General features: G+C 41.0%; 1 pseudogene across 3 annotated transcripts; it reads left to right on the forward strand.

Annotated features, from left to right (window-relative positions):
* Positions 1-1,776: 1,776 nt before the first annotated feature.
* On the forward strand, positions 1,777-27,627 carry LOC148874531 (phloretin 4'-O-glucosyltransferase pseudogene; annotated as a pseudogene). 3 transcript variants are annotated; one of them, XR_016105627.1, is made up of 6 exons: positions 1,851-3,376; positions 7,774-7,852; positions 12,134-12,215; positions 22,670-22,797; positions 22,881-22,942; positions 27,447-27,627. The product of XR_016105627.1 is annotated as a phloretin 4'-O-glucosyltransferase pseudogene, transcript variant X1 (transcript). The 3 variants fall into 3 exon arrangements; XR_016105628.1 differs by lacking the exons at positions 12,134-12,215; positions 22,670-22,797; positions 22,881-22,942; positions 27,447-27,627 and having other exon boundaries at positions 1,777-3,376; positions 7,774-8,013; XR_016105629.1 differs by lacking the exons at positions 7,774-7,852; positions 12,134-12,215; positions 22,670-22,797; positions 22,881-22,942; positions 27,447-27,627 and adding an exon at positions 7,508-7,744.
* Positions 27,628-72,089: the final 44,462 nt, after the last annotated feature.

Here is a 72,089-nt window from a genome sequence, read left to right on the forward strand (position 1 = left end):
TGTGTCCAGTTTAAGGGTATTACACAGAAACACACCATAAGAACATGAATCAAATATGTACTTTATTCATTTACAATAAATGTCATAATGTACATCATTTTGATTGGAGCTAAGGGCATACACTATCTAACACATTTGTCTAATAGAACCATCAATCGAATCTCTAACATCATTTATTTCTCCTTTAAATGGTGAAAATAATGACCATGAAAGTGAAAATGTCCCTTCTATTAGTTTAGGGTCTAAATTTTTTTTTTTTACAAAATTTAAAGATTGCAAAAACCAAAAATGACCATTTTCATTCCTTAAAACCATCTCAAAACATCCCACAAATTGAAGCACAAAATATTTCAAAATATCATATATATTTTTTCTTTCCATCCCACAAACCAAACAAAACATTAATGAAATTGCATTTTCTTGGACTCCTCATAGAGGACACCCAGACACCCAAACACGCTCCACATGCACATTTCAGTGAGTCAGTGTGCATCGCCATACATGGGAGGTGTTCCCAATGCTAGGGAAAATGTTCTCAATTCACGCTGAGATATGCATGTGGGGTGCGCTCTATGGCAAGCCCATTTGAGCTCCAACTTAACTCTAGGCAATGTATTTTAATTTCATTGGGGGTAGGGGTGGCCACAAGTCGAGCTCTTCACGAGCTACTCGAGCTCGGCTCGGCTCGGTTTCAACCGAGCTTTGAGTCGAGCTCGAGCCTAATTTACACGCTCGTTTATCAATCAAGCCGAGCTCAAGACTAATAGAGCTCGGCTCATGAGGCTCGCAAGTCAAGTTCGAATAGCTACACACACACACAAATATATATATATATATATATATATATATATATATATATATATATATATATATATATATATATTAATAAAAATATAAAGTCATAGAAAATAATACATAATAAAAATTATATATATATAATATTTTTATTTTTATATATAATAATAACTAATTATTAGGATTCTTAATTTTTTAAATATCAAATAAAAAATATTTTTATATATAATAAAAAAATATTTTTTCTCAAAGCTCGAGCTCAAGGTTCTAGCTCAAACTGAGCTTGAGCCTCGTACTACCTTGGTGAGCCTAGATCGAGCCTTGTACTATTTGGCTCATATCAACTCGAATCTACCCCTAATTGGGGCTGACCCAAGTCATCCTAGATGTGAAAATGAGATGGACCCTCTATAATCGGAGTTCATTTTATGTAAATAAAAGATTATATTAATTATAACAAATAAAATAATATTTTATATTTTTTTGGGACAATACATTTACAAAACCAATAAAAAATTCTAAGGGCAAATACACCATAAAGTTTCCCCATTTTTTTGGGCAAATGCTAAAACTTTCCCTGAAGTTTCTAACCATTGCTAAAACCTCCCTTGAAGTTTGGTTATTGCAATCACCTCCTCTGAACTTTCTGATACAATTGCAAGTAGACCCCCTGTTAGAATCCTCTTAAAAAGAGTCACAAAAATATCCAAAATATCCATACAGTTACTATTGGGAGTGGTTTCTATATATGTAAAAGCCAATACAAACTTTATGAACAAGGAAAAAAAAAAGAAAGAATTTAAAGTTGCAATTTTAAATTTGAACGATTTATATGAAGGGCATATTTGGAAAATAAATCAATTTCAAAAAGGAGATCGAAAGGATGAAATTTGAGGAAGGTTTCAGCAATTTACCCTATCATTTTTTAATTATCATATGCACGTATCATGGGATCAGAACAGGAAATTCAATCTGTATCACAAACGCCACCAATTATAGTGCAACCGAGTTGTGCAGATTCCATACCCTATCCTTTTTTAACCACTAATAACCAAGAACACTTCCTGCGAAGCGGCCACACACAGCATCAGGCCATCAGCAGCAGCTATGGAGAGTCACTGCCACTTCCTCCTGGTTACCTTCCCTGCCCAAGGCCACATCAATCCTGCCCTTCAGTTTGCCAAGCGCCTAACTCTTACCGGCGTGCAAGTCACCTTCGTCACCAGCGTCTCTGCCTTCCGGCTCATGACAAACCTCCCAACTCAAGACGCTTTAACCTACTTCCCCTTCTCAGACGGCTACGACGATGGATGCAAATCCTCCGACGACTTTGATAACTTCATGTCCGAGTTAAGGTGCCGCGGTTCACAAGCTCTCACAGATTACGTCGAGTCCAGTGCTAAGGAAGGCCGCCCTGTGACCTGCTTAATATACACCATTCTCCTACCTTGGGCCGCTGAAGTGGCAAGTAACCTGGGTGTCCCCTCGGCGCTTCTCTGGATCCAGCCTGCGGCTGTCCTCGACATCTACTACTTCTACTTCAATGGCTATGGCGATCTCATGGCCAATTTTAAGAACGATCCCTTGTATGTCATAGAATTACCAGGACTCCCACTGCTCACTGGCCAAGACGTTCCGTCCTTCTTTCTCCCTTCAAGTGCTTTCACCAGTACTGTCCTCTCTTTGTTCGAAGAACTCCTCCACAAGTTATTTGAGCGGGAACCAAAGCCACGGGTGCTAGTGAACACTTTTGACGCCTTAGAACGGGAAGCACTGGGAGCAGTTGACAAGCTTAACATGGTTGGAATCGGACCCTTAATTCCATCTGCTTTCTTAGATGGTAAAGATCCATCTGATAAATCCTTTGGGGGAGATCTCTTCAATTGTTCAACGGACTACATCAAATGGCTGAACACAAAACCAGAGGGATCGGTGGTTTATGTATCGTTTGGAACTGTAGCTAATCTACAGCAGCAACAAATGAAAGAGATTGCACGTGGGTTGCTAGATAGTCGCCGGCCGTTCTTGTGGGTCATCCGAACACCACTGATGAGTAGTGAAGCAAAAGAGATAGGAACTGAAGCAATAATGGACAACATCGAAGAATTGAAGCGAGAAGGAAGGATAGTATCATGGTGTTCGCAAGTGGAGGTTCTGTGCCACCCTTCAGTTGGGTGTTTCCTTACTCATTGCGGATGGAATTCGACGTTGGAAGGTATAGTTGCAGGCGTTCCAATGGTGGGATTCCCGCAGTGGTCAGACCAAGGGACCAACGCTAAGCTGATAGAAGATGTTTGGAAGACGGGTGTGAGACTAAGGGTGAAGGAAGGAGGAGAAGGTGGAGATCTAGTTGATGCGGAGGAGATTAAGAGGTGCTTGTGTATGGTGATGGAAGGAGAAACAGGGAAAGAGATGAGAAAGAACGCCAAGAACTGGAGGGATTTGTCTCTGGAAGCTGTGAAAGAGGGTGGTTCTACAGACAAGAATCTACGGGCTTTCCTTGAGGAAATTAGAGGTGGAGATTATTCCGTACTGTAGGCCTTTTCTTTATTTGCCGGTCTGTTGCAGCTCAAGCAAGACTGTAAGTATTTTTAAATATTCAGTTTTCACAACAAGGTAGACTACTTAAAAAAAAAGTATCTTGAAGTTTAGGGTCGGGATCCTGGGCCTTATCTTTTGCTATCGATGCAATGTAATTTAGCCCATTTAAGTGCTTGTTTGACAATGTGAACCAGAAATTGGTTGGTGTGGAATGATGTAGTGGCACCGATTATTCCACGTGGCACCGATTATTCCACATCACACTATAATTTATAAGTATTTTGAATTGTGGATATATTATGTGGGTTGAATTAATTTATATCACAAATTTTGATTTGATGTATACAGTTTGTGAGATGATTTACATAGTTGATCATAAATGAATAATATGTTTATTTTATATTCAAAAAATCATAAAAATACCTATAAATTCATATTTGTCAATAAAAATTTATTTTAACAAAATTGATAATAGAAATAATTTAAAAATAATTATTTTTCATTGATATGATATTAAATTTATTTTAAAAATTATTGAAAATTGAAATCTACAAAAAAATATTAAAAATTAAGATAAAATTTTAAAAAGAATATTTATGAAAAAATGAGCAAATGAAATATTGGTTCACATAGCATCAAAATATTGGTTCCATTGGTCATACATAGTAGCACCAAAATTACAATTACTATTTAAACAAAAATAACAAAATCAATATGGTAAAACTAATAAAAGGAACTATAAAAAGTATGTTGCATCCACAACATGTAAGCAACACAATATTCGTTTTGTGTAATTTGGCATGCTGTTTTATTGTTAGACAGTGTATGCCCTTATCTCCAATAAGATTAATGTACTTTTTGACATTTATTGTAAATGAATAAAGCGCATAATTGATTCATGTTATTATAGTGTGTTTCTGTGCAATACCTTTAAACTAGACATTTATGAGACTCGTTTTAGTTTAGAATCTTCACAGCCATTGGATAAACCTGGGGAGGTTTATCTTGCTAAGACTGACACTAATGTGCTGCCAAGTTGGTTGGGGTGGTTTGTCTCAACTGCCAGGGTGAGACCTGAAGCATATGTAGTGTGGGTTTGTTTGAAACTCTAAACCGGACCATTTTCTAGTTATGCCTTGGACCTTGGAGACAAATAGGTAGAACTGGAAAGTTACACCTAACCCCTAGACTCGATTATGGTACTGCATTAGGTGGTGGATTGGTTTGTCTTCGATATGCCGATCAGTGAGATCCTTAGTGGGGGTCAAAACCTTGGTATGTTGGGGCAGTCTGAGAATTCACCTAAGTGGGTGATATATATATATATATATATATATATTATGGTTTCACAAAAAGTTTGCAAAAACGTTTTAATTCCTGGGATCCATGTGAGTAGAGAGTGCAACACTATACCTTGCAACTGAGGGAGAGGTCATCTCTTGTCAAGCAGTGTTTGATCATTATGGGCTAAGTGGTTAAGTGTAAGACCATTTAGGGTTTTTACTTGATGAGCTAATCTTACTTAAGTCCATAATCCCTGGGCCTTCGTAAGGTGGATGGACCCCGGGACCATTTAATGTAAATGTTAGGCCTCCTAAGAGCCCATACTGATGGACTTAGGGGTTCACTCTCTTTAGCAATGAATTCGACCAGGCCTTGTAACAAAGGCTAGTCTGAACCCATATGTCTTTCGTGAAGATCAATGTTAGGGTCCCATGCCATACAAAGAGAGTCAAGCTAGCCAGCAATTAAAAGGAAAGTGAGCCAAAATACTTAATGGGACTAAAGCCCATTTCCAATTGGGTTTAATTGGATTAATTAAAAGGGGACGAATCTGGTTTATAATTTGATTAGGATCAGTAATAGGATAAGATAAGTCATATCCACTTAAGAGTCCAGGTCCAAATATAGATTTGGATCGAGAAACTCCTTCCTAATTGAATTAGGAAGCTGATCCTAAAAGGGTTCTAAATAAGGACGTGAATTCCACAATAGGTGAATTCTTCTTCTACAGTTTTTCTCCCTCTGCTCTTGCCACCCTACCCTGTTTGATTTCTCGTTCTTTGAGTGATCATGATTGGATCTTGACATTGTTTCTTGCTGGAAGAAACAATCTTGAAGTTGTGCTCACATCCCTGCATGATTCTTACTAAAGAATTGGAGCTCTTACTGAAAAATCTCTTTGCTGATCCTACATCACCCTAAGCTGTGTCATCTTCAATGGATGATGGATTTGGTGAACTCTTTGGGCGTGAACACCTACGTTGGGAACTACTGTTGATTCTGTATCAGGTATATCCCTCCTTTAATCTTGGTTACAGATTTCGTCCGGCTTGTTTTAAGAACAAACCTTGAAAAATGTAGTTTTTCTAAATTAGGGAATAGGATTCCCAAAAAGAAGAAAGAAAATTTTTGAAATTTTTCCTAGCTACACTCTACATGCTTCAGCCATCCATATGATGGATCTCCCTTCCCTTCAGTGGTATCAGAGCTAGGTTCACATCTTGAACCAAATTTGGACCAAAACTGAACCTGTGCAAATGTGCAGAAATTGTTCTACCCGATTTGCATAAGTTTCTTTTTTTCTGAGAAATTGGTTCTCAGTTTATGGGCGTATGATCTACAAATTAATTCTTTATTTATCTGCAATAATTATAGAATTGTTCTATCTTTATTTCTTGATTTTTGGGCTGTTGGTATAGTGGAGATCAAAATCTTTATTGGCGCCAAGATTTGTGCACCCTATTTGTATTATTCTATTTAATTTGGTCTGTAAATAATTTTTTTTAGACGAAATGTATAGGATTTATTCTTATGTAATTAAAAGAAAATTAGGTTTTTCTATTTCTTTTACGTTGGAAGACCTACTAAAAGCACGCGGAGGAGAAGTTTTTGCATAAATGAATTCTGTTATCTACGATTTGCAAACATCAAACCTGCAATCTGCGACTAACTTTTTACTTGCAGGTTTACAGCCACATGAACAACCCTCTATTGATGTTTCTTGTAGATTCTTGATTATCTTTAATTAGCTGTAATAAATTTAAGATCATCTTCTTGAATTAGATCTTGCAAAGGACACCAAACCCCATGCCAATTTGACCCAGATTGGTCCAAACTGGTTGGACCGAATCTGTGGTTCAATAGGGTCTGTTCTCAGTCCCAAAATTTGATTATGGGCCAAGGGTTTGATGATCCATTACAAGATGCAATTCGGCCCACCCTGTAAAACCCAGTTTTGATGAGTTAAAATTGCATTAGCCCATTTTTCAACATAAATGCTATAAGAGGCCAAAGGGAAAGCTCATAAGATGAATGGATATGACCCTTACAAAAAGTGATGAGGCTTTGTAGTTGAAACAGTTGGCTCCATGCATCGTATGTGATTTCCCACATTTCTAGAGACATAACCTCGTCTTCGTCACTGAGATGGGAGGGAAATCTCGGAGATGAAGAAATGGAAATAGAGCATAGATTAAAAGCCTTTTCTATGTAAATAACATCAATCAGTTTAGGTTGTGGACTAATAATTTGCATTACCTTTTATCAGAAATGGCAAATGGACAACTCGCCAAACTGTTGGACAATAATAAACTTAAGGGCCCAAATTATGTTGACTGGTTCTGTAACCTTATGTTGGTGCTGACGTTTGAGAAATCGGACAATGTAGCCAAAAACCCTACACCGGAACGTCCGGGTGATAGGGCTTCTGAGATCCATAGGAGGGAATATCAGGAATGGGAGGAGAAGAACTCTCTTAATCGGTGTTACATTATAGCCTCCTTAGACAATCTGAGATAGTTCGATAAGATCGAAGTGTCCAAGGATATCATGGATAGTCTAAGGACCATGTATGAAGAGTAGAATCATTTTACTTGACAGAAGGTCCTAAATTTGTTTATGACCACTCAAATGACTTAGAACCAATAGGTTCATGACCATTGTCTAAAGATGATGGGCTATATCAATGAATTGGAGGCTCTCAGTTCAGGGCTAGATGATGACACTAAAATTGATGTCATCCTAAACTCTTTGCCTCCCTCCTTTAATCAGTTCCTCATGAACTACAACATGAATAATCTAAATGTTAGCCTTTAGTAACTCAACAATATGTTGTAGAGGGCTGAAGAACTGATTAAGAATGACAGATCGATTGCCATGCTTGTTGAAGGTGGAAAATCGGGCAAGAAAAAATGAAAGGCAAAGAAGAAGCCTCAAAAGGTTGGCAAACCTAAAAAGTAGAAGAAGGACAAAGCATCAGATGCCGATCATTTTTGTAAGCAGACCGGCCACTAGAAGAGGAATTGTCCTCAATATCTGGAGACCAAGAAGCAAGATAATTTTGAATCCTTTGTCAAAGAAACCAATTTGTTTGTTACTTCTACATCTTGGTGTATTGACTTCGAGGCTTCTACTCATTCATGTAACACATTGCAGGATTTCAAGACAAGTAGAAGGCTAAGTGACAGAGAAGTGAATCTTTACTTGGGGACTTCTACAACAGTTGCAGCTACAGGTATAGGAACTATATATTTGTATTTCAGAGAAGGAAAAATTACTCTTAAAGATTGTCTTTATGTACCTAATTTGAGAAGAAACTTGATTTCTGTTTCAAATTTGTGTATGGATGGTTATTCTATTTTATTCAGTAATGTGATTATTATTAAATGGAATAACAAATTACTCACTTCAGGAGAACTTGAGAATGGTCTATATGTTCTCCATCATTCTCTAGAAAAAAACTTAACCAAAACTACGTCAGAAATAATCCCCAAGAAAAAATACGTGATACAGTTAATCCCACGTGCCTGTGGCATTACTGTCTTGGCCACATTAACATAGATCATATCACTAGGTTGGTAAATGATGGTCCTTTGGATTTTCTAACTGTAGAAAATCTTCTAACCTATGAACCTTGCCTTCAGGGTAAGATAATGAAATGGCCATTTACAGGTAAGCCTGAAAGATCTACAGGCACGCTTTACCTGATACATAATGATGTATGTGGTCCCATTAATGTTAGGACACGTAACCAGCACATTTACTTTATAACATTTACTGATAATTTATCATAGTATGGTTACGCGTACCTAATGAAACATAAGTCTAAATCCTTTAAAAAGTTCAAAGAGTTTAGACAAGAGGTCGAGAAATAGTTGGAAAGACAGATTAAGACCCTTTGATCAGATCAAGGAGGCGAATATCTCTCTAACGAATTCAGTGACTACTTAAGGGAAAATGAGATTGTATCACAACTAGCTCATCCTATTACACCACAATTAAATGGTGTATCAAAGAGGAGAAATTTGATTCTATTAGATATAGTCCGTGGTAAACCATTAGAGACTTCAATATATGTGGTAAACCAGGTTCCAACCAAATCCGTTCCTAAGACTCCATATGAGCTATGGACCAGTAATAAACTAAGTGTAAGACACTTGAAGATTTAGGATTGTTCAACACATGTTAAAAGAACAAGTGTTGACAAATTGGAATCCAAGACCAGCCATTGCCAATTTGTAGGTTACCCCAAAAGCTTTGTAGGTTATTTATTCTATGGCCCAAAGGAACAAAAAGTGTTTTGCAGTCGAAATGCCTATTTTTTGGAAGAAGACTACATCTTGGATAATCATCATCAAGAAATAGTTTTTGATGAGGAGAGCCCAGGGGTAGTAGGAGATGTCCCATAGGCTCCAGAAAATAACCAACCTATAAGGTCTACTCGGGTATTTAGGCCTCTAGTTCGTTATGGCTATGATCAAGAAAGTTACTTGATAGAAGCCATGAACAGTGAAAAAGATCCCGTGACTTATACGAAAGTTATGTTGGGCATAGATTCCTTGAAGTAGGTAGATGCCATGAAAGCCGAGATGGACACGATGAAAACCAACAAGGTCTGAACTCTTGTAGACCCACCCCCTGGGGTGAAAGCAATTGGTTGCAAATGGATCTACAAGAGGAAGAAGGGCCCTAATGGTAAGATTGAGACGTATAAAGCTTGTCTTGTGGCGAAAGGGTACACTCACAAAGAGGGAATCGACTATGAGGAAACATTTTCGCCAATGGCCATGCTCAAGTCCATTAGGATCCTACTAGCTGTAGTAGCACACCATGATTACAAGATTTGGCAAATGAATATCAAAACCGCGTTCCTGAATGGAGATCTTACTAAACATATCTACATGCAACAACCGCAAGGGTTCATTGTTGCAGGTCAGGAACACATGGTGTCTAAGCTTAACCAATCCATATATGGACTTAAGCAAGCTTTTTGGAGCTAGAACATCTGGTTTGACTCTACCATCAAATTGTTTGACTTTGAGCAGAATCTGGATGAGCCATGTGTTTATAGGAAGACAGTGGGAGATAAGGTTATGTTCCTGGTTCTGTATATATATGACATCCTACTCATTAGGAATGATGTACGGATGTTAACTACGGTGAAAGTGTGGCTTTCACAATAATTCTCTATAAAAGATCTTGGAGAAGCCTCCTACATCTTAGGACTTCAATTCTATAGAGATAGATTGAAGAAGATTATATGATTATCCCAGTCTACTTACATTGACAAAATTGTGATGAAATACATCATGGAGAACTCCAAGAAAGGAAATGTTCCTTTCAGGCATGGAGTCACTCTCTCTAAGGGTATGTCTCCCAAGACTCCCGAGGAGATTGAGGGCATGAGAGAGGTTCCCTATGCCTCATCCGTAGGGAGCATCATGTATGTCATTCTATGCACTTGACTTGACATTGCTCAAACAGTGAGTGTGGTAAGTAGATATCAATTAAACACAAGACAGGAGCATTGGACAACTGTGAAAAACATACTTAAATACCTTCGAAGTACAAAAGAGTTTTGTCTGGTATTCGATGGTAGTTCACTATAAATCCTAGGGTTTACTGATGTCGACTTCTAGTCAGACCCTCGATGATAGAAAGTCTACTCTAGTTACATCTTCACGATGGGGCCCTGTGCAATTAGCTGAAAAAGCAACAAACAGGGGTCTACTATAGATTCCACAACCAAGGCCGAGTACATTGCCGCAAGTGAAGCTATCAAGGAAGCCATTTGGCTGAAAATTTTCATTCAAGAATTAGGAGTTGTTCCGTCCAGTACATCACCCATTCCACTGTTGTATGACAACACTGGAGCCATTGCTCAAGCTAAGGAGCCACGAGCCCACTCGAAGTCGAAGCGCATCGAGAGGAAGTACTACGTATTACGGGAGATTGTTGGTACACGTGGAAAGTATGGGACTCCAGCTTGTACCCAATTGGACCTGAGTGCAAGTGAGAGTTGTTAAATAGTATATGCCCTTATTTTCAATCAAATTGATGTACTTTTTGACATTTATTGTAAATGAATAAAGTGCATAATTGATTTATGTTATTATGTTATGTGTTTGTATAATGCCCTTAAAGTGGACAATTATGAGACTTGTGTTAGTTTAGAATCTTCACAACCATTGGATAGATTTGGGAAGGTTTATCCTACCAAGACTGACACTAATGTGCTGTCAAGTTGGTTGGGGTGGCTTATCCTGGCTGTCAAGGTGAGACCTGAAGCACATGTAGTGTGGGTTTGTTTGAAACTCTGAACCGAACCATTTTCCAATTATGCCCTGGACCTTGCAAAACCTATGTGTTGGATTAGGTTGTCTTCGATATACCAATCAGTGAGATCCTTAGTGGGAGTCAAAACCTGGGTATGTTGGGGTAGTTTGAGGATTCACCTAAGTGGGTGATCACAGTGATAGAATCAGCCCCATTGTCAGATAAAGTGAATGATCAGGGAATTCACTCTCTCTGATGGAAACCTAAACTGTTGGCAATTGATTTCATACTTGTTGAGATATGTTTTTGCAAAATATATTTATATAGATACACACACACCACACACACACACACACACACACACACACACACACACACACACACACATATATATGTATATATTATGATTTCACAAAATGATTGTAAAAAGTTTTTAATTCTCGGGATCCATGTGAGCAGAGAGTGCAACACTATACCTTGTAGCCAAGGGAGAGGTCATCTCATCTCGGACAATGTTTGATCATTATGGGTTGAGAGGTTAAGTGCAAGACCATTTAGAGCTTTTACCTGATGGGCTAATCTCACTTAAGTCCATAGTCCTTGGGCCTTCATAAGGTGGCTGGACCCAGGGGCCATTTAGTCTAAATGTTGGGCCTACTAAGAGCCCATACTGATGGGATCAGGAGTTCACTATCTTCAATAGTGGATTTTGCCAAGCCTTGTAATAGAGGCTAGGCTAATCCCATATGGCTTTTGTGAAAATCAATGTTAGGGTCCCATGCCATACAAAGAGAGCCAAGCTAGCCAGCAATTAAAAGGGAAGTGAGCCAAAAGACTTAATAGGCCTAAAGCCCATTTCGAATTGGGTTTAATTTGATTAATTAAAAGGGGGCAAATCTAGTTTATAATCTAATTAGAACCTGTAATAGGATAAGATAAGTCTTATCCACTTTAGAGTCCAGATTCAAATACAGATTTGGATTAAGAAACTCCTTCCTAATTGGATTAGGAAGCCAATCCTAAAAGGGTTATAAATAAGGGGGCAAATTCCATAGTAGGTGAATTCTTCTTCTATAGTTTTTGGATCTCTAGTTCTTGGAGTGATCAAGATTGGATCTTGATATTGTTTCTTGATGGAAACAATCTTGAAGTTGTGCTCACATGCCTGCGTGATTCTTGTTGAAGAATTGGGGTTCTTACTAAAAAATCTCTTTGCTGATCCTACATCACCCTAAGCTAGGTCATCTTCAATGGAGGACGGATTTGGTGAACTCTTTGGGCGTGAACACCTACGTTGGGAACTACTGTTGATTCTGTATCAGGTATATCCCTCAATCTTGGTTACAGATTTGATCCAGTTTGTTTCAACAATGAACCTTGAAAAATGTAGTTTTTCTAAATCAGGGAATATGATTCTTGAAAAGGAGAAAGAAAATTTTTGAAATTTTGCCTAGCTACACCTTACATGGTTCAGCCATCCATATGATGGATCTCCCTTCCCTTCATTTATTGCATGATGTCCAATGTGTTGATAATGAGTCATATAATCCCTATGTAAGACTAGTTGACATTATCTTTAATAAATTCATCTCTTTAGTGAAATGAATTTGGGTGATTCTCCCATTTTGGACAACGGAAAAGCCACCATCTATAAATGGTATTGGTTCTTGCCATGACTAGTTCCATCAGTTCCTCATTACATGAGCACATAGGTGTATGTATATGTCTTACCATCCTTTTGATAATTTATCATTTCAAAGACAAGTCTAAGAAAAATTAATTCACAAAGAAAAAGAAAAATAAATTTGATGTACCACATGTAGTTCAAAATGTTATAAACATCTCCAATACATTAACAATATAAATTAAAATCAAAACTTAAACTATTCAAACTGGTGTTGCTTCCACATCCTATCTGCTATATTGTCTCAAAGACTAGCTATTTGTATCCATGCTTGTTCATTTTCCTCATTAGAATTACTCTCTCATTGGCTTTATTTGCATTCTTGCTAAACATGTGTCCATTTCCCTTCTTTTTTGATGTCTTTATTGTGAATGGATTCTCTCCTAATAAAATTATAGGTAATGAAGCATGTCATTACAATATATTGTTACATCCATAAATGAATGATGGCATATTCTATAGGGTAGGAAATTTTCTCTTCAATATCTCAAAGCACCCCTTTATAACATTCCTTAGTGTTGAGTATTTGTAATTAAATAATTCATTCTTTGATTGAAACCTTATTCTTTTCCTTCTAAAGTTATTAAAAGAAAGCCATATATAATCATATGCATTAGATGTGGGTAAATAGACTTATATAAACTAAAAATTTTGGCATCTTTTATTTGTTGAAGGATGCGGAAATTCTAAATGTGATTAAGAAAAAGCTTCTACAAAGACCCTACATTCATTGGAAAATTCTTTCTAGCCCACATAAATGAAAGTAAATTGCATGCTGAACGAACATATTGCTAACACATTTATGGTGCAACACGACTTCCTTCCCCTATAAATAAAAAATGACAGATATAGATATATAAGACACCAATGAAATACTTGAAAACATGGGTAATATTTCTCTTAGTGTTTAACAAGTAGTTACACCTCTTCAAATGATGGTGATCGAACTAACTTTCTCCCAAGCCTACAAATTGATTTACAAGGCCTCTTAAAGTGAGTATTAATAACCTGGGTGTGCTAGAACCTACTTGCAATCATATGATATCTTTATTTTGATCAATGGTCAAAAGAAAGATAGCAAGTGATTCCTCCACCGTGATATTCTAATGATTAGTTAAAAGGCCACGAAGTCATACGATATTAAAAAAATTACCATAAAGTTGGATTATCATGATACTTACCATGTATTTTCAATATGTTCTAAACTAGATTCATCGTAGCAATTTAAAATAGTAAAAAAAAAAGCATGCAACAAATGTTCAAGTTTAATTAAAGACTTGTAAAAACAAAAAACAAAGAAAAAGAAAGACTCAAAGTTCTCAAAGTCTAAACTAGAGCATTTGATTATTGAAGGGGATTCCCAGGTTATAGTGGGTTGTTGAAGGATCCAAACACTGTGATTTGGGATTTTAGAAATCTTCTCAAAAAGGTTAAATGGTTAACAAGGAATATGACAATTAGGGTTCAGTGGGTATGCTGATCAGCAAACTCATTGGCTGATTCACTTGCAAAACTAGGGGTTTCCCAAGATACTTTATTTTGGGTTTCAGTGTAATTTCTTTTGTACTTATAATTTTGTAATTAGCTTTAAAGGAAATGTCGCATCTCGTGCCTTTCCATGGGTTGTATGTAACTCTTATTTGCTGGTTTAATAAAATTTCACCCATTTATCAAAAATAAATAAAAGATTTTTCAATCACTTGATTTGGTATTTAGGTGTAAATGACATGAACACTCTATCTCCAATACTCTTCCTTAAATATTTGAGTTGTCTACAAAATTTTTCCAACACTGACAACTCCAATGATTAGAAACTTGTTCACAACCTCCATGCATGCTAATGTGAATATATCTTGTTGGTGTTCTCTCTTTCTCTCTCTCTCTCTCTCTCTCTCTCTCTCTCTCTCTTTCTCTTTGAATTTCTAGTAGTCTCACCTTAGTCTTGTTAAACTCTACCCAAACATCCATTATAAGCATGAAATCAATTCCATGCTTGATCCTCTTCCCTTTCCTAAGATAGGAGAGAAGTGATCCAATCCTTGTAAGTTTATCAACTTGAAGGTGAGCATTAATGTTAAACTCAACAAACGGGGTTTTAGGTGTAGATTCATAATACATATGAACATCATTGGAAAGAGGTTGACAAATGGATCCTGTGTTTGGGGGACATTTTTAATCTAATTATATGATGGTGCTTTAACATTACCCATTGATGTGTTGCTTTTAGCACTAGTCTTATAGAATATGATTTCCAGCTCCTCTAAGTACATGCAACCTTTTTCATTATCTATTTAGTCCATTGTTGTTAGTATCCTATTAACTAAAATCCCTAACAAAATCTACAAAAATTAATTATAACACTTTCACTATAGTCAGTAAGTCCCCGGCACTCTCACTAGTAGTTGGTTTCTTGGTGAGTGGATTAATTTATGCTAACCCTTGTGTTATTGCAAATTTGTTGAAAGTTGCTAGTTCTCTTCTTGAGGTGGTAAAACTTATTTTTAAACTGGTCATAGGTATATGACTTGTTCATTCTCCAATTGAAGATCTCCATAATATATTTCCAACCATCATTGTTAAACATTGAGGTTGGTCTGTTGTAAGTCTTTACATGATCAACCATTACCTCAATGGACGCTAGTTCTTCAGCCTCATTCCATGTGGCCAACTCATTAAACCTATCTTTTCTCACTTCTTCCAATTGGGATGCCATAAATGTCGATGGAGGATGAATGGGTTTAGGTGGAACAAGAGCTAATCGCATCCGCAGAGATGGGTGATTGGTGCATCTTTCACTTAAGTGAAACAAATAAACATGTTAAAAAAATTGGTCCATTTCAATATTCCAAGTGAAATGAATAAGATACACTTGAACACCAACGTATGAAGGAGATGAAAGATCAAAAGAGAAAAAGTATTAACCATAACATAAATAATTTTTTTCATAGGTCATAAATTAATCCAATATATCATATTACTTGATGTTGATCATCTTGGTTAGTAGGACAGTCTTTGAACTTTTGAAGTTTGGTGACCAAGGGTCCCACCTATCAGCACAAAGATGTTAGAGGCCCCCAGTTGTGCTCCTAGCGGTGAGGACTCTAACGGTCAAGTTAGTCTAGGCCTCTAAGAGTTGAAGTGCCAAGGTGGTATAAGAGCAAGAGCAAACAAGAAGATTAGAATCATAAGAGAGATTACATGTGGTTAGTGATCCATACTTGTAGGTAAGGCTCCTAATGGAGGCAATGTAATGGACTCTTTTTAATGGCTTCGCAAGTTAGGTGTTATTAATGTTAGAGAGTGTATGCCCTTAGCTCTAATAAGATTGATGTATATATATATTTATTATAAATGAATAAAAGTACATTATTGTTTCATATTGATATTGGTATGTTTCTGTGTAATTACCCCTTAAACTAGGTGCTTATAAGACTTGTATTTGTTTAGAATATTTTTAACTGTTGGATAGACTTAGGGAGTTTATCTTGCCAAGGTTGACACTGATGTGCTACCAAAGAAGTTGGGGCAGCTTGTCTCAGCTGCTAAGGTTAGACCCAAAGCACATGTAGTGTGTGTTTGGGTGAAACGCTAAACACGAACCATTTTCCAATTATGTCCTAGACCTTGGAGATTGATGGGCAAAACTAAAAAATTACACACAACCCATAGACTTGATTATGATACTACACTTGGTGTTGAATTAAGGTGTCCTTGATATGCCAATTAGTGAGAGCCATCAAGGGTCAAAACCTTGGTATATTGGGGCAGTCTGAGAATTCACCTAAATGGATGATCATAGTGATAGGATCAACCCCTTTATCAAACAAAGTGAATGATAGGGTTTACACTCTCTCTGATGAAAACCTGAACTGTTAGCGGTGAATTTCAATATGTTATGAAATCTAGTTTTGCAAAATATATTTATGATATATATATATATATAGGGCCCATATTGAGCCCATAGTGATGTGTTCAAGGGTTTACTATGTTTAGCAATAAATTCGACTAAGCCTTTTTATGGAGGCTGGGTTGAACCCATGTGTACTTATGTGAGGTCATTGTGATGTTCCACACCATACAAATTAGGCCTAAGTTAGTCATGTAACATCTTGGGTTATGAGGTTTTGAAGGAAATGGGCCTAAGGCCCATGATTAATAAGATTAAGTAAGTTGTCACATAACAACGTTGTCATGTGCCCTAGGTTAAATCTGGGTTTCAAAGTGGGTATAGAACACCCATCCTCTTAAGAGGATAAGGCTTATCTATTGATAGAGTACAGATTCAAATTAGATTTGGATAATCTCCTAATTTGATTAGGAGAGTTCTCCATAAGGTGATAAAAGAAAAAGAGAGTGAACTAGACTAAAAGACCACTCTCTCTTGTTCTCTCTTCTTCTCTTTTGTCTTCCAAGAAGCTCTATCACGACCTATTCAAGGACTGATAGAGATCAATTTTCTTCTGAATTTTGCAAGAAAAATTTAGTGGAATTTTAGGCTCACCTTCCCCAATTCAATCCAAGCAATTGGGTTACAATTTTGCTGAAAACTATGTTGTTGAATCAGTTTCACCTATGCACTGCACCATCTTTAGTAGAGACTGGTTTTAGGACTGATTTGGGCGTGAAATTCCACCTTAGGATCTGCATTTGTGGTATCTGTATCAGGTATAAATCTCCCTCTTTGTTTGGTTTCAAATCTGGTCCAATTCAATGCAAGACCAATCCTGAAAAATGCAATTTTTTAAAACCTAGGGAATTTGATTCCTAAAGGGATTAGGAAATTTTTGAAAATTTGCCTAGCCATCTAGTATGATTCAGCCATCCATATGGTAGATCCTAACCCTTCCAACAGTGGTATCAAAGCACTAGGTTCAGCCCTTGGACTAAACCAAACTGAATTTGAGACAAAACTCAAATCAGTAAGAATTAGTCTAGCCGATTTGAGTAGTTAGTAGAAATCTCTAAGAATTCGGTTCTTAGAATGGGCCAATGATATAGAATTGTTCTATTATGGATTCTTGAAAATTTGGGTTGAAAGTGTGATGAAGATTGAATTCTTGATGGTGGCAAGATTTGTGCACATCAAATTTATTAATTTGATTATTTGGTCTATAATTAATTTTTTTTTCTTCTCTAGAAAAAATGTATTAGGTTTTTCTAACGTAAGCAATAGAAATTAGGGTTTTTCTATTTTTTTTTTTACATTGGAGAAATCGTTGGAGATTGTAGAAAAGATAGATTGCAAATGGAGAATAATCTGAAGATTGTAGTTTTGTAGGAATGTAGTTTTTGTTCGGAATGGATTCGGACCATCACGCTATCAGTCCTAGCATTTTATTTTTTATTATATGTTATTTATTTGCTAATATGATTATGAATCATAACTGAGAATTTTAGATCATTACCTATGTGAATTGATACATGTTTTGGACACTAAACCTTAGGTTAATCTGACCTAGTTTTGGTCCAATCTTGTTGGGCCGAACCTATGGTTCTTTGGGATCTGATCACAACCCTTTGGATTATTGATTAAGTGACCCAAAATCGATTTCAGACCAGGGGTTTGATGGGCCACTACATGGACCAATTCGGCCTATATTTGAAAAACCCTTTTATGTTAGATTAAAGCAAAACTAACCCATTTCAACAATGATTGTTATATGGGCCAAACTGTTCTTTTTGCAATTTAGCCCATATGGCAAGATAAAGTTATTGGATAATATTTGGTCCTTTGATGGGATGATCATGTGTTAATCTAAATGGATATGGGTTTTAGAAGTTTTGAATTAATATGGATCAATTATGTATGTATATGAGATGTGCTGAATGGATGTGATTCGTTCATGGGCCATAACTGCTTGGCCCATGTATTGACTTATGTTACTCTCCACAATCATCTAGCAACTTCTAAATAGCCTCGCCCAACCTATATCTAGTTCAATCTATCAATCTGGTTGGGTTTTCAACTTGTTAATCTAGTTCAACCTGTTTTACTAAGTTATTTTTCTTCTTTTGTGGCTAAGCACCGTATGAATAAACTAATTGTCCTGTTAATCTCGTTCAACCTGTTGTACTAAGTTATTTTTCTTCTTTTGTGGCTAAGCATCGTATGAATAAACTAATTGTCCTGTTAATCTCGTTCAACCTGTTTTACTAAGTTATTTTTCTTCTTTTGTGGCTAAGCATCATATGAATAAACTAAAGTTATTGGATAATTTAGTCCATGGGATGATCATATGTTAATCTAAATGGATATGGGTTTTACAAGTTTTGAATTGATATGGATCAATTATGTATGTGTATGAGATGTACTGAACGAGTGTAATTCATTCATGGCCCATAACTGCTTGGCCCATGTATTGACTTATATTGCTCTCTACCATTATCTGACAACTTTTAAACAGCCTCACCCAGCCTGTATCTAGTTCAAGCTATCAATTTGGTTGGGGTTTCAACCTATTAGCACCATATGAATAAACTAATTGTCTTGCTAAGCACCATATGAATAAATTAATCTGGTTGGGTTTTCAAAATATTGGGTCAACTTCTTGAAACACATAATCTCTACATGAACTTGAATTCAAAATATTGGGTCAACTCTTTTTAAACACTTAAACAGCGTCACACAGCATATCTATAGAGGTTCATCTTTCCAAGTTTTTCATCACTTCAGCCTTTAGCATGGATTGAAAAAAGTGTGCACCACTTTAAGTACTATAGTTTTTCTTATTTTTTCAGACAATCCTTTTTTAGATGGTCCACATGGTTTACTTGGAAACATGTTGTCATGCAACAGATTATTTAAAATTGATTTTTTATTAGAAATGCTTATTTAAAAATTAATATAGCAAAAGTGAAACATAATCGTTACATAACTTTTCCTATTTATGGCACTATTGTGTTGTGACCGAAATGCAACCAAATTCAAATGCAATAGTACCTTCTACAGATCCAAAAGGAATACTGCATCTACAAGAAAGTGAGGATTTAATGGCGTTTTTCTTATTGACATTTATATAATTGCCACTATATATTATTTTTAATGGTGTTTATTAAAAACGCCGTTATATATATTTTCAGCGGCAATTATTAAAATGCCGTTAAAAATATATTTAAATTGGCATGCGGATAACACGATTGATTTCACTTCTACATCAATGGTGTAGATTTAACGGAAATTAATAAAAATTGGCATGCGGATAACAAATTCTCTCCGCGCCCATTCTTCTTCTCTCTGGCAACGCGCATCTCCTCTACCAAAACCGCATTCATCAGAAGCCACCACAGCAGAGAACCCTAATTTTTTCGCTTAAGACTAGTGTGTTCTTCTCTCTAGCAACGCACGTCTCTAGGAAACCCCTATCTGAAGATGATGCTCTTTGTATTTCTAGTCCAATCCTAGAAAAATGCTACCAATCGAAAGGCCTAGCAGAGGAGGATTTCTCTTCCCATCGTCTTTGCGTCGTACCTTGTCGTAGATGCCCCCTGTCATCATTAATCTTCAGTTCAAAGGCCAAACTGAAATGCCATTGCCATTGTCTGAAAGAAATCGTCCGAGTTGATCGAATCCCAACGTCATCCTGTAGCATCGGTTCAACATTCTAAGACTCTAAGAGATAAACCCTTTACCACATCCTTTCTATTTTGATCGAAGTTATGTTTATTGCTTGAATAGGTAGTTTGTTAGTTGTGTTCTTTTTGGTTTTAAATTTTAATACAAAATTTTTTAAGCGAAGAACCCATTTTTTTCTTTGTTTTACTTTTATTGGTAATGGACAATTAATTTCTCCAAATCTTGAGTATTTAGATTAGGTTTATTTATTTATTTATTTATTTTTTGGTAAAAGATTTTTTCGATTGATTGATTTTTTATTTGATTTAAGAAATGATCACCACCTTCTCACTGTCGGGTGCCTTTTGATAGCCCATCTTGGTATAGGAGAGCAGTAACGAGTAGAAGCAGGCCATGCTCGAGCCAAGCTGCCTGTTGAAGATAAGAAGGAAAGGGAGAGGCAGAAGCAACTGACCATGCTATTGTTGAACCATATACACGACAATATTATATTTTAATTTCAATTATCACCGAATTGTTTTAGCAAGTTTGATTGTTGAGGTGTTAGTCTGCAGCATGAAATTGTACCTTCCCAATTTCATTGAATGTTTTATTTTTGTTCAGATTTCATTGAAATTCATTCTTTTTATGAATGCTTTAACGGTTATAAATCTGGATTTACTCCTCATACCAATCTCACAGCACTTGCAGACGCACACTCCCGTCTTTGTATGTGGTTATTCATGGGAAGATATTCCCAATACACATCTACAAGAGTAAATCTGGATTCAACTGTTATAGGGTGTGGCTTATTTCAGTGTTCATGGACACGGGTACTGGAATCAGAATATATATGGTGCATGTCTGAGATTTTGACTCAAGAAGACAAAAGAACAAGGACTATAGACACCTCCATAAAACGCAAGTATAATTTATAGAAGTACTAGAGAATGACCCTGTACTAACAGAGCAACTGCTGTATCATTTAGTTTGAAATGATTTAAACCTCCCCTGAATTTTGTGATAAATACTTGTACCTCTCTTCCAATCTTTTATAGGACTTAAACCACCCTTTAAGGACATGTCCTTACATTTGACAAAATTCATCAAAAGACATTTTAACCCTTCATCATTCTTTAAAATTTCAATTAAACCACTAAAACTGTAAACTCAGTGAATAAATGGGATGTGATGACTTGTGGGACTCTCCCTTCATTGAAGCAAGCTATGTAGGGCTTCCTTCAAGTCCTACTTGATTTACAAAAGACATTGCATGTCATGTTGAACTTGAAGGCATCTCACTCGAAAAGAAATAATGTTATACTTCTACTTAATTATAGACACCACAAGAGTCTTGATTCTTCAATTTGTAGGTTTCATCACCTACCCATTGGGTTAATGGAGGAAGCTCTTGAGTCATTTAATGAAAGCCAATAAGGCTTTCAAAACCAGAGAGAAGTGAATCTTTGAAAATTATTTTTGGAAAACTCATGAGCTATGAAGTGAATTGGCACTGCTTGGGGTTGTTTCCCTTTGTTTTGCAAATTACTTGCATATATTGACTCGTGAGAAATATTATTGGGCATATGCTGAAAATTAAAATTAGATAATACTCATAAAATTGAAAAAAAAAGGACAATAAGAATACCATGAGACTGCCTGGATAATGATTGGGGTTTCGAATTGGACTGAAACCCCTTCACTGAGATGTTATTATTGAACAACCAAGTATTGCGACTGAAGTCCTAGGGAGCTCTAGTAAGAGAATCAGAAGGTGGGTTTTGGTATGGCTCTTGGATTATGCTGTAATGGGTAAATTGTTGATCCAAAATGCTAGAAATGACCCATTTTGATAGTCATTTATATCTCCTTTGGCTTTTAAGGTGGGATGGAATAGGTGAGGGAGGAGAATTGATTGTTCATTAAGTTCAAAACTTGCCAAGATTGCCCTCAAGTTCATAATCTGTTCTACCTTTGCATCCAGGAAGATTAGGGTATTGTCTGCATACTGTAGGTGAGAGGTTCATCTCTACCTACCTTAAAACCCTCTAGCAGACCCACTTGACCACTCCTTTCTAATAACAGGTTCAAAATCTCCATCACCAAAACAAACAGCAAAGTATTTGTCATAGGCCTTCTCAAAATCAATTTTGCAAATCAGACCTGGGTCTACCACTCCTTAATCGTGAATCAAAATACACTCACTAGCCACTAAAACCCCATCCAGTATTTGTATCCCTTCTACAAAAGCCATTTGAGCTTCCCCAACCACCTCATGCAACACATGCCTCAGTCTTTTAGATATAAGCATGATGGTCATTGCCCGACTCATCAAGTGGTCATCATGCTTATTTTACCACTATAGAAAAAAAAATGTTGACAGAAGTTTCCGTGTGTTCTTTTGGAGTGGTTATGTTGACAGAAGTTTCCGTTGAAATTTATCAACGAGTATGCTAGGAAATTTATACACTTGAATTAATGCCTTACAATTTTAGAAGATCTTTTACTACTTGATCACCTCTTTTACTACTTTGAATTAGGTGCTGCTTTTTGGGAAGTACATGTGGAGATATCTTTTGTGTTTGAGGAGCCTTTAATGAGGCCTTATGGATGTTATCGAACAACTGGGGATGCTGTTGGTTCAAGTGTTGCTTGACTAACTTCATTGGTAAGTTTTGTTTTTTCATTGAAGTTTATTTTTTTTACCTTTTTAGAACCTTTGATTTACTGATTTTTATTTTCTTTTTGTAGGTTGTAGACATGTGATCTTTAGACAGATATGCACTAGGAAAAGTTTTTGGTTCAACAACAAAGTAAGTTTCTATTACAATTAGTGAAGATGCTTTATTTCATTCCCAATTGGTGTGTTCATTCCTTGCATAAGCATTGATTTAGGTGGGATTGGGATTTCCTATGAAAAGAAAATAACAGGAATGGTGGATTGGAATTCATTCATTTATTTCATATGATTATACACTTGAAAACTGAGCTAATTAAAGTGAAGGTAGTTGATAATTAAATTCTTGTGTTTTGTGCTTAATGTTGGCACTTCCAGCTTTAGGTATGAGAAATGATTTCCAGCTTTTTGAAATAAGGCAAACTTAGTTGTGGGGCCAACTATTGTTGCCCCTTGGGGTTCAACTCATATACCACACCAACATTCATGTCATGTATAACCCGTTTGTCACAGGAAACCACCTATACTAGTTTATATTAGATAACTTGGTTTGAAGGATTCGGCTCATAGGAAAACCACCCAAGAGAAGCTAAAGATGCATGAAATAGGAACAATTAATTATCCTCCATCGAATGATCAAACTATATACACGTCTTTACCAATTTCAGACTATAGAATGAAGCTAAGATTCGGAGGTTGAGATGGATGAGTTGAAGTTCGAAAAGGATGAAATCATAAATGAATGTATTCATGGGAATGTATAGATAGTCTCAATACGTGAAAACATGATAGAAAAGTAAATGGAATGGTTGGGCTTGTGAGAGAAAGACCATTGGCTGCAAAGGTGAAAAGGAATGATTTTGAGCGGTGACACAACTATCTTGGTTTGCAAGCTTTTAATGAACAAGGCCCCCATGAGAGTCTTTGCTTGGCATCATATTTGAAACTCTGACCATTGTTGGACAGTGATAGTGTTCTCAATTATACATCTGAAATGCATACTGAGAGTGATAGATTAGATGGAAGATAGTAGTTCCTTGAAATCATTTAGTTTTCTTCTTGGAGTTTGAATGTCGATTTACACCTTGTACTGCATAGTTGCAATTGAAAGAAGATTCCAAAATTCAAATTTGCAGGGTTTTTGACAATTAGGGATTAAGAGCATGCATCCTTGAGGCATTGCCATATTTTGTAGAATATAGTGGGGTAGGTTAATTTTGTGTTAGAGACCTCTTCAGAAATAGCTGTGCTTAATTATCCTTCCATGGAGTACCAATTGATTCATTTCAGGCAATAGAATTGGAACCCATCGCTCTTTAGCGATGTAGTTCAATAGATGGATGGCAATTCCTACTAGACATTTAATGCTCTAAGAACATCTAGAAAACAAATAAATATTTATAATAATTTAGGGGTTATTCAACAATATGGTTGGTTTTGTTTTTCAAAACATAAAACAATAACTACCATGTCAGAAAAATAATTTTTTATAAGTTTTCTGATGTGGCTGTTGGTTTCTGCTGACATGGCAGCATGGGAGTTATTTAATGTTTTCAAAAACAAAATCAACAATGTTGTCGAATACCCCCTTAGTTGAGCACCATGGGGCATATAAATTTCAGGCCAAAAGTCTTTACCATGAATCAGAAAAAAAAAGAATAAACTTTTTTTCAGTCATTTCTTTTGAAACAAAAAAATCAAAAAAGTTGCAGACATTACTTCAATTCAGTGTGCTGTAAAGGATGATATGTACTTTTGGAGAAAAGACATGGCTGATCCAGAGCGCCCCCCACCCGCCCACCCCACCCCATCTAATGGACAGTTTGGATCAACTACAAGATTGTGTTGTATGGGATATTTGCAACTGTCCTGAACATTCTCCTTACTGTCTCTCTACTAGCCCCCATCACACAGTTGTACAGTTTTGGGGTTTTGAATATGAACATGTAGATTGGAATTTCAGTTGCCTTGCTCCTTTCTTCTCTAGTCGTCATTGCATATGTATATGATTTAATCAATGCCCTTCAATACAATGCAATTGCTAGGAGATACATGGTACTACCTAGATCTTGACGAACGTCATGATGGATCACAACAGTGTCTAGATTCTCATCATTCTTGGACATATCCAAGGTCAGCCCTAGGGGGCCATGCTCCTCCTTTGTAAACATTGGGTGTGGTAGCCTTGTCTATAGGAGGTGTCACCCACACCCATCCTAACACAGGGCCCTCTCATAATCATTTTAAAGTTTATACTTTTCTCCTCCGAGAAAAATAAAATGAACGAATGGAGAATGCTGGATATCCAACCCTGGTCATATCAGGAGATGCTACAAAACAATTCTTCCCTATACAGTGAACAAAAAGCTACAAAAGACTGGATAGTTGCATTAGAAAATATCTGAAAGGAGAAAGAAGCATTCCTTTAAGAGCAAATCTCCATCCATTGTTAGTCTACTAGTGTGGTGCATTTGATACCTTGAAGTGCTGAAGCCCTAAATGCTTACTCTACAAACACAAGTGCAGAGATATCTTATTTGAGATCCAAAACCATTTGTTATGTGTTAAAGAGTACTAGTTGCTAATCTTCTTGCTTTGTCAAGATGTTCAAGCCTCTAGAACATGATTCAAAGCATAATAATAATATCAAAGTGACCCAATTTATCATTTATGACTCACCCCGTAGACATTAACAGTAAATGTGGTTTTGCTGTTCCGAAGATCTAAGTTTACAAATTATGAACTGTTTTGGACATTGGAGTCCGAAAATCAGGAATTGTTGGGCCTGTTAATGGCTATAATGTATAATTCGTTGGGAATGATGGGTCTGGCCCATTTGATCTGCAGATGATGATTCCTAACAAGGCATCTTGGAGATTAGCATCTTTATAGCTACTCCGGATCTCCTGCCTACAAGAATTCTGCCCACGCCTACCCACAATACGCTACCTACCGTGAATTGGGAACATCTCCCCCTGCATGATACTATGCAGAGGATGAGATGCTCTCCATGTGTGGCTGCGATAAACATGGGCAGAGTTCTCGTGGGCAGGAGATCTGGACTCCATTATAGCACATGACAGTTGAAACATTTTATCCTGTACTGCTACCTGTACTTGCTGGTCTTAATTATACGTGTTTTGTCAACATTTGATGGATAATTGCATAATCAGAGTTAACTTACACAATTCCTTGCCCATAGATTTTCATTTTGAATATTTAAGGAACCTTCTTGATTTGAATGAAATTTGCCAAAATTTTCATAATTAACTGTTGTTTTTTTTTTTTTTTTTAAGATTTAATAGACTTTCTCACCATATTAGTATCATGGTCTGTGGGTTTCACCATGATACTAATATGGCCCATATTCGTTGGGCCATGGGCTTAACCTTGGGCCAAAAAGCCCAACCCGCAATAAATTCGAGTCGGGCTCGGGATTTGTCAAAATAGCCTGGCCCGAGCCCGGCTCGGCCCAACCTATAATTAAACCTAAAAACCCTAATCGAATACCCCTTTTTTTTTCACTTCTTTCCCTTATTTTTCCAGCCAAACCCTTCTTCTTCACATACTCTTTCTCTTTTTTATATTCTTTTTTAATGTAAATAAATTTTGAATTTATATTCTTTTTTTAATGTAAATAAATTCTGATTTATATTGATTATTGAATAGGGAAAATTTCTATTTTTTTTATTAGGTTGGGTTTCGGGCTTAGGCTCGGGCTTTGGGCTTTTTATCAGGGCTGGGCTTGGGCCCAAGTTGTAAGCCTGTTGGTTGGGCTGGGCTTGGGCTCGGGCCTAACATATTTCCATTAATGGAGAGTAAAAGCCCAGCCCAGCCCGGCCCATGAACAGGTCTACTTGTGGCTTGTTAGGAGTGCAAATGAATCGAATGAATGGCATGCCTGTATTTGTGAGATCTGATTGGATCATCGAATTTGAAACCAATCTAAATCAAAAATGAAATTGAACATATTGGACGGTCCAGAAATTGAATTGGACTGGTCCAAATTGGTCCAAAACATTCATTGGATTGAATTGGACCTTATCCATTTATAATGGACTCACATTGGACTGATCAGTCCAATTGACACCCCTGGTTTAGGTTGACCACGCCATCCTTATCTCATGGTCTAAATAGGACTTTGATGGAACATAAATTTGAAATATGGACAACTTGTATGAAAAAGAAATTTGAAATATGGTACAGAAATTTAATAGATGCCAATTGGCTTAATCCTACTACTGTTGTTACGAGATTTGGTTTTTAGTTTTTAGTCTAGAGGAAGTTCTTGGAGAATTAATATGTTAAATCCCACTTCCGGTGATTTTCACGAATCGTTAGAAATGTTTGAGAAAAAGTCTCAAAGTACAAGCATTACTCCAGATTTCCTACTCACTTTTTTTACCCACTCTAAATCAGGTGAGAACTGTTAAAGATACAACCATAAACTTGTATGCTGTCCTAGAAAAAATAAATAGTGAAGGCACACAAAATAATCCATTTGCAACAATGATATAATATCTGTTATGTAAGATTTCTTTCTATTTATCTATCTATCTATCTTTCAGTCATCTATTATAAGATCCAAAAATATAATATTATATCTAGTTTTTATTAACAAGATTTATTTGTTTTTTCAGGAAATATACTTTGCATTTTGATGAAGACTTTTGGACATCATAGAGCGAAGTGATTCTTTTGTTATATTTTTTGTTATTTTTTGGACTATCCATTATGGATCTATGACCTGAAAGTGACAGTTGCATATATAAACATTTTATGATAAATTTGTTTTATATGAAAATAGTTGATTTGGTTAAATTTTATAATTATTTGATTTTTTAATTAAATATATAATATGCATTTGATTTGAAGGGCATGATGAAATTAATATTTATTGATATAGGTCCATTTACAATTACATAATAAGCAGCATCTTTTTTGTTGCTTCATTTTATTATTTTTTAGCATGCGTGTATAAATATGTTTAGAGATTTAGTGGCGCTTGTAAATTGCCACTATAGCAATTGCTTTTTAGTCACACTAAGATTTGTCACTAAATGTACCAATAAATTTAAAAATGGCATTTGAAACTGTCACTAAAGGATGAATAAAACGCCACTAAAAATAGTTTTATTGGCATTTATTTAAGTGCCACTAAAAGTCTGATAAATGCTATTAAAACTTTTAATGACTCAGATATAGGTGGCGTAATTTGAAAATGCTGCAATAGCCTTTAGTGGCATTTTTAGCTATCTTTAGAGGCATTTTTAAATGCCACTAAAAAAATCACTTTTCTTGTAGTGTAGGAACCAAAAATAGTTAGAACAATTGTCAGGATCCAAAATCTCCTAAAAACAAAAAACATTTAATCGTGCCGCTAAGAAATTTCATTTGAGCAGATGAAAAATACAAACATGCCTCAACCAACTTGTTTAATACATAATCTTTGATTATAAATAAATTTGCTATTTTACAACTAAGAAGTGTTTGGTGCAAAATAAAAACAGGTGTTGGAAGAAAAAAGAAAAAGCTTAAACAAACTTATCAAAGCAAAGGATGCGAAGGATGCCTAACTTATTTGCTAAGAATTTATGTTGTACGCTTTCCAGTTCCATTTACTAGAAGTATTTCTAGTTCATTAGTCTATACAATTTCTAGTTCCAACATCTTACATATTGAAATCAAACAGATAAAGAAAAAATAGGAAAACCCTCAATCCACAAAAGATAGATGATATCGGAAGAAAGCCTCTTGATTTTATGTTTCTAACCACCAACTTCTTAGAAAAAAGAAAAAAAAAAAAAGTAGACAGTGCAGAGCTATGAAGGAAGGAGAATCGAAGGAACTCACGGAGATTCTTGGAGATTTGGAATCCTAAACTAGCACCAGCATCCGTTCTTTTAATCTAGCACCAACATCCGTTCTTTTAATCTAGCACCAACATCCGTTTTCTTAATCTAGTTTCATTCTTCTTATCTGCTACAGATATTAATTTCCTCATTCTGCATTATAGTTTCTGATCCGCTAAATCATTTGGAATAAAGTGAGAGGAGGTGAAATGGTTATTTTGAAGGAGGAGAAAGATATTAGAATCAATTTTCATTCAAAAATTGATGTCAAACGAACTAGATCAGAAAGAAAAAAAACTAAAATCTCTGTTAGACAGTTTTGTATGCTCTTAGCTTCAATCAAAATGATGTACTTTATGAGTTTATTGTAAATGAATAAAAGTACATATTTGATTCATGTTCCCTTGGTATGTTTCTGTGTAATACCCTTAAACTGGACACTTAATGAGACTCGTCTTAGTTTAGAATGTTCACAGCCAGTGGGTTGGTCTGGGGAGACCTATCCTGACAAGGTTGACACTGTGGTGCCACCAAGTCGATTGGGGTGGCTTGTCTCAGCTACCAGAGTGAGACCCTAGGCACATACAGTGTGGGATTAATTGAATCTTTGAGTTGGACCAGATTTCCAGTATTGCCCTGGACCTTGGAGATTGATGGGCAAAACTGGATAGTTACACCCGACCCCTAGACTTGATTATGATACTGCACTAGGTGTCGGATTGGACTGTCTTTGATGTACCATTCAGTGAGATCCTTAGCAGGGGTCAAAACCTGGGTATGTTGGGACAGTCTGAGAATTCATCTGAGTGGGTGATCATAGTGACAAGATTAGCCCCTTTGTCAGACAAAGGTAATGATCCGGGATGCACTCTCACTGATGGAAACCTAGACTACCGGCAACCGATTTCAATCGTTGAGATTTGTTTTGCAAAATATATTTTATATGAGATATAAAAGTATATAAATTATGGTTTCAAAATATTTGCAAAAATGTTTTAATTCCCGAGATCCATATTTGAGAGAGTGCAACACTATTCCTTGTAGCCGAGGGAGAGGTCCTCTCTTGTCGGGCAGTGTATGATCATTATGGGCTGAGAGGTTAAGTGTAAGGCCATTGAAGATAATACCTGATGGGCTAATCTTGCATCTGCCCACAGTCCCTGGGTGTTACAAGGTGGCTTGGCCCAGGGATCACTTAGGGTAAGTGTTGGGCCCATAGAGCCCATATAATAGGTTTCAGGGGGTGCACTGTCCATAAAAGTGTATTCGGCCAGGCCTTGTAACAAAGGCTAGGCTAAACCCATGTGGCTGATGTGTGTTTGGGTTCCACGCCATACAAGGAAGCCCAACTGGGCAGCAGTTTGGAAGGCTTAATGAATACATAACCCTAAATGGGTCTTAAGCCCATTTCGAACTTGGCTAATTTGATTAGTCTTTAAGAGGCGAATTCTAAGATAAGATCACCTGATAGGATTGGGCCCACACCCTATCCACTCAGAGAGTCCAAGATCTAAATGAGATTTAGATTTGGAAACTTCCTAATTAGATTAGGAGCTGGCTGATCTAATCTACAGATAAGATAAGGATTATCCCTTATCTTAGAGGGACTTCTAATCCATATATGATTTGGGTTAGCAACTCCTAATGGGATTAGGAGCTGATCCCTTTAAGTCTATAAAAGGAGGAGGAGGCGGCAGCCTTTAGTCACAACATCCAAAAAACTCAAATCTTGTCTTCAGAGCTGAGATCACAGAGGAGAGAATTCTGCACCCTGCAAATTCTTTCTACCGCCTCCTTCCGCCGCCTTTAGGAGTTGTATTCACAAGCCGTCCAGGTGATTCTTGGGAAGAATCAGGTTCTTAGGAAGGACACTGCTGATTCTGCTTCACCTTGCACTGCACCATCTTCAGTGGGAGCAGATTTTGGTTTCTACTTTGGGCGTGAACACCTCCGTTTAGAGATATTATTTCTCTGTATCAGGTATTATCTCTCTCTCTCCTCCTTTTGGTTCAGATTTGGTTCAGTTTATGATTCAAGAATGGTCCTTGAAAATATGATTTTCTAAATAGGGAATTCGATTCCCAATTGAAGGGAAAGAAAAAATTTTTGAAATTCGCCCCCTTTATTCTGCAATCTTGGGCGTCCATATGATGGATTTCCTATCCCTTCAGTGGTATCAGAGCCAGGTTCAAATCTTGAACCATTCTGTTTCAGATCTGAACCTGCGCAAATAGGGAGAAGGCGTTCTACCCAATTTGCACAGATATGGGTTTTGAGAAATCTGTTCCCAAAACAGATGGGCTAATAATCTGAAATTAATTTTAAATAAATTTAATTATTATTTAGAATAGTTCTTTATAATTTTCTTGATTTTAGGGCTATTCGTACAAGAGGAGATCGAAATCTTGGTTTGCGGAGGGAGAACTGCAAGATTTGCAGTTTATTGAATTTATTTATTACATTTGGTTTGTAAATAATTTTTTTTTTATTTTTAGACTCAATGTATAGGCATTCGATCTGATGTAATAATTAATAGAAATAGGATTTCTATTTATTTTATTTTTGGATCGAAGATGGCGGCGCAGAGAAGGAGATTTCGCAGATGGGAGATTCGCTATCTGCGATTTGCAGTTTGAGAAACTGCAATCTGTGATCTAACCTCTGTTTTGCAGGATGGAGTGTGCGAACAACCCTAATTAGCTGATTTCTGTTTTTCTTTTATCAGTTCTTTAATTTTAGATTATTTACTTGAATTAAGGATTTAATTAAAAATCAAACCCTAGACCCATTCGAACCACGATTGGTTCAAACTGTTTGGACCAATTCAGGGTTTAATCAAGGCTGAAAGTCAGCCATAATTTTCCCACTAATGGGCCTGAGGATTGATATTTAATTAAATGGTTAATTCGACCCAGCCTGTAAAGGCCCAATTTTAAATAGTTAAAACTACAAAAAGCCCATTTTAAAGGATAAAGCTATATGGGCCGAACTGGGTAATCCTAATTCAGCCCATATACCTGGATAATATTAACAGTTAATATTATGGAATTTTAACGGGCTTCCAACGGGCCTTACAGATAAATAATTGATTGGATCAATTTATCCCTGCATGAGATGTATGTGTGATGTGCTGCGTACATGGGCCATAAGTACTTGGCCCATGCTCATTCGACAGTGGCTCTTGCACGCACCATGGATGAATGCACATCATTGCCATGGTGTCCCTTTTGGTCATTGGATGACCTCCCTCAGTGGTGGGCCCCACACCTCATCAAGAGGTTACGTGCGGAACCCTAGCCAATTTAAGGCCCACCGAAATTTGGCTTTATGAAAGTCAGTGGGAGCCACTTTGGTTTGACCTAAATCATACTAAGGCGTAATTATTTGTTCCCTCCAGCTGATATGAGTGCAAGTGATAGGGAGATTCATATGATGAACTCTCTAAAGGCCTTCCATCATTAGCACGAGGATGAGTCTTTCAGTAATGAGGAAATGCACCAGAAAATGGGCTATCCATTTGCTGTTGGGCTTGTCTGAGTGTTTCATAAGATGATAGAGGCGTCATAGACCGATGTGGGAGGGGCTTCACCAGAAAATGAGAACTCTCTCATGGTACCTTGGCATTCACAAATATGATGGGTAAGCACTCACTGGACATAAAGGTTTACCTGAAAATGGCTCTGAACCTTGTCCGATAGAGGCCAAAGGGAAAACTCATATGTTGAGTGGATATGATCCTTCACAGAAAGGTGGTGGGGTTATGCAGCTGAAACAGTTGGCTCCATGCACCCTATGTGATTTCCCACATTTCCAGAGACAACTTGTAGTCTCCGTCACTGAGAAAGGAGGGAAATCTCAGAGATGAATAAATGGAAATGGATCGTAAATTAAAATCCATATCTATGAAATGAACATGAATCAAATTAGGTTGTGGACTGATGTTTGCTCTTTTATCAGAAAATGACAAACGAATCTTTTGCAAAGCTTCTTGATGACAACAAGATTAAGGTCCCAAACTACGCCGACTGGTACAGGAACCTTATGCTAGTCCTAACTTCAGAAAAGTTAGACAAAGTGGCAAAGAATCCTGCCCTGGAGCGTCCGGGAGACAGGGCTTCTGAGGCCCGAAGGAGAGACTATCAGGAATGGGAGGAGAAAAACTCCCTAGCCCGGTGTTACATCATCGCCTCCTTGGACAACCCAATACAGAGGCAGTTCGATCAGATCGAACTTGCCAAGGACATATTGGACAGCCTGAGGATGATGTATGAAGAGCAGAATCGTTCTACTCGACAAAAGGTCTTGAAGCAGTTCATGACCACACAAATGTCCAAGGGCCAACAAGTTCACGACCATTGTCTTCGGATGATGGGCTACATCAACGAACTAGAGGCTCTTGGATCCGGGCTGGACCTCGCAACCCAGATAGACGCAATCCTTAATTCTTTGCCTCCTTCCTTTAATCCGTTCATCATGAACTATAATATGAACAAGCTGAATGTCAGCTTGTAAGAGCTCAACAATATGTTGCAAAGAGCTGAAGAACTTATTAAAAAGGATGAGCCTGTAGCTATGCTTGTTGAAGATAGCAAAACGGGCAAGAAAAAGAGGAAGGAAAAGAAGCCTCAGAAGGAAGCCACCAAGGGAAAAAGGCAGAAGAAAGACAAAGCATCAGATGCACGTCACTTCTGCAAGAAGACAGGCCACTGGAAACGGAATTGTCCTACCTACCTGGAATCCAAGAAATGTAATTTCGAAATTTGTGTTATAGAAACAAATTTATTGGTAGCTTCTGCGTCCTGGTGTATTGACTCCAGGGCTTCAACTCATACATGTAACTCACTGCAGGGGTTCAAGGTAAGCAGAAGGCTGAGTGAAGGAGAAGTCACTCTCTACTTGGGGACTACTGCAACTGTTGCAGCCGCGGCAATAGGAACCGTGGAGTTAATTTTTAGAGAAGGAAAAATTGTCCTCAAAGATTGTCTTTATGTACAAAACTTAAGAAGAAATTTGATTTCTGTTTCAAAACTGTGTGCAGATGGTTATTCTATCTTCTTTAGTAATACGATTACTATTAAAAGAAATAACAGATTCATCGCATACGGGGAACTAGAGAACGGTCTCTATGTTCTACATCCTTTTCTAGAAACTAACATAATCGAAACTACGTCGGCTGAAATCCCCAAGAAGAGAGCCCGTGATACAGTTAATCCCCCGTGTCTGTGGCACTACCGACTTGGCCACGTCGGTGTTGACCGAATCATAAGGTTGGTAAAGGATGGTCCTTTGGATTTTCTAATTGTAGAAGATCTTCCCACCTGTGAGCCTTGCCTACAAGGCAAGATGACAAAACGGCCATTTGACGGTAAGCCTGAAAGATGTATAGGCACATTTGACCTAATACATACTGATGTATGTGGTCCCCTGAGTGTTAGGACACGGAATCAACACGTGTATTTCATCACCTTCACAGATGATTTCTCACGATATGTTTACGTGTACCTAATGAGACACAAGTCCGAATCCTTTGAAAAGTTCAAAGAGTTTAGACAAGAGGTCGAGAAACAGTTGGGGAGAGAAATTAAAGCCCTTCGATCTGATCGAGGTGGCGAGTATCTCTCTGACGAGTTCAGGGACTACTTAAAGGACAATGGGATGGTATCACAATTAGCTCCACCTGCTACACCACAACTTAATGGTGTTTCAGAGAGGAGGAATAGGAATTTATTGGATATGGTCCAGTCACTTCTCATACACTCAGATTTACCCACATCCTTTTGGGGCTACGCATTAGAGACAGCGATTTACATGCTGAATCGGGTTCTAACCAAATCGGTTTCGAACACTCCATATGAACTTTGGATTTGAAAGAAACCAAGTGTCAAACACTTGAAGATTTGGGGTTGTCCAGCACATGTCAAAAGAATGAGTGCAGACAAGTTGGAATCCAAAACCAACCGTTGCCTATTTGTAGGCTACCCAAAAGGCTCAGTAGGTTACCTTTTCTATGACCCAAGTGAGCAGAAAGTGTTCTGCAGTCGAAATGCCTAGTTCTTGGAGACCGATTACATCCTGGACACCCATCGTCAGGAAATTGTCCTTGATGAGGAGAGCTCAGGAGTAGTGGGAGATGTCCCACAAGTTCTAGGTAGTGACCAACCTAGAAGATCCACTCGGGTATCCAGGCCACTAGTCCGTTATGGTTATGACCAGGATAGTTACCTGGTGGAAACCTTGACTAGTGAGGAGGATTCCGTGACTTACGCGGAAGCTATGTTGGACATAGATTCCCAGAAGTGGGTGGAGGCAATGAGAGCAGAGATGGACTCAATGGAGACCAATGGAGTCTGGACTCTAGTAGATCCGCCCTCCGGGGTAAAAGCAATCGGTTGCAAATGGATTTACAAGAGGAAGAAGGGCCCCGATGGTAGAGTTGAGACCTTCAAAGCTCGTTTGGTGGCGAAAGGGTACACTCAGAAAGAGGGCATCGATTATGAGGAAACCTTTTCGCCTGTGGCCATGCTTAAGTCCATTAGGATCCTGCTAGCTGTAGTAGCATACCATGATTATGAGATTTAGCAAATGGATGTCAAAACTGCATTCCTGAATGGAGATCTTACTAAAGATATCTATATGCAGCAGCCGCAAGGCTACATAGCTGCGGGTCAGGAAAACATGGTATGTAAACTTAATAGATCCATTTATGGACTTAAGCAAACTTCTAGAAGTTGGAACATCCATTTTGACTCTACCGTCAAATCGTTTGACTTCGAGTAGAATCCGGATGAACCCTGTGTTTACAGGAAGTACAGTGGAGATAAGGATACCTTCACGGTTCTGTATGTAGATGACATTCTACTCATTGGGAATGGTGTAGGAATGTTGACTACGGTGAAAGTATGGCTTTCACAGCAATTCTCCATGAAAGATCTTGGAGAGGCCTCCTATATACTAGGGTCTTCGACTCTATAGAGATAGATCGAAGCGGATAATAGGATTATCCCAATCTGCCTACATTGACAAAATAGTCAAAAGATACAGCATGGAAAACTCCAAAAAAGGAAATGTTCCTTTCAGGCACGGAGTCACTCTCTCCAAGAAGATGTCTCCCAAGACTTTTGAGGAGATTGATGGCATGAAGGATGTTCCCTATGCCTCTGCCGTAGGGAGCATCATGTATGCCATGTTGTGCACTCGCCCTGACATTGCTCAGGCAGTGAGTGTAGTAAGCAGATTTCAGGCCAACCCAGGGCAGGAGCATTGGACTGCTGTGAAAAATATACTTAAGTACCTTCGAAGGACAAAAGAGTTTTGTCTAATATTCGATGGTAGCTCACTACAGATCCAAGGGTATACAGATGCCGATTTCCAGTCGGATCCAGATGATAGAAAGTCTACATCTGGGTATTTTTTCATGATAGGATCGTGTGCTATTTGCTGGAAAAGCAGCAAACAGGGGTCCACTACAGACTCCATGACCAAGGCTGAGTACATTGCCGCAAGTGAGGCTGCCAAGGAAGCCGTGTGGATGAAGAAGTTTGTTCACGAGTTGGGAGTAGTTCCATCCAGCACATCACCCATCCCATTGCTGTGTGACAATAATGGAGCTATTGCTCAGGCTAAGGAGCCACGAGCCCACTCGAAGTCGAAGCACATCGAGAGGAAGTACCATGTGCTGAGGGAGATTGTTGGTAGATGGGACGTCCTGATTCAGAAGGTAGCGTCAGCGGAAAATGTAGCAGACCCATTGACAAAGACACTATCACAGAAAGTGTTTGAGAAACACGTGGAAAGCATGAGACTCCTTCTAGTACCTGATTGGACCTAAGTGCAAGTGGGAGCTGTTAGACAGTTTTGTATGCCCTTAGCTTCAATCAAAATGATGTACTTTATGAGTTTATTGTAAATGAATAAAAGTACATATTTGATTCATGTTCCCTTGGTATGTTTATGTGTAATACCCTTAAACTAGACACTTAATGGGGCTTGTGTTAGTTTAGAATGTTCATAGCCAGTGGGTTTGTCTAGGGAGACCTATCCTGACAAGGCTGACACTGTGGTGCCACCAAGTCGGTTGGGGTGGCTTGTCTCAGCTATCAGAGTGAGACCCTAGGCACATACAGTGTGGGATTAATTGAATCTTTGAGCTGGACCAGATATTCAGTATTGCCCTGGACCTTGGAGATTGATGGGCAAAACTGGAAAGTTACACCCGACCCCTTGACTCGATTATGATACTGCACTAGGTGTCGGATTGGACTGTCTTTGATGTACCATTCAGTGAGCGGGGGTCAAAACCTGGGTATGTTGGGACAGTCTGAGAATTCATCTGAGTGGGTGATCATAGTGACAGGATTAGCCCCTTTGTCGGACAAAGGTATTGATCCGAGATGCACTCTCACTGATGGAAACCAAGACTGTCGACAACCGATTTCAATCGTTGAGATTTGTTTTGCAAAATATATTTTATATGAGATATAAAAGTATATAAATTATGGTTTCAAAATGTTTGCAAAAATATTTTAATTCCTGAGATCCATATTTGAGAGAGTGCAACACTATTCCTTGCAGCCGAGGGAGAGGTCCTCTCTTGTCGGGCAGTGTATGATCATTATGGGCTGAGAGGTTAAGTGTAAGGCCATTGAAGATAATACCTAATGGGCTAATCTTGCATCTGCCCACAGTCCCTGGGTGTTACAAGGTGGCTTGGCCCAGGGACCACTTAGGGTAAGTGTTGGGCCCATAGAGCCCATATGATGGGTTTCAGGGGGTGCACTGTCCATAACAGTGTATTCGGCCAGGCTTTGTAACAAAGGCTGGGCTGAACCCATGTGACTGATGTGTAGATCAATGTTTGGGTCCCACGCCATACAAGGAAGCCCAACTGCGACAGCAGTTTGAAAGGCTTAATGAATAAATAACCCTAAATGGGTCTTAAGCCCATTTCGAACTAGGCTAATTTGATTAGTCTTTAAGGGGCGAATTCTGAGATAAGATCAGCTGATTGGATTGGGCCCACACCCTATCCACCACTCAGAGAGTCCAAGATCTAAATGAGATTTAGATTTGGAAACTTCCTAATTAGATTAGGAGCTGGCTGATCTAATCTACAGATAAGATAAGGATTATCCCTTATCTTAAAGGGACTGTAATCCAGATATGATTTGGGTTAGCAACTCCTAATGGGATTAGATGCTGATCCCTTTAAGTCTATAAAAGGAGGTGGTGGCGGCTGCCTTTAGACACAACATCCAAAAAACTTAAATCTTGTCTTCAGAGCTGAGATCACAAAGGAGAGAATTCTGCACCCTGCAAATTCTTTCTAGCCGCCTCCTTCCTGCAGCCGCCGCCTTTAGCAGTTCAATCTCCATTCCTTGGAGAAATCAAGATTGGATCTTGATTCCAATCTTTTGGAGAAAAGATTGGTAGGAGTTGTATTCACAAGCCGTCCAAGTGATTCTTGGGAAGAATCAAGTTCTTAGGAAGGACACTTCTGATTCTGCTCCACCTTGCACTACGCCTTTTTCAGTGGGAGCAGATTTTGGTTTCTACCTTGGGCGTGAACACCTCCGTTGAGAGATATTATTTCTCTGTATCAGGTATTATCTCTCTCTCTCCTCCTTTTGGTTCAAATCTAGTTCAGTTTATGGTTCAAGAATAATCATTGAAAATATGATTTTCTAAATAGGGAATTCGATTCCCAATTGAAGGGAAAGAAAAATTTTTGAAATTCGCCCCCTTTATTCTGCAATCTTGGGCGTCCATATGATGGATTTCCTATCCCTTCAATCTCAAAGCCCTAAAATGTTCTCCGTTGTCATTCTTGAGGTGATTCTTTCTTATGCATTCAAGTCTCATAAAACCTAGGCAAATCGATGATCGTGTGACTGCTTCGATACCATGAACCAAGGAGGAGAAGCCGAACTGAGCATCATAATTTGCATTTTGGGCAATAAGAAATTAAGAATGAAAGAAAACAATTTAAGTGTCATAATTTTTGGTTAATACCAAAATTACCCTTAGTGACATGAAGTATAATAGAGGCATCTATAAGTGCCTCTATATAAGCTTATCTGAACTGTCGTAATTGACCTTTTATAGAGGCATTTTCCCTAAAGCCTCTAAAGCTAATCTTTCCAATAGTGCCCCAAACATCATTCTAATGACTAGGAGATACTTAGGAGACTTATGCAAATTAGATCTTAATTAAAAGAGTTGAGAATTTTGTTTTGTCAAGGGGACTGTCATGTTACACTAAGTTTGCCTGTACCTACCTCTTCCTCTAGTTATTATACATAAAGATGGGAGAAGAGATAATAGAGGGCTAAAAGGCATCCTAGGATTCGAGTTTTCTCCACTACCTCAAAGAGTTCATAACAAGGGAGCTAAACACACTGAGGGCTGAAACTGTCACAAATTTAATTACACGGGAGAGTAAAGACTGGTCATACACTAGAAAAACTCAGCAGCCACTGCTCCCAACATCACAACCCAGTCAATTTGGATTGTTACTTTACCAAATGGACTCTGCAATTAGATTACAATAATTTGATCAATCTCCACAACAAGATGCAACAAAAAAAAAAACAACAATCTTTTTGTAACTTACTTACTGTTTGGATCATTCTCAGTTTTTATAGAAAGCCATCCACGGTGGTGAGTCAAGAGGTCATTTACCTTTCAAACTTGCTCTTATTTTTGCAGAAGATGTGAAGCTTTAGGCCTTTAGAGGGCTTTCAAATGCCCATGCAAAGCTTTCATCCCATTCGACAGAAGGTCAAGTTGATACAACCTGAATACCAAATGACAAGAGTGAGGTCAGTAAATTTTATCCATTCACGTTGTAATCTTTGGCTGCAAAAAGTAAAAAGAAGGTTAAAAAATGAGGTTTAATTCAAGAGAAAATGGAAACTCCAGATTCAAGGATGGGCTCCAATATAATAGTGTGAAGTTAAATGTTGCTAGATCTAACAACTTAACTCTTAATCTGGCACTCTTAAATCCACAGTTAAAGAATGATAGAGTGGCCTTTCAATTGGTGGTTCCCCATGGTCTGCCACCTCCATGAAGCATTACAGATGACAGAAAGTCTCATGAAGCACATATTTTTATCAAAATAAATAGTGATGATTTAATTAGTGCCCTCTATTTGAGCAATAACACCAATGCCCTACTTTGTTTATTATTTCATTGGCTTGACAATTCAACCAAAATAGTTATGAGCTTTCTCTATGTTTTGAGCCAATGCATGACAAACAATAACAGGTTTCTCATGGGTCACTCACTCTAAAACCACCTCATCTGATCATCAATCTCATTCTAAATGTCGCCAAATGAATGTAATAAAGAAAGTTGCATGGTTGCCATGGTTGTCAAAGCAACAAGGTGAACCTAGGCCTGCCCTTTGGCCGGGTAATTTGCATTATGCACTCAACATTAAAAATTTCAAAATCCTAATATTTGAGAATTTTCTGCATGAAAATTCTGTTTATTTGGGGTGGGAGACATAATAACAAGGCATGTGACAAAATACTCACAAGCAGCAAAGCAAGCATATGGATTCTCAAATAATCAATTTCATAGATATGACAGCATACTCAATTTATCAAGTTCATGCAAGTAATATCATACTCGACTATCTAGCTTATGTCAAAATGCCAAATTTATGTCATATGCATGAAGTTGATTAAATGAGTATGATGTCATTTCTAATATTAATGAATATGTATTGTCTTATTGCTGCACTACATAATATCATTTCTTTAACTACTAATAATCCAATTTATGTCATATGCATGAAGTTGATTAAGTAGTGGTATGTTTTTAAAATTTGGAAAACAACCTAAGGTTTTAGACTTTATGGATGAATTAGAGCTGAAAGATGATATGTTGCACAACACACATGCAGTATCCAGTCATTATAAGAAACATATTGCTAGACACCTAGATAACTGCCTAAAGTGTAATGCAAAGCACCATTCTTCAAAAGGACAGTCATTATGTAAATATCTGTCAATAGTTTTCAACAAGATTAGCAGAGATGGTAACGGTGCTGCCCTATGGAGCATCACTATAAAGAATTGTCTCCTTTGAATGCTAAATTTGTTACACTGCATCACCAAAGTCCTAATATGACTGTCTTCTAATTCCAAACCATATACAGAGCAAAACCAAACTGGTACATGGATCTCAGTTACAATATATTTACAGCAATAGCAAGGAAACTATAAATTAAATATGTACATGGGAGGGAAAAGAACATAAACATAGCTACCACTGGCAGTAATTATATTAAACCTTCTATTCAAAAAACCCTGTTTCATCAAAATAACAAAAGGGTTCATATGGTGGAGGTTCACATTCAAACTGGCTCATAAAGCTTTCAAATTAGACAACTATGAAAAGACCTCATGCACAAAATAAATCCTTCTTATGTCAAAGAAGCTTTTCCCTTTTGATATTCAGAAGATTGTTCGCTCCTAGCCAGTTAGACTCATCTAAAGCCAATACAGCATAGAGATTGCAAAATTGAGTGTCAAAAATAAACACATAAGTAAATAAATAAATAGACCAAAGAAACAAATAGGTAATCCCATCCAGACCTTGTTATTTCATACCTGTGAATGAACCTAAAACCTGTCCTTTGGATCCCTTCATTTAATAAATGGGTCCAACCTAACCCCACCATTTTTGCCAACATTCCAACTTATTCCATGTGAATTCAGCCAAGGATATGGCTATTTTTTGTAAGCTCTTTCTAAGGCACTCATAAGAGCAAGATCTACACACCTATACAAGAGTCCAGACTCTAGAGTCTAGATCTAGTAGGCAGATCCTGTTCACTTGGTGAGCACTATCTGATCCACACTGCCCTTGTACAGTGTTGCGGATGAATATGACAAACATTCTGTATTGTTTTTTGGAGAATCAACACCTCACTACAAGCTATAGTGAATCTCAAGGCTGCCATTATTAAATGGAAGGGAAAAAGCAATGGCAACCACTTTGAGGGCCACCTTCGTATAAAGATGGATTGATTGGATTTATCTCAATTTCTCATCCACCAACCATGCTAAATCATTCAAATCCCCAATGACCATATCGTTCAAGCTCTTACTTGCTAGGGTCTGGTACATAAGTCTGATCATCTCATGTCCTTGATTCTCTTTCTCTTTCTGCTACAGCTGCTCCTTCAAAGTGGATATCCTTTACCAAAGGAATCCCTCCTGGTTCAAACCTTGCAAGCACCCGTTGGGCATCGGATATGGAGGGCCAAACGTCTAGACATTTACCATAGGGACTGTAAATGATGGCACAAGCACTGACACCACATAGGGTGCTAAGTTAACTCACATTCTTCGTTAAACCATTCTTCCTTTTCTTGAAAGTGGTTCTCCTAGCTGATTCATTAGAAATCAGTGCAAACTTAACCTTCTTTCCAGCCATGGTTTGGGGCCTTAGAGCGAAGGAAACAAAAAGGGGTAAATAAGAATTTGGGGCTCTCTCTCTCTCCCAACCCTACAGCTATCCCTTCAAAATAGAAACCAAAGCCATAATCAAAGAGGTAAAGAGAACATGAAAAGCAAATCCTATATAGAATAGGAAAATGAAATGCTAGAGCAGACACTAGAGAAAAAAATAGCATAGGAGATTTGAAATAATAGGATGTTGGATCAGTTACGCATTGGACAAAACCAAGAATGGATCGATCGAGGGTGACTAACATTGCCAATGGCTGATGATGATCAACACTCATTTACTTGTCAAAAGCCATCCCTACTTGTCATAAATAGGAAATTATTTGGAAAATAGGAAATTCATAAATCCCAACCCCTCCTAAGATAGTGAATAGTTAAGTCATTAGCTAGTAATTAGTAAAATAAATATGAAACTCTAAATCTAACTATTTCAATTTAAAGTTTTAATTATATGTAGGTATGTAGCTTACCTTAAGTCACTTGCCAATTTGTGCAAATGTGTATGTGGTTTTTGCTTCAAATATGAAGAAAAGAGAATAAATAGAGTTAGAACTTATGCAATAAAGTTGGAAAAAAACAAAAAATAAATGAAAAAAATTGGAGTTGTTGCCCCTGTTATAATCCAAGAAGAAGAAGATAGGGGGCAATGCCCCTATTTCAAACCAAGAAAGCAAAGATAATAAAATTATAAAAAGGAAAAATAAAAGGGAGAAGAAATGAAGGAGGCAGAGACCCTCTTTTAGACTACCTTTGAGGAAGGCCCTTGTTTCAAACCACCTTTGAGCAGAAATGAAGAAGGGGGCAAAGCCCCTCTTTTAGACTACCTTTGAAGATAAAGAAGACAAGTAAAAAGCCTATAGGAAAATGAAGAAGAAAATAAGGGTATAAGGGGGAAAGCCCCTATTTTACACAAAAAAAATTCTAAAAGAACGTAGGGAAAAACAAAGAAAAGAACGGGAAAAATTGGCAAAGCTCCTATTTGGGAAGAAAAATGCAGAACACAAAGAGAGTAAGAAGAAGAATAAGTGGTGTAAAGCGGACAAAAAACTGAGAAGAATAAGAAGAGTAGAGGTGGGCACATGTACTCTTCTATTTTCTGGAAGGAATTTTAATATTCTTTAAGTCCTTTGAAAACCCTTGGCCTTCTTAATGGCTATGAAAAAGGACAGGCAATTCTCAGCCGACCTAAACATAAAATAGTTGAGTCTCACCAATCAAGCATTGAATTTACATTATTGTTCGAGGTAAAAGCATGTTGAGCTTTTCTAGATTTTCTTTAATACCCCTTTGTGTCACCACAAACCAAGGAACTTGCTTGAGCTAATCCTAAATGTACATTTGCTTAAATTTAGTTTCATCTTGTATTCTTTGAGAATGCTAAAGGTTTCTTTTGAGCCAACAAGGTTCTGGTATCCAGCATGCCATGTATGTATGCCTCTATGTTACAACTGATTTGATCCTTCAAGATATTGTTATCTAGCCGTTGGTACATGGCATCAACATTCTTAAGGCCAAAGGGAATGACCCTTTAACATATAGGCCTTGGGTGGTGATAAAGGAGGTATTTTCTTTTGTCTAGAGGATTCATATATATATATATATATATATATATATATATTGGGTAATGGAAATTTATTCTTTGGGGCATGTTTTGTTCAGGTCAGTGAAATCGATGCATATCTGCCACTTTCCATTTGCCTTATTTGCAAGCCACTCTAGGTAGTTGACTTCCTGGAACACATTTAGGTTGGAGGAGTTTGTCCACCTTATCGGTGATGGAGGGTGATTCAGCCTGACCTCATGATAAGGGGACACGTCAACATGACTTGGCATAAGTGACACCTCAGCACGAAAACTCCGCTAAGGTTCAGCGTGGCAGCTCGAACACAAGACACTTCTCCAAGTGCCCCGAGCTCCAAACTCCAATTCTTCTAGAGCAAACATTCCGAACTGAGGTCCTCCAAAGTCAGGGGCGTCCCGAGCTAAGGGCACCCCAGGACAAGTTCATTCCCAAAGATAAGCCAAGCTCAAGAGCCCTACCTCAGGCAGAGGAACCTTAGTATAATACGAGTAGCTCGGTACAAAGCAGCTCGGTACAAAGTAGCTCGGGATAAGAGTAACTTAGCGAATCACGGAAGGATTTCCTGCCTGACAACCATACCCGCCAAATCTGCAGATTGCACCCACGTCTCTCGTCAAGCGGCAACGTGCCTGCAGATTCTGAAAGATGTCTCACGCCTGGAAGGGCCGTACTTTGCAACGACTACCTGTGCCCACCACCTCAGCTCTGGTAGTAACGATTGCGACAAAGAGACAGACGCGGTTACGCCTGATTTGATAGATTTTTAGCATAAAAGGGCCCCGACCCCCAAGAGGCAAATGTAATCATGAATTAGCGCACCTTCACTCCTAGCTTCCTCTACAATTCCTTCTTTGCTTTCAGCTCTCTCTCTCTCTCTCTCTTGGTTCTAACTTAAGAATTAGAGTATTCCCGCAGGGAAAGCCCCCTGGGAATCCTTCATCTTCTCCATCTCTTCTTAGGTGCTCTGTTGCTAGCTAGGGGCGAGGCCCCCGCCAGTTAGGAGTGATTGGATTGCGCTATATCATTTGGTGCCGTCTGTGGGAACGCTTCAAAAGGCCTTCTTCCACCAAACTTGCAGACTTAAGTTCTCATGGCTTCCTCCAGCAATGCCGGACGCACTGCAAAAATGAACGCCGCCGGGGAGCAACTCTAGGTCCCAACGGTGTGTATTGGACAGTTCACCGTCCCCCTCTCTATGGACGGAGTTCCCGCCCTGAATGTGCCTCAGATAGTGGCTCCCATGAATGCACCACTTCCTTTCTCAATCGCAACAACCTTTGGTGAACCCTCCATTGTTCCTCCAGCGACCAGCCAAAGCCAGCTTGAAGACTTGGTGTAGTGCATGCGAGCTATGTAGGCTCAAATGCAACAACTCCAACAGTTCCAACTTTATCACCAGCAAGTGCTGCACCAAGTTTCTCAGTATCACTACCAGCAGCAGTTTCCCCCGCTGTCTCAGACCCGATAGTTGCTTCCTCTTCGACATCTGGCCATGCAGCAAGCCGGGTTTCATCGTCAGAACAAACATCCTTCTCACCGGTGAGAGACCTCCCAGACTCGAAATCCTCCCAAGAGTCAAGTCTCATCCCACAGTAGGAAGGAGAGACCAGCTACCCCTGCCTCGCGGCCTGTAGCTAGGTCGGAGTCCTCTCAGCTAGTTAGGCCCGCGTCGCCTCAGCATTCATAGTTCAAGCTTTCGCTTGCTGAGAACCAGTTCGCCAAACTACCACTCACAATCTGCCTGAGCTCAAAGGTAAGGAAGAGGTAAGCTTGGACGGAGTAAATGCCACTCCTCTCCTCTCGATTCCCTCCCCCCTATCTCCAGAGCTTCTTGCCGTCCCTATGCCTAAGGACTTTAAGCTTCCTCCCTTGGACAAGTATTACGGATCATTTGATCCAAATGACCATGTTGACGCCTTCCAGTCACAAATGCACTTAGCCAGGGCCAGTGAGTCCTGCATGTGCGTGGCCTTCTCCACCACTTTCAAAGGGGTAGCCTGCACATGGTACAAGAACCTCGCGGCCGGGTCAATAAGAAGTTGGGAACAGTTCGCGCAGGTCTTCACCTCGCATTTCGTCACCAACAAGCGTTGCCCGAGAACCCAAGAGAGCCTCCTTAGCATAGTTCAGAGGGAAGGGGAGTCTATCCGAAGTTACATCAAGTGGTTCAATGACGCTTGTTTGCAGATACCCGACCTAGACCCCGCCATGCGGCTTACAGCGGCCAAGAGGGGCATCAGGCACAAGGAGTTCAAGTGGCACGTGGTTGTCAACCAACCGAAGACTATCACCGAGTTCCTTAAGCTTGCGGACCGGTTCACAGGGACAGAAGAGGAAATCAACCTGAAAAATGAAGGTATGCTCGAGAAAAGGAAAAGGGAAGGTAAAGATGCTTCCAAACTAGTCTCTCTTCGGGGGGCTGCCTCTGTGGTTGTTCGGCTTGTCCGCTGCTAGATTCGGGAGCATCTTTATCTTGCTCCCCCTGCCAAGCAATGTGAAGAGAGGACCCAACTCCGACACTTCAGATCGGCACTTAAGTTAAGGAGCCTCTGGGATCTCAATTGGTAAGATTTTTAATTGAAAATCTAGATGTTTTTGGATGGTCTGCGGTAGAGATGCCTGGCATAGACCCTAGCATCATAACTCATAGGCTAAATACTGATCCTGTAGTTAGGCCCGTTAGACAGAAGAAACGTAACAGCCCCGGAGCGCTGGAGAGCAATTGACGAGGAGGTCGGGAAGCTCCTCGTAGCAGGCTTTATCAGGAAGTTCACTACCCGAGATGGGTACCCAACCCAGTCCTGGTAAAGAAGGCCAATGGTAAATGATGCATGTGTGTCGATTATACCGACCTGAACCAAGCTTGTCCAAAGGATTGCTTCCCACTCCCCAAGATTGACTGCCTGGTGGATGCGACCTCAGGGCATGAGTTGCTGAGTTTCTTGGATGCCTACTCGGGCTACAACCAGATAAGGATGGACCCAACCGACAAAGAAAAAACAACTTTTATAACTGAATTAGGTATGTACTGTTACAAGGTCATGCCCTTCGGACTAAAGAATGTCGGGGCTACCTTCCAAAGACTTGTAAATAAGTTGTTTGAGCCATTGATCGACAAGAAAATAGAATGTTTTGTAGACGACATAGTTGTCAAGACTTAGTTTTCAAATGATTTAATAAAAGATTTGCATTCTATTTTTGAAATTTTACGTAAGTTTAACATGAAACTAAACCCAAACAAGTTTGCCTTCGGGGTCACCTTGGGTAAATTCCTAGGGTACATCATCAACCGGTGAGGCATTGAGGCCAACCCAGACAAAATTAAGGTTATCTTAGATATGAGGCCACCCCGGAAATTGAAGGAAGTTCAAAGACTGAATGGCTGCATAGCCGCTTTGTGCCGCTTCATGTCCAAATTGGCAGATCGCTACCTGCCCTTCTTCAAGGCGATTAAAAGCAAAGGCTTTGAATGGATCGAAGAGTTCCAATTCGCATTCGACGAGCTTAAAAAGTACCTCGCTAGTATCCCAGTCTTAACCCGACCCAAGGAGGGTGATGTTTTGGAGCTATACCTCTCTGCAAGCAACGAGGTGGTCAGATAGGTACTAATAAGAGAAGTAGATCAGGTCCAATGACCTATCTACTATGTTAGCAAAGTGTTGCAGGGGGCAGAGACAAGGTACCCAGAGATAGAAAAGTTGGCATATGCACTAGTCATTGCAGCTCGGATGCTTCGTCCATACTTCCAAGCTTATATCGTCGTTGTCCTCACCAACAAGCCTCTGAGGCAAGTCTTGCTCAAGCCCGAGGTCTCTGGTAGGTTGACGAAGTGGGCTGTCGAACTCAGTGAGTACGATCTCCAATAAAAACTGTGAACTTCTATCAAAGCCCTAGCCTTAGCTGACTTTATCACGGAATGCACTTTCAGCACCGAAGTCCCCAGGTCAGTTGAGCTCGAGCATCGTAAGGAAGCAACCAGTGCGGCTTCTCTCCTAGTGAGATCGGACCCGAGCTGGAATGAGGATCCCTGGATCCTTCACATGGATGGCTCATCAAACCATCAGGGCAGTGGAGCTGGAATCGTTCTGTATGGGCCAACTGGTGTGAAACTGGAGTATGCGCTACGCTTTGAGTTCACGACATCCAAAAATGAATCAGAGTATGAGGCGTTAATAGCTAGGCTGGCTCTAGCAAATGAAGTGAAAGCCAAACACATCATCATCTATAGTGATTCTCAGCTTGTAGTCAACCAAGTTACAGGTGAATATGAAGCTCGCAAGCCAACCATGATTGCCTACTTAGCCAAAGTAGAGAAGTTCTTCTTAACTTCCAGTCTCACTTCATCAAGCAAATCCCGAGGTCAGAGAATGCTAAGGCCAATGCCCTATACCGGTTAGCCAGCACCAGTGATAATACCATGAGAACCGTGTATATAGAGAACTTGCCTCGGCCTAGCATTCTTAGGGGGGCAGAGGAGGTCGCTCCTGTCGCACAAGCAGAGCCGAGCTGGATTGACCTACTTATGAGCTTCCTGTTTCACAGGACCCTCCCTACATATCGTAATGCTGCTATAAGGGTAGAGCATCAGGCAGCCAAATATGTCATGATAGATGAATGACTGTACTAAAGATCTTACACGATCCCCTATCTGCAATGCTTGCGTCCTTCCGAGGCCGAGCTCATACTCCACGATATTCATGAGGGCCTATGCAGCGGACACTTGGGGGACAGGGTTCTCACCTAGAAAGCCAACGATGAAGGCAGATGCGATCAACCTCGTCAAAAGATGTGACAAGTGCCAAAAGCACGCCAACATCCACCACCAGCCCACTGCCGACCTCAAGTATCTCACCAACCCGTGGCCCTTCGCACAGTGGGGGATTGATATACTAGGACCATTTCCACCAGCAACTGGACAGAGGAGGTTCTTGGTGGTAGCAGTCAATTATTTCACTAAGTGGGTAGAGGCTGCACCCCTTGCAACGATCACAGCGCGGAATGTGTAGAATTTCTTTTGGAAGAATATAGTATGTCATTTCGGGTTACCCTGAGTACTCATCTCCAATAACAGCAAGCAGTTCGAGGATATCAAATTCCAGAACTGGTGCAAAGATATGGGCATACAACAAAACTTTACCTCGGTAGCTCATCCTCAAGCGAACGAACAAGCGGAAGTCACGAACAGGGCTATTCTTCGTGGACTAATGGCATGCCTAGACCGAGCTAAGGGACTCTGGGCAGACGAGCTGCGCAGTGTACTATGGGGCTACCGAACCACAGTGAATACCGCAATAGGTGAGACCCCCTTTAAACTCACTTACGACACCGAAGCAGTAATTCCCGCCGAGATCGAGGTACCCACGCTATGCCAGGAAGCATATGATGACAAAGCAAACAAAGATGAGTTGCGCACTAACCTCGACCTGCTTGACGAGGTACGGGATCTTGCATACATTAGGATCGCAGCCTACCAATAGAGAGTAGCTCGGTACTATAACACCAAGGTCAAAAAGCGGAACCTCTGTGTCGGAGACCTGGTCCTCTGTAAAGTTATGGTATCTGAGCTCGGTGTTGGTAAGCTCATGCCAAATTGGAAAGGGCCTTATCGAGTAAAATAGGTGCTCGGGGGAGGAGCATATGATCTCGAAACCCCAGAAGGGAAGTAGGTACCTCGAGCTTGGAACATCGTCAACCTAAGGAAATATTATCTATAATTGCCAAACTGGGAGTGGACAACAAGTCGCTCTCTCAGCCTAAGGGCCAAAACACCTAGCTAACAAAAGGAGCTTGGTACTATAAAGCCCAGTCGCCTCTTCGACATGGGCAAACTCCAGGAGTGGACAACAAGTCGCTCTCTCAGCCTAAGGGCCAAAACACCGAGCTAACAAAAGGAGCTTGGCACTATAAGGCCCAGCCGCCTCTCCGGCATGGGCAAACTCCGAGAGTGGACTACAAGCCGCTCTCCCAGCCTAAGAGCCAAGATGCCGAGCTAACAAAAGAAGCCTGACACCATAAGGTCCAATCGCATCCTTGGCTCAGGCGAACTCTAGGAAGAGTGGACCATAAGTCGCTCCCCTAGCCTACGGGATAAATCGTCGAGCTAGCAAAGGACCTCGGCACCGCACAAGACTTAGTTGCCTCAATGGCATAGGCTAAGTACTTTAATGCCCCAAATGCAAGTAGCTCGGGTATAACCCAGATAGAGACAAGTCGGGCATATACCCTACTATGTCACCCACCTCGGTGTACTTTACAAAATCACCCCTACTAAGTACTGGGAGACAGTTTGGGGTGACAGTAGTTAAAGAACCCCCACATCGGGAATTTGACTCGATAGCTTAACAGCTTAGGGTAAGACAACCACTTCGGCAAAGATAAATTGCACAAACACTTAGCAATAAAAAACACTTCCCATTGCAAAATGCTTCATTATAGAAGTTCATTACAAAGTTTCATTACAAGTGTTCACAAAAAAGAAAGAAATTGAGCTTGCAGGCTTAGAGTACATACTAAAGGGGAGCATCCTCCTTGTTTGGATCCTCTGAAGTGCCAACCTGATCAGTGGTGGTAGCCTCGTTGTCACCCTCTGGATTGGAGTCCGGGTCCTCAGTAGCTAGTTGGGCTACTTCTCCCGTAATCCGTGAGGTGGTGATCGCGCTTACGTTAAGTTGCAGGAATTTGCGCTTGATCAACCATCGACTAAGTTTGAAGCCTTTACGGTAGGCCTCCACCACCACTAAGTGGACGTAATCCTAAACGGCCTTCGCCTTAGCCTCGTCTAAGGCACCGACAAGAATTTTAGTCCACTCCTTGACGTCGGCCTTCAGGTTCTCCACTTCGCGCTCCAAGGTCACGTTGCCTGACTTTAGCTCCTTCACCTTGAGCAGCAGTTGCTCCTTCTCACGAAGGAACTCCTCATTATTGCATTGCAGCTCCTCCTTCTCTGACATTAACACTTGAATATAATTTTTCTGAGCGATGGTATCGCTCTCTAGACGATGGATCTGACCGTGAGCTAGCTTCAGATCGGCATGAGCTTCACGAGCAGAGTCTTCAGCAGCTAGCGCTTGCTTCAAGTTCTTGTCAGATTGGAGAGTGAGGGCATGGATGACGGAGTTCACCTGCCAAAGGAATGCCAGTTAGCACTGGTAAGGCAACGAATCGCAAAAGTTTTTAAGTAAAGAGACTCACCACCATAGAGTGGGTAGCTGCCTGACTTCCGAGCTAAGCAGGCATGAGATCGGCCCATTTAGAGACCTCTTCAACATAGGTGGCCCCCTTGCTCTTTCGGAGGCTGTTCTTGGAGTTCAGCACACTCCGGGTTGCATCCCCGCTCCTCGATGTTGAGACGGCCATCTCAGGAGCGGGCTTCACAATGGCGAGCTTCACGGTTGAAGGCTCCGTGGTGGTCTCGGGCTCTCGTGAGGGGGGATCTCCGACTCCTCCAAGACAATCACCGGAGGAGCTTAAGCGGGCTACTCGGGCTCTGGGGTAAGAGCCAGAGGAGATTCGATACGAGCTCTCTTGGTAGCTCGCTTCTGTCTCTTTTTCATCTTGCCAAACAACTTCTCGGCACTAAGATGCTCCATAGGACCTGCAATAGAGTTCGGCATCAGTAATGTTGCTAAGAAAGTATCAACTACCAAAGATGCTAACTCTAAGACATAGCGACCTACCGGGGCTCAGACCGGCCTCAGTGAGCTTCTTCTCGGCAATGAAGTCCTTATAGTCGAAGCCGAGCTCCTTCCACGACTGGAGTATCTCCCTTGTGTCCTTGTCCAGCATAATGCCGTAGTCTTGAATGGCCACCCTCCAATGAGTAGGGAAGGGCCATCCCTTGGGGTTCCAAATTACGAAGTAATCCCGTTTCTAGGCCGGGATTTTGCCAGGGAGATTGTGTAGCAGCTTGTACCCAGGATGGGGGGACATGTAATAAGTCCACTTGTGCTTGGGGAGAATGCTAGATGCGTTCTTCATGATGGACAAGATTGCAGAAAAAATATCAAGGTCAAGTGGAAGGGCGTAGTCAGAACAGGGGGAGATGGTCTCGACCACATTCCAAATGGAGTTTGGGTGGAGTTGGTCTATGGTTACGTCGAAGTGGTTCAATACTTCCATGATTAAGGGGTGTAGAGGAAGACGGAGCCCAGCTATGAGTTGCTCCCTGAAGATCACAATCTCATCGTGACCATGTTCCTAGGGAATGTTGCCCGTAGGGAGGTCATAGGAGTATTCCTTAGGAAGGTAATACCGATCTATTAGGGCTCTAAGCTTGTCTACCGTCATGGTAGAGGGACCAAACCGGTCTAGCATTTTGACTCGGCTAGAGGCAGACGCTGGGTTGCTCGAGGCCTCCCGCACCTCATAAGTGGAGTGCACCTCAAGGACACTTACTTAAGCCAAGGTACCCACCTCGGACTCATCCAAGGAGTCGAAGCTATGGTCTGACATAGCTACAAACTGAGTGGACTAAGGGAACTAGAGGCTAACTATGAAAGCAAAAGGACTGGAAACGAACTGAAGGAGAAGCTAAGGAATCTCACCAAAGAAGGGAGACTGAGCTAGGAAGATTGGTAGACCAAAGAACCTGAGCTAAAAGAGCTTTGTCGCGACCTCCAAGCGAGAGTTTGTCAACTTATGGCAGAGAAAATGATGGGGGTCCCCCCTATTTATAGCCACTATGTCCAGAAATCATCGGTCAAGATCAAGGCGATCCAACGACTCTTAAGAAAACTGGCTACGTGACCCCCAAGGTGAAATCGGTTTAGTGCATTTTTTGACGTCCGCGGAGTCTATAAATCACGTGAAGTCCGCGCGTGAACTGTACGTGACCCGTGTTGTCTTCAATTGAGCCGGGCAGCGAACTGGTCTAGACCGGCGAACCGTCTGATTTGGCGACCTGAACATTAGGCCAAATCCACCGATCACACCGTGAACTCCCCGCATTGGGTCAAGACCCTTAGCACGGGGAGTGGGGGGCAATTGATGGAGGGTGATTCGTGATGTGTGGCTCATTGTGACACTAGCAAGTGCACTAGCCGTTCAAGTAATAAAGTAGTGAGTGAAGTATCGTTCCCATGAGGATTTAGGAAACAATTACCAATACTAAATTGAGCACTTCTTATCTGATCAACAAATAAATCAAAACTTTAATGAAAGCTAAAAAAAATCCTAAATTAAAATCTATCTAAATCATTAGCCCAATTGCCTTCAAATCAGGTTAGAAGAGTAAGCATTAAATGTCAATCTCAGAATTCAGCAATCTATCAATTTGGATCATTCGAATAAATCATGATTGAGCCTTGGTTTGGTGAAACCCCAAGGTCATGAACAGCCTCTCTCAAGCGCATGTTCATCCTATGCATGAGTGACGGTTCTTCTATCTCTAGCAAGAATCTAATCCCCATGCATGCATTTCTTCAAACACTTCTAAGGCATCAATTCAAATCTGAATTGATCACCAACTGAATTGTGCAAGTTATCTCTAACCTTGCACTCAATTCAGTTCTTGAATAGTAGATCTGAATTCCTAGAGTCTCTCTCAAGCACTCTAGGAATTCTAAGCTGTAGATTAATTCGGCCAATCTAAAAATTGCAGATCTGAATTCTCTTTCAAGCAATTCAGATCTTGCAATATCAGATCTGAGAATCCAGATCTGAGTTTTGAAGGTTAGTTGGCCGAATTACTCTACAATAACACCCTTATTCAAGAAACTTCAAGTACAATTCATGACCATTTGAATGAATAAAAAAGAATTAGATTGCTGAACTGAAATTTTACAAGCTGAAATACATCAAGGAAGAATGGAAAAAAAGGAGAAAGAAGAAAGAAAATATAACAAAGAAACTGAATTCGAATCAAAAGAGAATGAAACTACAATTGATTTATTACAAAAGATCTTTGAATCACAAACCCTCAATTCGAACTCACCTTCTCTTCTAACTTGCTTGTCTTGAACTTCCTTCAGCCCTTCTTCTTCTTCTTCCTTGCGCCTAGCCTTCTTCTCTTCTCTTCTCTCAAGGTGGCCGAACCTCTAAGAGTGGGAGAGCCTTCCTCTCAAGCAATTGAACACCTCTCTCCCCTCCTAGAGGCCTCCTTATATAGTTTTTCAAGGGGGCTCTTGCCCCTTCTTGAAGTCTCTAGAATTTGGTTTATTACACCCCTCATGAACCTTCTAGAGTGCTCCCTCCTTCTCTTCAAGAAACATCTAGGAGTTGCCACCCCTAGCTCCCTTTGGGCTGCTATTTGGGCTACAACTTAGCTTGCTTTTGAGCTCATGTGGGCTACACTCTAGGCTGTTATTTGGGCTAAAAATGGGCTGGGCCGAAATTTCCTTCTTGCTAGGCTTCTTCCCTTGGGTTTTCCAAAGAGTTAGCTTGCACTACTTGGGCCGAATGAAACTCCCTTGCTCTCATGGTTGGACCGGGCTGAACTTGATAAATTTTGGGCTTTCTTTTCTTGCTTTTGCCTTCTTTTTGTTGATTTGGCTCCCCCTGAAATCTTTCTTGCAATCAAGCTAAAATAGGGCAAAATCTAATTAAACCAGCATAAAATTTCATGCAAAAACCTCATAAAATATAGATAAATTGTAGGTTCATCAATTCGGCCCGACCTCATGATAAGGGGACACATGGACATAACGTGGCATAAGTGACACCTCGGCACGAAAATTCCGCTAAGGTCCAGCATGGCAGCTCGGCCACAAGACACTTCTCCGAGTGCCCCGAGCTCTGAACTCCAATTCTTCCAGAGCAAACATTCCGAACTGAGGTCCTCCAAAGTTAGGGGCATCTCGAGCTAAGGGCACCCTGGGACAAGTTCATTCCCAAAGATAAGCCGAGCTCAAGAGCCCCACCTCGGGTAGAGGAACCTCAGTATAATACTAGTAGCTCGGTAAAGAGTAGCTTGGTACAAAGCAGCTCGATACAAAGTAGCTCGGGATAAGAGTAACTTAGCGAATCACAGAAGGATTTCCTGCCTGACAACTGTACCTGCCAAATCTGTAGACTGCACCCATGTCTCTTGTCAGGCGGTGACATGCCTACCGATTCTGAAAGATGTCTCATGCCTGGCAGGGCCGTACTCTGCAACGGCTATCTACGCCCACCGCCTCAGCTCTGGTAGTAACGATTGCAGCAAAGAGACAGAGGCGGTTACGCCTGATTTGACAGAGGCGGTTATGCCTGATTTGACAGAGGCGGTTATGCCTGATTTGACATATTTTCAGCAAAAAAGGGCCCCGACCCCCAAGAGGCAAAGGTAATCGTGAATTAGCGCACCTTCACTCCTAGCTTCCTCTGCAATTCCTTCTCTGCTTTCAGCTCTCTCTCTCTCTCTCTCTCTCTCGGTTCTAACTTAAGCATTGGAGTATTCCCGTCGGGCAAGCCCCCCGGGAATCCTTCATCTTCTCCATCTCTTCTTAGGTGCTCTGTTGCCAGATAGGAGCAAGGCCCCCGCCAATTAGGAATGACCGGAATGTGTGATCACCTTGGGGTCAATCCCCAACATGTCTTCTACAGACAATGCAAATGCATAAACATTATTCCTTAACAAGTCGATGATGATAGCTTGAAGACTACCACTTAGTAGGGAACCTAGTAGACAGTCCTCTTAGTTTCACCGTAGAAAAGAGGTATTTGTATGAGGCCTTCAGCTAGTTCCCCATGTCGCATGGTAATCTCATTACGGAATTTGGATCTATCAAAGAATAGGACCTCATGAGAGCTAGTATTTCCTTTTAGTGCAGTCACATGGTATTGCCTCACCATATCTTGGTCACCTCAGATTATGCTCGTGCCATGGTCAATTAGGAACTTTATGGCCAAATGATATACTAAAGTTGAAGTCTTCATGACATTGTGAGTTGGTTGACCGATGATAGCATTATAGGATGAGTCGATGTTCATCACTACAAACTCGGTTAACGTCCTTACTCAACATGATGGCTTCCCTAACCTAACAAGGAGTAAAGTCTTCCATTCTAGCCAAACTATTTCTCCAGACAAATTGACCAAAAGTGTATTAACCGGCTAAAGGTGGTTGGTGCTGGTCTCCCTTAGTTAGAAAGCCTAATAGAAGGTAATGTCTACTGAGCTGCCTATATGAATTATGATTCAATGGATTTGAAAGTTTGCATAGTCAAGGATATGACCTGAAAGTTGGTCAACCTATAATGTCCAAGAATATTCCTTCTATGCCGAAGCGCTTTCCCCGTTGAAGTAGGTCTCTCTAATATAATGATTATAACTCTAGTTGTGGTGAGATTAAACGTTTGTATTTGATTTATTTGGAAAATCGAGAAAAGAAATAATGAATTTGTTTATTGATACTAAGACGTCACTAGGCGCCATTAGGAATCACATTAGTAAAGCGGTGAGTAAATGCTTATCCGTCGGGGGAAGCACTAAAATAAAGCTTCCCCCAATGATAGGCACACACATAAATCAAGACCTACTTTTGCAATTCTCTATGCACACATATCTGCAAAATGAAAAAAAATATTGAAGTAACGCCTATATAACAACGTCCACAGTTCCAAACACCGCAGTCCCTTTCTGGAAAAATTGCTTGTAGGAGCCGAGGTGGAAGGATGAAACCATGCAACGAGATCTGAAACCAAGAACGAAGTCAGAGGCCCGAGGAGTTATCATCAGTTAGGAACTCCGACGTTCAAGTCAGTAGAAAGCAGGTGGGTGGTCAAGCTGAGTAATTAGAGCGGTGCTGGTCCGAGCAGAGTAACGGTATGGGAGTTAAGAGTTGGATCCTTTACCTTGAGCGAGAGATACCTTTTATGGCTGGATGTCCATATCCTAGTCGGATGAGGCTTTCGGGGTTATCGGGATGAGGTTAACTACCGAGGTCTTCGGGATAAGACCTAATCCCCAATGGAGCTGCCCCCATCCGCTCTCCTGTCTTGGTCGTGCTTATCATCATGATGTGGTGTTGTCGTGGCTGAAGGGATATGGTGGGGCCATGGAGGTGATGCGGTGCTGACGTACCCGAGTTGGGCCGTGGAGGTAACACAACGCTAGTTCCGAAGTCGAGGAGTGATGCGCTCAACCAAGATGTAGTGCGGAAGAGTTATTCGGTTCTCAGCTGAGGAACTAAGTTGAAATTTGGAATCCGGACACCGTTTGTGGGGTGTCGTAGAAGAGCACTTCGGTCTTCGGCTAAGGAACTTGACGTTGAAATTCATAATCCGAACACTACTCCCCCAGTTCTGAAGTCGAGGAGAGGAGTGCTCGACTGCAATGGGGTGCGGAAGAGCTCTTCAGTCGTTGACCGAGGAATTTGAAGTCAGATCTGGTTGAGCACATTGCTGCGATCGAAGGATTTGGGTTGGACCGGTTTTCCAAGCTAAACCGGCCGGGTCGATGATTGCACCATTTCCGAAATGGGTTATCAGAAGCATAACTTCGGTTCCTGAGGCTTTACACGTGCAGAGTGCAGTTGTGTCGATTGGCCTTTCGAGCCTATCAAAGCAGCACTTGATCTACATCGTTGATCCCGCTTTGATCTATAGTGTTGGGAGCTCTATAAAAGCAGGTGAAGTGCATTTCCCCTTCATCATTTGCAAAAGAAGTCACTTGGGAAACTCGACGAGGAGTAGTTTATGGTGCTTGGTGCTTGCTTCAGTTCCATGGCTTTTTGTCCGTACTTAGGTAAGATGTCTTCCTCATCCTCTCATTTTTCATCCTCTTCTTCTACTTCTTCCTCCAATTATTCTGCTTCTTATTCTGAGTCTGAGTCGGGGTCTTTTACCGAGGCTACCGCACTTAATGCTCCTGAGGCTGAGGGTCGTGAGTCTGAGGCTGAAGACTAATAGGGGGTAGATTCTCAGAGGGTTGTCGAGGCCAAGGGGGCTGATGCAGGACCATTGTCTATGGAGGTCGAGCTTCCTCTGCAGGCTGGCCGTAGATTTGGAACCACCCCTTGTTGTCTAGACCCTGGGGAGTACAAACATAGGTGTCCGAGGGCTAGTGAGAGGCTCACAGATGCTCGCCCAGGCGAGCTCCATGTGTATGAGAAGTGTCTAGAGTCCAGGATGAGGTTCCCACTACACGAGGGGGTAGCCAAAGTGTTTGACTGGTACCGAGTGTTGCCATTGCAATTGATGCCAAACTCCTTTAGGTTCTAAATCGAGTTGATGTCCTACTGTTTTGTCCACGATGTTGAGCTTACCCTAGAGTGGTTTCCTACTTCCTCCAACTGAAGCACCACCAGCAGAGATACTACTACTTCTCGACAAGGAAGCACATTAAAGTGCTTGTCAAGGCCCCATCCTCGGTGAAGCACTGGAAGGAGGGATTCTTCTTTGTGCATTTCCCTGGAGGTTTGCCCCTTCCGGCTACGCTTCGAAATACAAGGACTAAAGTGCTGCAGCTTGCACTGGCCCAGCTTACCGAGGAGGAGAGAACAACTATAGCCATGATTAAGGAGATCAATGTGATGTGTTACACGTCCTTCTCGATGTTGATCTGTGCCGGGTTGATGAGCAGGGAGGTAGGTCCATTTTGTTGCTTCAGTTCACTTGTCGATCTTCTTCTTTTTTTGAGCTTACAACTTGTTCTGATTGGGTGTTCATTTCGGTGCAAGTGTTGATATGGAAAGTAAAGAGGAGATCCTTCGTAGGATGATGGCTGGGCAACAGAGGCACAGCCGAGGTGCTCCAAGGGCCCAACCTTGTTCTGAAGCGATGTTGCCAAGAAGGCTTTCCCAGCAGCAGAAGAGAGCCAGGCAACGGGGTGATGAAGAGGAGGTTGTGGTAGTTGACCGAGAGGAGGGTTACTAGTCTGTTGTCGCCCCTTCTCCGCAGATGAATGTGCCTGAGGGTAGCAGCTCGGCTCTTCACATGCCATAGAGGAACGTCCGCATTGAGGATGAGCTCGATGCGGTGGGTGTGCCTGAACAACTTCTACGGCATTATGACACAGGCCATTCGACGTAAGGTCGCAGAGTCTACGAGTGGCATCCTGGAGTACTCACTTCTTCGTTAAGTTGCTTCAGTTAGTTTGTACTTATTCTTTGTTTCTTGTTTGGATGAGGTTGATCATGATGACACTCGGATTCTTTTGCAAAGCGCATGTTTGGCAGTGATCAACCGCCTCCAGTCACTGTGGCGCCTCTATGACACTGAGCACATCAAGCTTGTGGACTTGAGAGCTCGGTTGACCGAGCTCGAGGCGGTTGGTGAGCGGATGGCTGCACTAGAGAGGGAGGTGGTCAAGCTAAAGCACGACATAGAGGAGCGGTCAGATACTATCCGCAATCTAAAGAAGCACATCAGTGATCTGAAGGCTGAGCAGGAGTGGCTGAAGAAGGAGGCTGCTGATAGGGAGACTCAAGCAGTTGCTCCGTTTAAGGACTCAGAGGAGTATCAGCATGAAATGGATGACTTTGCTGCATTCTCCTTTGAGACGAGGTTCAACCGTTTTCAGAGGAGGGTGCTAAATCATTAACCTAGAATTGCTGAGGTTACGCAGGGTTGGGGTCCCTACAATGCTGTTGATGTGTCCAGAAGCATGTCGTTAACCACTTTGGAACACCAATTTTAATATTTATAATTTTTTTTTCCGATTCTCAAACATTTACAAACACAATAAATGGTGATAATGGGTCGTATCCATAGGGAAGCAAGAGAAAAATCGTTGTTTACTTAAATTTGGGAAAGTGAACACAATTGAGAGTTGCAGAAACACATAATTTAATTAATTAAACTGAAATTCATTAAAATAAAATTTGAACAGTGTTGGAAGTGAAAAGTGTAGAAAAATAAATAAATAACAGAAATAAATAAATAAAAGGAACAAAATGAAAAGTCTGTAATCCGATTAGAGGTAGCAGTCTTCAGATCTCTCCTTAGACCCTCAAACTTCTCGAGCTAGGCCTTCCATCTTAACTGGCTGAATTCCAGATCTGCAGAAAAGTAAACAAAAATCAAAATGAATGAAAGTAAATTGCATAAAGGAAAAAACATAACTAAAAATTAAAGAACAAAAATTAAATCTAAAACTAATGGTTGGGATCCGAATCTAGAGGTGGCAATAGTGGCTTAGGAGAACTGCAAGTAGGAATCCCTCCTCATGCCTTGTTAGACAGTTTTGTATGCCCTTGGCTTCAATCAAAATTGATGTACTTTATGAGTTTATTGTGAATGAATAAAAGTGCATATTTGATTCATGTTCCCTTGGTATGTTTCTGTGTAATACCCTTAAACAGGACACTTATTGAGACTCATGTTAGTTTAGAATATTCACAGCCAGTGGGTCGGTCTGGGGAGACCTATCCTGACAAGGCTGACACTGTGGTGACACCAAGTCGGTTGGGGTGGCTTGTCTCAGCTACCGGGGTGAGACCCTAGGCACATACAGTGTGGGATTAATTGAATCTTTGAACTGGACCAGATTTCCAGTATTGCCCTGGACCTTGGAGATTGATGGGCAAAATTGGAAAGTTACACCCGACCCCTAGACTCGATTATGATACTGCACTAGGTGTCGGATCGGGCTGTCTTTGATGTACCAATCAGTGAGATCCTTAGCGGGGGTCAAAACCTGGGCATGTTGGGACAATCTGAGAATTCATCTGAGTGGGTGATCATAGTGACAGGATCAGCCCCTTTGTCGAATAAAGGTAATGATCGGGGATGCACTCTCACTGTTGGAAACCAAGACTGCTGGCAGCCGATTTCAACCGTTGAGATTTGTTTTGCAAAGTATATTTTATATGAGATATAAAAGTATATATATTATGGTTTCTAAAATGTTTGCAAAAAGGTCTTAATTCCCGGGATCCATATAAGTGGAGAGTGCAACATTGTTCCTTGCAGCCGAGGGAGAGGTCCTCTCTTGTCGGGCAGTGTATGATCATTAAGGGCTGAGAGGTTAAGTGTAAGACCATTGAGGATAATACCTGATGGGCTAATCTTGCATCTGCCCACAGTCCCTGGGTGTTACAAGGTGGCTTGGCCCAGGGACCACTTAGGGTAAGTGTTGGGCCCATAGAGCCCATTCGATGGGTTTCAGGGGGTGCACTGTCTTTAACAGTGTATTCGACCAGGCCTTGTAACAAAGGCTAGGCCGAACCCATGTGGCTGATGTGTAGATCAATGCTTGGGTCCCACGCCATACAAGGAAGCCCAACTGGGCAGTAGTTAGGAAGGTTAAGTGAGCACATAAGCTTAATGGGCCTAAAGCCCATTTCGAACTGGGCTGTTTATTTAGTTAATTAAAGGGGCGATTTCTGAGATGGATTAGCAGATAGGATAGGGTTTTAATCCTATCCACTCAGAGAGTCCAGATCTAAATGTGATTCAGATCTAGAAACCTCCTAATGGGATTAGGAAAATGCTAATCTAATCTGTAGATAAGATAAGGGTTTATCGTTATCACTAGAAGAGAAGGCTGATCCAAATATGATTTGGATAAGCACCTCCTAATGGAATTAGGAGCTGATCTTTTAAGTTAACAAAAAGAAAGTGGGGGCGGAAGTCTTTAGAGAAGAGATACATCGGATCCTCTTTAGTGCTGAAATCAAGAAGAGAGAATTCTGCACCCTGCGAATACTCTCTTGCCGCCTCCCTGTTCTTGTCGCCCTGTTTGCCAGTTCGATCTCCAGTTGTGGGAGAAGTCAAGATTGGATATTGACATCAGTTCTTTGAGAAAGGATTGAGAAGGAAGCTGTGCTCACGTACCCTTCTACTGGTTCTTGCGAAGGACAGTGTTCTTGGGGAAGAACACTGCTGATTCTGCTCAATCCTGCACTGCGCCATCTTCAGTGGGAGCAGTCTTTGGATCCTTCCTTGGGCGTGAACACCTTCGTTGGGAGATATTACTTCTCTGTATCAGGTATAATTCTCTCCTATTCCTTTTGGTTCAGATCTGGTTCAGTTTAAGGTTCAAGAATGATCCTTGAAAATATGATTTTCTAAATAGGGAATGTAATTCCCAGTTGAAGGGAGAGAAAAAATTTAGAAATTCGCCCCCTTATTCCGCAATCTTTGGCCATCCATGGGATGGATCTCTCATCCCTTCAGTGGTATCAGAGCCATGGTTCAAATCTTGAACCATTCTGTTTTAGATCTGAACCTGCGCAATTAGGGAGAAGGCGTTCTACCCATTTTGCGTAGATATGGTTTTTTGGGAAATTTGTTTCCAAAACAGATGGGCAAATAATCTAAAATTAATTTTAAATAAATCTGATTATTATTTAGAATTATTCTTTATAATTTTCTTGATTTGTGGGCTGTTCGTACAAGAGGAGATCGAATTCTTGGTTTGCACAGGGAACCTGCGATTTTGCAGTTCTTGAATTATTTAGGGTCTGTAAATATTTTTTTTATTTTCTAGACTCAATGTATAGGTATTCGATTTGATGTAATTATTAATAGAAATAGAATTTCTATTTAAATTTATTTTCGATCGAAGATGGCGGCGCAGAAAAGGAGATTTTGCAGAGAAGGAGATTTCGCAGATAAGAGAAATGCTATGCGATTTGTAGTTTGTGAAACTGCACTCTGTGATCTAACCTTTGTTTTGCAGGAAAGATTGTGCGAACAGCCCTGATTGACTGATTCTTGTTTTCCCTTTTATCAGTGATTAATTTCAGATTATTTTCTTGAATTAAGGATTTAATTAAAAATCAAACCCTAGACCCATTCAAACCAAGATTGGTTCAAACTGTTTGGACCAATTCTAGGGTTTAATCAAGGCTGAAAGTCAGCCCTAATTTCCCACTAATGGACCTAAGGATTGATATTTAATTAAATGGTTAATTCGGCCCAACCTATAAAGGCCCAGTTTTAAATAGTTAAAACTGCAAAAGCCCATTTTAAAGGATAAAGCTATATGGGCCGAACTGGGTAACCCTAATTCAGCCCATATACCTAGATAATATTAATGGTTAATATTATGGAATTTTAACGGGCTTCCAACGGGCCTTACAGATAATTAATTGATTGGATCAATTTATCCCTACATGTGATGTATGGATGTGTGATGTGCTGCGTACATGGGCCATAAGTACTTGTCCCATGCTCATTCGACAGTGGCTCTTGCGCACACCATGGCTGAATGCACACCATTGCCATGGTGTCCCTTTTGGTCATTGGATGACTTCCCTCAGTGGTGGGCCCCACACCTCATCAAGAGGTTGCGTGCGGAACCCTAGCCGATTCAAGGCCCACCGAAATCTGGCTTTATGAAAGTCAGTGGGAGCCACTTTGGTTTGACCTAAATCAAACTAGGGCGTAATTTTGTTCCCTCCAGCTAATATGAGTGCATGTGATAGGGAGATTCATATGATGAACTCTCTAAAGGCCTTCCATCATTAGCATGAGGATGGGTCCTTCAGTAATGAGGAAACGCACCAGAAAATGGGCTATACATTTGCTGTTGGGCTTGTCTGAGTGTTTCATAAGATGATAGGGGCGTCATAGACCGATGTGGGAGGGGCTTCACCAGAAAATGGGAACTCTCTCACGGTACCTTGGCGTTCACGAATATGATGGGTAAGCACTCACTGGACAGAAAGGTTTACCTAAAAACGGCTCTGAACCTTGTCTGATAGAGGCCAAAGGGAAAACTCACTGGACAGTTGGCTCCATGCACCCTATGTGATTTCCCACATTTCCAGAGACAACCCGTAGTCTCCGTCACTGAGAAAGGAGGGAAATCTCAGAGACGAATAAATGGAAATGGATCGTAGATTAAAATCCATATCTATGAAATGAACATGAATCAAATTAGGTTGTGGACTGATGTTTGCTCTTTTATCAGAAAATGGCAAACGGATCTTTTGCAAAACTGCTTGATGACAACAAGTTGAAGGGCCCAAACTATGCTGACTCGTACATGAACCTTATGCTGGTCCTAGCTTCTGAAAAGCTGGACAAAGTGGCAAAGAATCCTGCCCCGGAGCGTCTGGGTGATAGGGCTTCTGAGGCCCGAAGGAGAGAGTATCAAGAATGGGAGGAGAAAAACTCCCTTGCCCGATGTTACATCATTGCCTCCTTGGACAACCCGATACAGAGGCAGTTCGATTAGATCGAACTTGCCAAAGACATTGTGGACAGTCCCAGGACAATGTATGAATAGCAGAATCATTCTACTCGACAAAAGGTCTTGAAACAGTTCATGACCGCACAAATGTCCAAGGGTCAACAAGTTCACGACCATTGTCTTCGGATGATGGGTTACATCAACGAACTGGAGGCTCTTGGATCCGGGCTGGACCTTGCAACCCAAATAGATGCTATCCTTAACTCTTTGCCTCCTTCCTTTAATCCGTTCATCATGAACTATAACATGAACAAGCTGAATGTCAGCTTACAAGAGCTCAGCAATATGTTCCAAAGAGCTAATGAACTGATTAAAAAGGATGAGCCTGTAGCCATGCTTGTTGAAGCTGGCAAGACAGGCAAGAGAAAGAGGAAGGCAAAGAAGCCTCAGAAGAAAGCCACTAAGAGCAAAATGCAGAAGAAAGACAAAGCATCGGATGCCTGTCACTTCTGCAAGAAGACCGGCCATTGGAAAAGGAACTATCCTGCCTACCTGGAATCCAAGAAAGGTAACTTTGAAACTTGTGTTATAGAAACCAATTTGTTGGTAGCTTCTGCGTCCTGGTGTATTGACTCCGGGGCTTCAACTCATGCATGTAACTCATTGCAGGGGTTCAAGGTTAGCAGAAGCCTGAGTGAAGGAGTAGTCACACTCTACTTGGGGACTACTTCAACTGTTGCAACCACGGCCATAGGAACCGTGGAGTTAATTTTTAGAGAAGGAACAATTGTATTGAAAGACTGTCTTTCTGTGCAAAATTTAAGGTGAAATTTGATTTCTATCTCAAAATTGCGTGCAGATGGTTATTCTGTCTTCTTTAGTAATACGTTTACTATTAAAAGAAATAATAGATTCATCGCATACGGGGAACTGGAGAACGGTCTCTATGTTCTACATCCTTCTCTAGAAACTAACATAACTGAAACTACACCGGCTGAAATCCTCAAGAAGAGAGCCCATGATACAGTTAATCCCACATGTCTGTGGCATTATCGACTTGGCCACATCGGTGTTGACCGAATCACAAGGTTGGTAAAGGATGGTCCTTTGGATTTTCTAACTGTAGAAGATCTTCCCACTTGTGAGCCTTGCCTACAAGGCAAGATGACGAAACGTCCATTTAACGGTAAACCTGAAAGATGTACAGGCACACTTGACCTAATACATACTGATGTATGTAGTCCCCTGAGTGTTAGGACACGAAATCAACACGTGTATTTCATCACCTTCATAGATGATTTTTCACGATACGGTTACGTGTACCTAATGAGACACAAGTCTGAATCCTTTGAAAAGTTCAAAGAGTTTAGACAAGAGGTCGAGAAACAGTTAGGGAGAGAAATTAATGCCCTTCGATCAGATCGAGGTGGCGAGTATCTCTCTGATGAATTTAGGGACTACTTAAAGGACAATGGGATAGTATCACAATTAGCTCCTCCTGCTACACCACAACTTAACGGTGTTTCGGAGAGGAGGAATAGGACCTTATTGGATATGGTCCGGTCAATTCTCATACACTCAGAGTTACCCACATCCTTTTGGGGTTACACATTAGAGACTGCTATTTATGTGCTGAATCGGGTTCCAGCCAAATCGGTTCCGAATACTCCATATGAACTTTGGACCAGAAAGAAACCAAGTGTCAGACACTTGAAGATTTGGGGTTGTCGAGCACACGTTAAAAGAACGAGTGCAGACAAGTTGGAATCCAAGACCAGCTGTTGCCTATTTGTAGGCTACCCAAAAGGCTCTGTAGGTTACCTATTCTATGACCCAAGTGAGCAGAAAGTGTTCTGCAGTCGTAATGCGCAATTCTTGGAAACCGACTATATCCTGGACACCCATCGTCAGGAAATTGTCCTTGATGAGGAGAGCTCAGGAGTAGTGGGAGATGTCCCACAAGTTCCAGGTAGTGACCAACCTAGAAGATCCACTCGGGTATCCAGGCCACTAGTCCGTTATGGTTATGACCAGGATAGTTACCTGGTGGAAACCTTGACTAGTGAGGAGGATTCCGTGACTTACGCGGAAGCTATGTTGGACATAGATTCCCAGAAGTGGGTGGAGGCCATGAGAGTAGAGATGGAATCAATGGAAACCAATGGAGTCTGGACTCTTGTAGATCCGCCCTCCGGGTAAAAGCAATCGGTTGCAAATGGATTTACAAGAGGAAGAAGGGCCCCGATGGTAAGGTTGAGACCTTCAAGGCTCGTCTGGTGGCGAAAGGGTACACTCAGAAAGAGGGCATCGATTATGAGGAATCCTTTTCGCCTGTGGCCATGCTTAAATCCATTTGGATCCTGCTAGCTATAGCAGCATACCATGATTATGAGATTTGCCAAATGGATGTCAAAACTGCATTCCTGAATGGAGATCTTACTGAAGATATCTATATGCAGCAGCCGCAAGGATACATTGCTGCAGGTCAGGAAAACATGGTATGTAAACTTAATAGATCCATTTATGGACTTAAGCAAGTTTCTAGAAGTTGGAACATCCGTTTTGACTGCCGTCAAATCGTTTGACTTTGAGCAGAATCCGGATGAACCCTGTGTCTACAGGAAGTACAGTGGAGATAAGGTTACCTTCTTGGTTCTATATGTAGATGACATTCTACTCATTGGGAATGATGTAGGTATGTTAACTACGGTGAAAGTATGGCTATCACAGCAATTCTCCATGAAAGATTTTGGAGAAGCCTCCTATATACTAGGTCTTTGACTCTATAGAGATAGATTGAAGCAGATAATAGGATTATCCCAATCTGCCTACATTGACAAAATAGTCAAAAGATACAGCATGGAAAACTCCAAGAAAGGAAATGTTCCTTTCAGGCACGGAGTCACTCTCTTCAAGAAGATGTCTCCCAAGACTTTTGAGGAGATTGATGGCATGAAAGACGTTCCCTATGCCTCTGCCGTAGGGAGCATCATGTATGCCACTCTGTGCACTTGTCCTGACATAGCTCAGGCAATGAGTGTAGTAAGTAGATTTTAGGCCAACCCAGGGCAGGAGCATTGGACTACTGTGAAAAACATACTTAAGTACCTTCGAAGGACAAAGGAGTTTTGTCTAGTATTCGACGGTAGCTCACTACAGATCCAAGGGTATATAGATGCCGATTTCCAATAAGGCCCAGATGATAGAAAGTCTACATCTGGGTATGTTTTCACGATAGGATCGTGTGCTGTTTGCTGCTGCAGACTCCACGACCGAGGCTGAGTACATTGACGCAAGTGAGGCTGCAAAAGAAGCCGTATGGATGAAGAAGTTCATTCATGAGTTGGGAGTAGTTCTGTCCGATACATCACCCATCCCATTGTTGTGTGACAACAATGGAGCCATTGCTCAGGCTAAGGAGCCACGAGCCCACTCGAAGTCGAAGCACATCGAGAGAAAGTACCACGTACTGCGGGAGATTGTTGGTAGAGGGGACGTCCTGATTCAGAAGGTAGCGTCAGCGGAAAATGTAGCAGACCCATTGACAAAGCCACTATCACAGAAAGTGTTTGAGAAACACGTGGAAAGCATGGAACTCCAGCTAGTACCTGATTGGACCTAAGTGCAAGTGGGAGCTGTTAGACAGTTTTGTAAGCCCTTATCTTCAATCAAAATTGATGTACTTTATGAGTTTATTGTGAATGAATAAAAGTGCATATTTGATTCATGTTCCCTTGGTATGTTTCTGTGTAATACCCTTAAACTGCACACTTATTGAGACTCGTGTTAGTTTAGAATGTTCACAGCCAGTGGGTCGGTCTGGGGAGACCTATCCTGACAAGGCTGACACTGTGATGCCACCAAGTCGGTTGGGGTGGCTGGTCTCAGCTACCGGGGTGAGACCCTAGGCACATACAGTGTGGGATTAATTGAATCTTTGAACTGGACCAGATTTCCAGTATTTCCCTGGACCTTGGAGATTGATGGGCAAAACTGGAAAGTTACACCCGACCCCTAGACTCGATTATGATACTGTACTAGGTGTCGGATCGGGCTCTTTGATGTACCAATCAGTGAGATCCTTAGCGGGGGTCAAAACCTGGGCATGTTGGGAGAATCCGAGAATTCATCTGAGTGGGTGATCATAGTGACAGGATCAGCCCCTTTGTCGGACAAAGGTAATGATCGGGGATGCACTCTCTCTGTTGGAAACCAAGACTGCCGGCAGCCGATTTCAACCGTTGAGATTTGTTTTGCAAAGTATATTTTATATGAGATATAAAAGTATATATATTATGGTTTCTAAAATATTTGCAAAAAGGTTTTAATTCCCGGGATCCATATAAGTGGAGAGTGCAACACTGTTCCTTGCAGCCGAGGGAGAGGTCCTCTCTTGTCGGGCAGTGTATGATCATTAAGGGCTGAGAGGTTAAGTGTAAGACCATTGAGGATAATACCTGATGGGCTAATCTTGCATCTGCCCACAGTCCCTGGGTGTTACAAGGTGGCTTGGCCCAGGGACCACTTAGGGTAAGTGTTGGGCCCATAGAGCCCATTCGATGGGTTTCAGGGGGTGCACTGTCTTTAACAGTGTATTCGACCAGGCCTAATAACAAAGGCTAGGCCGAACCCATGTGGCTGATGTGTAGATCAATGTTTGGGTCCCATGCCATACAAGGAAGCCCAACTGGGCAGCAGTTAGGAATGTTAAGTGAGCACATAAGCTTAATGGGCCTAAAGCCCATTTCGAACTGGGCTGTTTATTTAGTTAATTAAAGGGGCGAATTCTGAGATGGATTAGCAGATAGGATAGTGTTTTAATCCTATCCACTCAGAGAGTCCAGATCTGAATGTGATCCAGATCTAGAAACCTCCTAATGGGATTAGGAGAAAGCTAATCTAATATGTAGATAAGATAAGGGTTTATCCTTATCACTAGAAGAGAAGGCTGATCCAAATATGATTTGGATAAGCACCTCCTAATGGGATTAGGAGCTGATCTTTTAAGTTAACAAAAAGAAAGTGGGGGTGGCAGCCTTTAGAGAAGAGATACATTAGATCCTCTTTAGTGTTGAAATCAAGAAGAGATAATTCTGCACCCTGCGAATACTCACTTGCCGCCTCCCTTTTCTTGTCGACCTATTTGCCAGTTCGATCTCTAGTTGTGGGAGAAGTCAAGATTGGATCTTGATATCAGTTCTTTGAGAAAGGATTGAGAAGGAAGCTGTGCTCACGTACCATTCTACTGATTCCTACGAAGGGCAGAGTTCTTGGGGAAGAACACTGCTGATTCTGCTCCATCCTGCACTGCGCCATCTTCAGTGGGAGCAGTCTTTGGATCCTTCCTTGGACGTGAACACCTTCGTTGGGAGATATTACTTCTTCGTATCAGGTATAATTCTCTCCTATTACTTTTGGTTCAGATCTGGTTCAGTTTAAGGTTCAAGAATGATCTTTGAAAATATGATTTTCTAAATAGGAAATGTGATTCCCAGTTGAAGGGAGAGAAAAATTTTTGAAATTCGCCCCCTTATTCCGCAATCTTTGGGCGTCAATGGAATGGATCTCTCATCCCTTCATGCTTGGGCGTCGTCCTCTTCCTCTAACCTTGAACTTCTCAAGATCAGCCTTCTGTCTTACCTAAGGGCAGAATCCAACCCCTTCTCTGGAGCCCTTGGGTCTTTTTTTATAGAGAAGGGTGGATACAATTGGGATTAGAGAGAAAGAGGGGGGTGACAGGTAGGTTTTAGCAAAGATATGGGTACCCTAGGGTTTCTAATGAAGGGTTAGGAAGGTTTTGGGATGATCCTAGGGCTGAGAGGAAAAGGAGAGGGTGCCCGATATTATGTAGGGATGAGATTTGTGCACTCAGAAATGAATGGAGGAGATTGAGGTGCCTAGGGTTGAAAGGTGGATATTAAAAGGAGTGGGTGGCGCCCTAAAGTGGATGGATGAGATAGAGGATGGGATGGAGGGCTGAGATCTAGTGGTTAGGGGCTGAATGGTGAGGATTAGAAGTTAGGTGGCGTCCTAGGTTTTAAAAACTACAAAGAAAGTGCCCTAGAATGAATGGTGGAGATTAGAAGAGGTGGAGGGTGGAGATTAAACAATTAGGGGCGGCAAGGGTTTGCTAAGGATGAGAAAAATGGGTTAAAAGGCACCCTAGGGTTTGCTAAGGAGAGGGGAGCATGCTAATACAGTAGGAGGGGCGCCATTTTGGGTTTAGCAAATAGGAGACATCCTCCTGTTCTCAGTTTTTCACAAAAACTCCCCCTCTCTCAACTGGACTTCACACTAGCTTCCCAAAAACTGCAATTCAGCCATGAAACCTTCACAGTTTTGCACAAAGATCCTCAGAGGTCACAACATTGAATTTAATTGGGAAAAGGGCATACTTTGACTATTCTAAGGCCGGAAATACCCCTGAAATGATGCCCTTATGGTATTAAAATATAGAGTTATCACACTCCCAACTTTACCATTGATAGTCCCTTAGCAATGCAGCCTTAAAATTACACTGAGTAAAGAGATCATTGCCATTGTAAGATCATCCTTCACAAAATTAGCCAAGTATCCTGATTCCAGAATTCTCAAACTTTGTATAGATCGGTATTGGGCTTAAGGGGTAAAACTGTCCTACTTTCAATATTACAAAAACTTGGTTTAAAAATCTTATTTACCCTTCCATTTGCAGACTATCTTGATAAGCTGAGATTGATTTTTAAAATCAGATAGGTATTATTCTTATCATTTTTGGCAGTGGATTTCTACCCTAGAATTTGATATGCATACTTAGTTTTTTGTTACCTTCCACCATTTAATGCGAATCTCAATACTTGACTTAGGTGAAGAGACCCGGTTACTAAGTGTTAAGTGATTGCCTTTTGATGTAACCGTTTTCGGCCACGTACCAATGTTTTGTGATGTAAATTTTTTTGGCAAAGTACCTCGTTATTCGACCCGGTGGTGGCGTGCCTTAGTGACGAGCTACTTGGTGGCGAACTCCCTAGGGGAGAACTGCTTGGTGGTGAACTGCCTTGGTAGCGAACTGCCTTGGTGGCGAACTGCCTGGTGGCGAGCTCCCTGGTGATGAACTGCCTGGGGGCGGACTGCCTTGGTGGCGAACTGCCTGGGGGCGAACTGCCTTAGTGGCAAATTGCTTGGGGGCGAACTGCCTGGGGTCGAACTGCCTTGGTGCGAACTGCCTGGTAGCGAACTCCCTGGTGGTGAACTGTCTGGGGGCGAACTGCCTTGGTGGCGAACTGCCTGGGGGCGAACTACCTTGGTGGCGAACTGCCTGGGGGCAAACTGCCTTGGGGTGAATTGCCTGGGGGTGAACTGCCTGGTGGCAAACTCCCTTGGTGGCAAACTGCCTGGGGGCGAACTGCCTTGGTGGCGAACTACCTTGGGGCGAACTGCCTTGGTGGCGAACTGCCTGGGGATGAACTGCCTGGGGGCGAAATGCCCGGTGGCGAACTCCGTGGTGGCGAACTGCCTGGGGGCGAACTACCTGGGGGCGAACTACCTTGGGGCGAACTGCCTTGGTGGCGAACTGCCTGGCAAACTCCCTACTAGGCGGTCGATACCTTAGAGAACGTAGGAGCTCCCTGGTGCGGCGCAATCCGACTGCCCTCAGCATGAGGTGGTCTTCTTTCCTTTGTAGGCTACGTGAGATGAGGGACCTGCGAGAACTTAATCTTTTCCTCCTCTTTGTAGGCGGCGAGAGCTGAGAGAACTGCAAGAACTCCATCTTTTCCTCCTCCTTGTAGGTGGCGGGAGTTGAGGGACTTCCGAGAACTGCATCTTTTCCTCCTCTTCGTAGGCGGCGGGAGCTGAAGGACCTGCAAGAACTGAATCAGAGGTCTCGGGGGTACTTTCCCGGTGGGGGCTCTCCGATGCTTAAGTTAGCACTCTTATTGTAGAGAGCTTTGAAGATAATATGAGATAGCTAGAGAGCAGGGTTACTTGCCTTTCTTTTTTCCTCCTCTTCCCCTTTGGGGGGTGAGGTCTTTATATACCGGAGTCCTCGCGGGTTAGGTGGGTGAAAAGCCTCCAAACAGTAAGACTCGTCGCATCCTGTCAGAACCGGGGTACGGTGGTGAACTCCTCGAGGTCGTCAAGCTGGCGCTTGTGTCAGGTGGCCAGGTCGGTGCCTTGGCCGGGTTGTCAGAGGGGTGCCTACATCAGTCGGCGGGTCAGTGTCTAGGCCAGGTCGTCAGGTCGGCGCCTGTGTCAGTCGGCGGGTCAGTGTCTAGATCGGGTCGTCAAGCTGGCGCCTTGGCCGGATCATGCGCAAGGCTGGTCCAGGTCGGCCAGGTCGCGCGGGCCGTGCGCAGTTCGCGTAGGCCGCCGCACGCCGCGCAGGTCACGCAA

This window comes from Nelumbo lutea, chromosome 1, assembly GCF_056320005.1.
Source record: "Nelumbo lutea isolate HS-2025 chromosome 1, American lotus-T2T, whole genome shotgun sequence".
NCBI lineage: Eukaryota > Viridiplantae > Streptophyta > Magnoliopsida > Proteales > Nelumbonaceae > Nelumbo > Nelumbo lutea.